Genomic DNA, 60,948 nt, shown 5'->3' with positions numbered 1-60,948 from the left:
AAAGTAAAATCCCTGACAGGGTTTTTTTTTGTTCGTTTTTCTCCTTCTCTAGAGTGTAAGTGCAAACCTGTTAAACCGTCCGTTTAAGCCACACCGCTTTAATCTTACCACCTCGCTCCTTCGGCCCGGGCCCCTTATCGGGCTGCACCCACATCTCCAGCACGGTGCCTCGCTCCTGCCCAGCCTGCCGGCAGCGCTGCCCTTCTCAAGCTTCAGACAGTTCCAGGCGCCTTCCATCTCCAACCGCCTTTTATAGACAAAGCTCTGCACGCGCCGCCGTTTCCTCACTCGGAAAGGCACACATTTTAACGCGTGCATCACGGTACTTCCTCTCCGAAAGCCGCTGATCGGGACGCACACCCCCAGTTCCGCGGCCTACACCGGGGCTCGCCCCTCAGCCCGGCTCCCAGCCGTTCCCTCTGCCGCCCACCTCCCGCCGGGGGCCGGGGGCACCGGACGGCCCGGCCCTGCTCGACTCCGCCCCGCCGCAGCCCCTCGGGCGGGCTCGGAGGAAGATGGCCGGGCACGGCGGGAGTGGTGCGGCGGCGCGGGGAGGCGGAGGCCGCGGCGTTGTGGTAAATGCAAGCGGCGCCCGGCACGGCCCGGCCGCTCGGGACCCCTCCCGCTTCCCCGCCGCCCCTTCCTTCCTTCCCGCCCGCTCTGCGCTCGGCCCGGCCGGTCCCCTGCTTCGCTCCCGGCCCTGCCCCCGCTCCGAGCCCTGCTCCGTGCTGTGGCTTTGACAGAACGTATTGATTAATGGAGCTCGAGGTGTCCATAGAGCCGCTCCGGCCCCCGCCGCGATGCCGGGCTGCCTTGGCGCGGTGCGGGCCCGTGGGGAAGCACCGTCACGTTGCTCCGCGCCCTTGTGTGGCGGGAGGAAGCGAGCACCTCAGAAAGGCGCTTGAGCGCTGTGGGAATGAATGAATGACGCAGAAGTGAAGGAATGTGCTCGTTGTTCCATGGCGCAAGTGAATTTATCCTATAAAACGGACACCGAGTTGCGCGGTATCGCTGGCACCCCGCTGGGAACGCTCTCATGTTCCCGCAGCGGCGGCTCGGCGTTCACACCCTGACCGCTGCTGCGCCTGGGCTGAGCTGCGGCCGCTGCCTTCTCCCGGTGGTCTCTGCCATGGTCAGTGCCTGTCGTAATGTGCGAGAGAGTGCTACGGCAGAGATGTATGTTCCTCGCTGCACTGACTTTGTGTCTTTTGCTTGGTACCCTTCCAAAAACTACCGGGAGAAGGTTTGCATTTACAAAACACGGATTTTGCTTGGTGCTCAGCTGTCTTATTTCGTACCAAAGCAGAACCCAGGCTTTTGTTACTTTAAGGGAAGAGCTGTGCTTAGCCCCTTGTGTGCCCACTTGGTTGGACAACAAAGCCAGCAGTGTTCCTCCGAAGGTAGTTCAGTAGGATTTCTCCGTTTTCTCTTTTCTGTCTCAAAGGAAGTCTTTCAGATCTTGCCATGTGTTCTTGTATTCTTATTTGTGTACATTCGATCAGCTTTGTGGAGACTCACCAAGAAATTTCTCCTGGGCTGCTTGAACATGCTGAACATGAACTTAAGAAATAGCTGCTTCTTTCACTGTGAGTTTTTTTAAACACATTTGTGTACCAATATAATTAATATCTATGTTTATTTATCTGGTCAAAACAATCAAAAATTTTCCTTAGGTTTTTCAAGGATTAAAGCCAGAAATACTTGTTGCACTTTGAGCACTGTATTTGGTTTTGGGCTTCTTACCATAGGAAAGATATTGAGTCCCCAGTGTGTCCAGAGAAGGGCGACACAGCTAGTGAGGGATCTGGAGCACAAGCCTTATGGGGAGTGGCTGAGGGATATGGGTTGTTTGATCTGGAGAGGCTCAGGGGAGACCTTGTAGCTCTCTACAACTGCCTGAAAGGAGCTGTGCTGAGGTGGGGGTTGGCCTCTTCTCCCAAGTAACAAAGATGAGAGGGAATAGCCTCAAGCTGTGCCAGGGGAGGTTCAGGTTGGATGTTAGGAAAAATTTATTCTCAGAAACATTGGCACAGGCTGCCCAGAAAGGTGGTGGAGTCACTGTCCCTGGTGGTGTTCAAGAACTGTGTAGATGTGGCACTGAGGGACGTGGCTCAGTGTGCATGGTGGAAATGGTTTGATGGTTAGACTAGATAATCTCAGTGGTCTTTTCCAACCTTAATGAAGCTGAGATTCAATGGAATGGAAGTTGAATTTAATTTGAGATTTAAATTTTTTTTTGCTACTGAGGGTAATCACACAGTTCACAAGCAAAATGCTCATCAAAATTGGCAGTTACCTGAAGATTGTCCTACAGCATAACACTCTGATTAGCTTTGGGATAAATCAGATTTTCTAAGGCATATTGTTGGGAAATGTCAGTCTAAAAAAAAGTAGACTATGGAATGGACTTATTATATTACAAAGCAATTAATTAGAAAATACATATGAATTTAATTTTATTTGCCAAATGCCAGTGGACACTTGTAAATAAGAACTTCTTTATTCTAGTTTTTTATTCCTGAGAACCAGAAGGATAGATAAAAGCATAAAGGTCTCATACTGATGCTGTTTCAGAAAGGATAGTTTGTAACTTATTTGTATGAATTCTGAAGCAGTTTCAATTCATTTTGTGTGATGTGCACCATGTTTAGAAACATATAATTTGATGAGAAAGATGCGTAAAGAAGTGATACTGACTTAAAGAATTGATATTGGAATTTTTTTGTGAGAGCTTTTAGCTCTTACGTAATTCAGATCACTACATGAAATTGTTTCCTTTTATGTTAAAGTGCTTCTGCGCAGGACTGTGCCAGACAGTTCATTGCTACAAAATATTTAAATAAGTGTCACCCACCTCTATGCCCTGAGAAGGAAGACAGGAAAATAGGCTTCCCAGGCCTTCAGCGGCAATGTTTTTGAAGCAAGATTTGCCTCATTAAAATTCTTGCTGAGGAGTATATTTATACTCTCCTGTTTCTGTGGAAACGAGGAACATAACTAAATAACTTTTTTCCTATGTGTAGTCTCAAGGCTTGTGTAAGTCAGGAAAAGCTTTCATTGATTCCAGTGATCTCTGAGTCATGCTCTTTATGCGCAGGCATACTAGTTGCCAACAAAGCTTTTTGGTTTGGTTTTGTTTGTTGTTTTATTATTATTATTTTTTTTTAATACAGAAACTATTGTGCAGAGCTAAGAACACCTGATGGTATGGGTGTCTGTAGTTGTCCACGGATGTGGAATAGAACACAACCAACCAAAAATCTGTGAGATGTAGCGCTGTTATCATGCAGCACTACACAGCACTGCAGGTAACTTCAACAAGATTACAGATGTGGAGGAACAGCTCAGAAACAAGTATGCCATGTTAGCCTAGGTATCTTAGTGTCATGGTTTGTTGCTCTACTGGATGAAATTGTAAGTAGAGGTTAGTTTCAGAGACTGGCATTTAGAAGTCATGTTTAGTAGAAATGCCATGCAGAGGTGCATTTCTCAAAGGCAAGTCTCTCAGCATTTTTCCTGCTAACTAATGTTCACATGATCAAGGAGAAAGACAATAAGTTACTCGAGGAATGTGACTGTGAAGTAAACCTGTTAGGTATCACTTTATTCTGAATCATAGAATGGCTTGGGTTGGAAGGGACCTTGAACCCCTTCTAGTTCCAACTCCCTGCCGTGGGCAAGATTGACATCCACCAGATCCTACTGTCCAGGGCTCCATCCAACTCAGCCTTGAGCACCTCAGGGATGGGGCATCCGCAGCTCCTCTGGGCATTCTGGGCGTTCCAGTGCCTCACTGCCCTCTGAGTGAAGAATATCTTCCTAATATCTAATCTAAATCCCCCCTCTTTTTGTTTAAAACCAATCCCTCTTGTCCTATCACTACCTGTCCATGTAAATTTTCAGTTTCCATCCTTCTTATAAGCTCCCTTTATGTACTGGATGGCCACTGTACAGTTTCCCTGAGCCTTCTCTTCTTCGAGTTGAACAAGCCTAAATCCCTCAGTCTTTCTTCATAGGAGAGGCGCTTCAGCACTCTGATCATCTTCATGGCCCTCCTCTGGACCTCTCTAACAGTTTCAGATCTTTCTTGTGCTTGGAGTCCCTGACCTGGTTGCTGTACTACTGATGGGGCCTCAGAAGAGCAGAGTAGAGGGGGACAGTCACCTCCCTCACCCTAATGGCCACCCCTCTTTTGATGTCGCCCAGGATACTGTTGGCCTTCCACACTGCTGGCTCATATCTGGCTTTTCATCCACCAGAATCCCCGAGTCCTTCTCCTCTGAGCTGCTCTCTATGGGTTCTTCTCCCAGTCTCTACACATATCTGTACAGACTGGAATCTATGTACCAATACTGAAGCAAAATTTAATTATGATTCCAAGAAAGATTTTTAACTTGCAGGTCTTGTTTTTCATGCAGAATTGTATTGTGAAAATTGTTGGTGAGGAGTTGTAGCATCTTGTTTCTCTTAGGAATCTACTGATAACTTTGCCTGGCTGATTTTTGCCTTATATAATCTCTACTACCATTGTATTCTCATAGTTGTTGTACTCTGACAGTTATGAAGCTAATGTGTATTAAATCTTAAAATACTTTTTGCTGTAAATGTGTGAGTTTACAGACTAGCTGATATTGAGGTGACACATGAACTCTTGGTAAAAGTTTATCTTTGATGACTTACTTAAATTAGGAACCTTGCTTTTGGCAAGACAGTCTTTCACTGATTTTTATGAATACAGTCCATGAAGCACATAATTTACTATATGTACTGCTCTGTCTATAGAATATGTGGCTTTACACTACCTCTAAAGCAGAATTCATGCTTTTAATTTATGATTTTATACCTTCCAAGCCCACTGTCTGAATCTGCCTTTGCAGAGTCCTTTCTTTCTGGAAATCTTACATTTGTATTTCCGGTTTGAAAGTAGTAAGAAACTTAGACTTGCTCTAGTTCAGTATTATTTCCCCTCTATATCTAACTGTAACTCATTGAATTTTCCCATGTTCTTTGGAAAAACAAAGCAAAACAAAAACCCCACTAACACTTAATTTCTGAGGTATACAAAAGCAAAGTAATGAGTAGAAAAAATGAAATAATAATTTCTGATTACATAATTTTGAAGCTTATTTTTTATGTGTCAGCATATATGGAAGAGTGTGTGTCATTCTATTATTTCAGTCCAGTGTATTAAATGAATGAGTTTATATCAGTTATATACTGCCAAACACCATTGGGTATTCCTAACAGTATTATTTAATACTCAGATTTCAGATGATTGGCCTGGATACAGTCTGGATTTGTTCACTTATCCACAGCACTACTATGGAGATTTGGAATACGTGCTTATTCCGCATGGCATTATTGTTGACAGGTATGTGTGGCTTTTTTTGTTATTAAATAAATACTTTGGTCAGTATTAGAATTCTTTTTTGTTATCCGTGTTATCTGCAGGCAGTGTATATATAACATTTGTCCTAATATGTTGTATTATACATTTATTTGTTTAATTTGGGATGTAAAAATACTGCTTGACAGTTAAGAAATGATAGACTTGCTGTCTCTTGCAACTCATTGTGTAATTTGTTTCACCTAGCTTCTGATTTGGACACTGAATGGTACAGGATTCCCACAAAAAAGAGAATGTGATCATATAGAGACACTGGTGCTGAAGTCACAGTGTACAGGAGGGATGAACCGACACAGGAAGGACAAATACAAAGTTCTGCACATAGTAATACTTGAATGTTTCTCTTGCACCCTGTAGTATGTTTTTTACATAAAAAGAGAAAAAAAAATCTTTAATTGAGTACAACTTTGAGAATTCCCTAATAGAAATCATTAATGTAGACTAACCCGATTGTTCCAGACTGCACCATTGACTTCTGTCATTTAAGCTGTGTAGAGAGCCAGCCTGCCTAGGCTTCATCAACCATCATACCTCCTAGTAATAGTTCCTGTATGCTCTCAGTGCATGCAGCTAAGTTGCTTTGATATTTGTGGTAGTCCAACTCAGTGTTGATACTCAGTTGTTAATTTGATATGCTGTTAAAAATCTTTTCAAAAATTACAAAATGAAAAATGGTAATTTTTAAGAAAGTATTGGGAGCATAGAATCATGGAATCGTTTAGATTGGAAAAGACTGATAAGATCATCTAGTCCAACCAGTCTGAATGGATTTCATGGGATATTTTTAATCTGCAGCTTTCTACCTTCCGCATTTAAACAGCCAGTTGCAAGTATTAAAATTGTTGGTACTCCTTGAAAGAAGGTTGTAAACATTCATCTTAAGGAAGAGTAATAACTCCTATATTTGTTTCAAACACAAGCTTTCTTTCATCACCTTTTCAGCTACCATTGTGTTGACTTTTTTGTCTTTTTTTGTGTAAGGCCAACTGACTCTTGATTCATCTTTTTAAATAAATATGTTACTACTTTATTTCTCATGGGATTCACTATAAATTTGTCTGAAGTAACAGTGGTGTTTGGTGTTTTTGTACTCCAACAAAATGAATTCCACTGTATTTTTGTACTCTTCCAGAAAAGGCTCATTCTGTTCTGATGGACAAGAAAACAGAATTGAATATATTGTGACCATGCAAAATTTTCTTGTAGGAAGAAGGCTCAGCACTTGAGAAAATTTTCTTGTTTCTCTGTACGTAGGTTTAAAAACTGGCATCTTTTTACTGAGCACCTTTTTGTCTGCTCTGGAGTTCATACTCATTTAAAATACTAACAGGTCTTTGGAATTTTTGGAAATTTCATTTCCTAAGACAATCTAAGAAATAATATAAATAAATATCATCAGAAAAATGGTTCTTCTGAATAAAAAGTTTTCCCCATAACTCTCAGACTTGATAAGAGATGACAAAAGACTTTTTTTATGAAAAAATAAGTGAAAAACTTTTACTAATCTTGGTCTGTACTTCAATAAAAAGAATTACATGTTTAAGATCTAACAAGATAATCTCACAATACATCTGTTTTCTGAATCTAAAAATGTGAATTATTGCTTTACATAATTTTCTTGAGCATTACAAAGATGTGAAAATATGTCATGTTGGCTCATAACTAGTCTGTTAGCTTCAGTTTAGTGTCTGTTCTTCGCTGGTACATGCATAAGTGTAGATTTCACTCAAGTTCAATGTATATATCTATATATAGGGGCAAACACATTTCTATTGCAGGTAGAGAAAAAAATATGATAATGAAAGATGCAGGATAAATTATGGGATTTATCTATTGATAAATTACGTATTGCCAAGAAATGTATTCTTATTGAATCTACTAATCTAATCCAGAGACTTATCAAAAAACTTTCCAGAAAAAAAGCTTCTACAGAAAACAATGCACTGAGTTGTTCTTGCTCAGAACATTAAATGGCATTTTCAGTTTTCTGTTGATCTGAGTTTTACCTCTAGCAGTGACCAGGTATTTGTTTTAGATCTAAAATACTCTCTACCTTGTTCTTTAGAAATGAAAACTACTTGAGATGAACATTCAAGTTTATTGTTTTCGTCTTGAAAAATTCTGTACTAGTTCTGTTCTGTACTAGTGGCAGAAATGTTGTGTCTTTTGGTTTCAATCTGCCACATTGTGTTTGCAATGCAGAATAACTGAAGAGAAGATCCTGCAACTGCAGGTTAAACAGGACATAACCTTGATTATTCTCATGTGTGAGACCAAGAACAAGGCACTTACACTGCACTCTACATAAAATTTTTATTGATGAGATAAGGAGATTAGGAGAAACTTTTTCTCTCAGAGAGTGGTCAGGCACTGGAATGGCTGCCCAGGAAGGTGGTGGAGTCGCCGTCCCTGGCAGTGTTCAAGAGGCACCTGGATGAGGAGCTACGAGAGATGGTTTAGTAGCTCGTGGCACTGATAGGAATGGGAGGGTGGTTGGACTGGATGATCTTGCAGGTCGTTTCCAACCTTGTGATTCTGTGATTCTGTGATATGTCTTTATAGTCCTTGCTTATATTCTTATTAAAACTGTACTTGTAGCATTCTCCAAAGCCTGTCAGTTTGAAATATTTTTTAATAATTCTCCTCCCTCTCTTTCATTTGATTTAATGTTCTCAGGTAGCAAATAAAATAATCAGGTATGTCGTTTTACGGAAATAATTTATATTGAAGTTTCCTCCAAGACAAAACTGAATGCAGTGTTTCACCTATTACTCTGAAGTCTCTGAAGTGCTTGTGAATTCAGCACACAGTGAGATGTGCTACTCGTTTTATATAATTAGGAGATTAATAAATTTAAACATATCCAGCTTGATTCACATGCTTTGCATCTTGCATCCAGCCTGCATATCTGCCTGTTGTTCAATTCCACTCAAACCAAGTCAAGGTGCTGAAGCAGACTGTGGGCCATGCAATATTTTTATGATTCTATTTCCTTGTAACCATAAGAAAGCATACCATAAACTTAGGGAACGCACACCTAACATTATTTCATCTTTTTTTCTTTTTTTTTTTTTTGCCCCAGGACAGAACGACTGGCTAAGGATATTATGCAAGACATTGGAGACAATGATATTGTGGTTCTCTGTGTTCTCAAAGGTGGCTACAAGTTCTGTGCTGACCTTGTGGAGCACATCAAAAATCTCAGCAGAAATTCAGAAAGATTCATCTCCATGAAAGTCGATTTTGTTAGACTGAAAAGTTACCACGTAAGTCAACATCCAGTTGTGTGTTCATAATAAATAGTGGACTCTCACAATTGTGGTACTTTTTTAATTACAAGAAAAAAGCTTTGAAAAATCTTTTTGTTTCAAAATATTTTTTTGTGATTTTTTTTTTTCCCAAAATATTTGTTCACAACCCTGTATACTTTCTGAATAGTGTGAGTGATAGTATGAAGCATCCTCAAGCTGTATTTTTTATTTAGCCTGTCATCACTTTTGGACATAAAATTATTGAAGTTCTCATGTTGTGGAATGTCTACATGTTGTTTGTTCTTGAAATCCTCAACAGTTTTGTTGTTATTTCATGTTACTTCTCTTTACACTCCTTGTATCCCCCCACAGTTTGGCACAACTTCAAGGAAATAAATCTCTGCCATATTCAATGCTAAGTAAATGAAGTGCTTTGTTCCTGATAACATGCAGTTTACATGGAAGCAAAATATACCACTAGATGATGATAGTGCTTTATAAGAAAATTAAATAAGATGTTGAACCAAATGCAGTGCTGAGGCAGGCTCAAAGTCCTCCTGTTATCTTCTGAAGAAGTTCTGCAGTAATGATTCATTTGTTTCTGTGGGGCAATAATAATGAGATGGCCTGCATCTTTTTGGAGTGTGTGATTACAATTTCTGTTTGCATAAGCTGTACATATTTATATTCCACATTGTACTTCTCGTTTACACCCATAGCGAGGGAGCATTTCTAGAAGTTGTCCTAGAAATGTCTGAGGAAGTACACTGAATGCATGGGATGATTTCTCTTTGAGCACAAATGGAACTTGCTGAGTTCAGGAGCTTCCACAGTATCTCTGTGTCCTTTCCACAGACAGGCTGATTGGTGGGCATTTTGCTCTGCTCTCAACAACCATATGCTTTTCCTAAATTTTTGCAAATCCAACCTTTTTTTTCCATCATAGGAGAGAAGAGTATGAGAGCCTTTTGTCTCCATTTGGTTAGAGCTTGGTCCTAGGGCTTCTGTTTCAAGAACTAGTAAGGTGTGTGAAGGACATGTGCAATACAAAGACTGTACAATACATATATATATATATATATATATATATAAAGTTCTGGATTATCTTAGCATTTGATGGCTGGATATTTTGGGTGCTTCAGCAGGAAGTTAACTCCTTCACCAGAACTACTGATTGCATCTAATTTCTAGAAAATAAATATTTCTCATAAAAGCTTCCCATCAGATGTCAGACTGAAACTATTCTTGATTGGAACAGAACTGTCCTTGGAGCAGTGCTTGATGTCTGCCTTGTCTTGAGAAGCTGAGCAATATTGGAGTGTAAATTCAAAATGACGTTAATGTTTGTGGGTTCATTCAGTGAGCGATCTGTAGTTGTAATGCTGACAAAAGTACCACTGCCTGCTGTCCTTTGTGTTTTGAACTACAGCTGGGTCCAGTTCAGTTACAGGTAAGGGGAGTTTCTCTGAAATTTCAGATCATAGCCCTGTGCAACACAGCTCTGGTCAGAACATTGGAGCTGTTATGAGTTTGAATGACTCTGCCTCCCAGCTTTATATGAGACTACCAAAGCCTTCATGTCAGTTTATTCTGTAACAGCATACCCACAGTGATTTACACTTCAACACGATTCTAATAATTACAGTTTTATAAGTAAGACTGTGTGAAGTTTTGAAGCACTACCAGTTCTGCTAATTTCCTTCCTTTTGCCTTTTCTGTTCTGCTCTCTATAAAGACTTATTATATTGACTCATTTTTTTCTGTTTTCATTCCTCTTTTGTTTTACAAACATAGTTCTTTTCATACGATTTATTCTGCTTCCTTTTACTAACTGCTCTCTATTTCTCTCAAAAGGGAATCCTGCTGCTCTCAATGTACTTCTTTCAGATATGTATCCTTTCCCTCCCCTCCAGCTGTTTAAAACCAACAACTAACTTCAGCTCAAATTCATGGGAGTTTTGAATTGTCTCATTCCAGCTTCAATACTGAAAGGTTAGTCAACTTTTAGAGGTCATACTTTAAACTGGGGAGTTCCTGATTTAACTGTGTAGTGCAAATGGGCTGCAATTGTGACCTAAAATCAGATATTGGCATCAGTGACAATATCATTAAACTTCTTCATGCAAATGAATTGATTTTTTAAAAAACATTACATTTAAGTTCTCTGGGTATTGGCAATATGAGTGGCTGCTTGTACTTCTAGAATCAGAATGGTTTTATTTGATTTGGGAGGTATTGAAATATGTACATAAGACTGATTATTTTTATGAGAAAAATTCCCATGTTATGCAAGTATTGCCTTGTTTCAGGATCTCATTGGCATGTCAGTTTACTGACTTTTGTTTATATAAAAGTAATATGGGAAAACACTGTTAATTCATTATTTTATAGTAATTTTCAGAAGTCCAACGTAAGAAACTGTATTTAAAAATACTGTTTATGTTCTTAAGATCTGAGGTAGACCGATGTAATTATTTCTTTGTAAGTGGTATATTTCTGCACCTACGGATACAAAATTTGCTTACAAATTAGGTACACCTATTTTTTTCTTTATTGACCTACATCTGAGCTTTTAAGTTTCTGTGCACATATATAAACTTCCTAGCTATCCATACTGCATCATTTTAGCATTCTGGTGAGCTAAGGAAATGGAAAAATACAGTTCAGTTTCTATAGGAAGTAAAAATATGCTTTCAGACAAGGCTGCAACCTGTGCATTCAGTTACAGGAATTGAAGGTTTAAGAACCAATATGTCCAGTGGGTAGACAAAGAAATACTAAAGTAGTCCTCTCCTGAAATATGATGCAGGTATGGATAAGCTGCATGCAACGTTTTAAGGGAAAACAATGGAAATACTGATAGAATCTGGCAACATCTTAGATATCAAATTCAAAGAGACTGGGCTTGAATATAGCATAAGTTATAAATGGAGACTTTTGAGTGGGAGAATACAATCTAATCTGAGTGGTGCCATTGACACGTTAGAAAGAAAGGATGCCATCCAGAGGGACCTGGACAAACTTGAAAGGTAGACCCGTGTGATTCTAATGAGGTTCAACAAAGAAAAATGCAAGGTTTTGCTCTTGGGTCGGAGTAATCCCAGATACATGTACAGAAGAACTCCTTGAGAGTAGCTTTGTGGAGAAGGACCTGGGGGTCCTGGTGGATGAAAAACTTAACATGAGCCAGCAGTGTGCTCTTGCAGCTCAGAAGTCCAATGGTATCCTGGGCTCCATCAGAAGAAGGGTGTTAAGGTCTGGAGCCCCCAGTACAAGAATAATACAACAAGCTGTTGGAGAGGGTCCAGAGGAGAGCCATGATCTGGCTGGCGCACCTCCCCTATGAATACAGGCTGAGGGAGATGGGTTTGTTCAGCCTGGAGAAAAGAAGACTGTGAGGAGACCAGATTGCAGCCTTCCAGTATTTAAAAGGGGATTATAAAAAGGAGGGGAATCAACCTTCTGCAACGGTAGACAGCGACAGGACAAAGGGAAATGGTTTTAAGTTGAGGGAGGGAAGATTTAGGCTGCATATCAAGGAGAAGTTCTTTACAGAGAGAGTGGTGAGGTGCTGGAACAGACTGCCGTGAGAAGTTGTGGATGCTCCTGGAACATCCAGGTTGGATGGGGCCCTGAGCAGCCTGCTCTAGTGCCAGATCTGGAGGTTGGTGGCCCAGCCTGTGGCAGGGTGGTTGGAACTTGATGAGCCTTGGAGCCCTTCCAACCCAGGCCATTCTCTGATTCTGTGATTCAGTTTCACTGTACTGAATTTTCTTCCCAAGTAATCACTCCTGCACAGGGAGTCAGAGCTCTGCATTTCATATGAAAATTTTAAAAAGTTTTCAGATACGTGAAAAGTTGAAGTCAAGAATAAAAAGCAATAGAGAAGGAAGATGGGCTTGCAAATATGATCCAAGGCAGACCAGTGTGCCCTTTACGTGCACTTGTTCTTCTGAATTTTTTTTCTCCCATATAATTATCTCTAGCTGTCTATTTCATTCTTAGAATTATTATGTGATACTAAATTAGTATGATAGTAAACTTCATGTTCTGGAGCAGGATGAATGAATCTCGATGGCGTAGCTTTTCCCATGAAAAGGATATTGAGCTAAACTAGGAATGAGTTTGATCATTTTCTTATAGACTTCTGTGATTTCTTTGGGTATACCCGTGTGGTCTAACATGACAGCAGACCAATCATCTCTGTTATCTTGAACGTGCATAGTGCGCTTCTGAAAGAGGATAGTAGATGTATTGTGACAGTCAGATGATATATCATAGTTACAGATTCCATGTCAAGCAAAGATTATTGCAGAATATTGATCTATTTTCTATGCAGTGTCTGTGGATTCTAGAAGTGCATTTTCCATCTTCTAGTAGCAGGAAGATTTTGTTGAAAATCATCCTGAAAAAATATGAATGAACTTCAAAGGATCGTTGTTTGCTAGTTTGGAGGGAACTTGTAAAAGATTCTGTGGACTGAGCCAATTCATGCAATCCTTTAAAATTAGTACATTATTTATAGTTTCCAGAACATAACTAATAGAGAAAAATGGCCTTGAATTGTAATCCGTGCACAATGGTTGCATTCAAGCCGGTTCACAAACAAATCCATTGATATGATCTGTTTCCTCTTCAGCCTCCAGTTGTTTGAAATATATTTACAACTGTTGGTTATTAATCTTGGCATAAACGGGCCCATTACTGCTGCAAAATTCTGAAAACAAGCAACAAAATAATCATTGTTTAGTAGAAATCTGAATGTTTTTGTCCGTATGAGGCCATTTCAGTAAATAGTTTTGCTAAACCGCTCTACTGTAGGAGTAAGGAGACCGGGATTTTTTAATGAGTAAGCTGAAAGCTAGTTAGTAAATGTAGTAAAATAGTTTATTTTTCTGCCACACAGCTTTACTTTTCATATGCCATTATTAAATACTTAGATTTTGAAAAACACAGCAGCGTGAGACATCAGACTGTAACCACTGTGTGCAATGTACATCCGTTCTTTGCATAATCACCTATTCCTATTCAAGATAATTTTATCGTACAGAACTTATTTTTTAAGTGTGAACTTTACATTTAGATCTTAAAATGTTAAGTTGCGATCAACTTACAAGCAAGTAACTTCTTAGTGATTTTACTACTGCAGCAACAGAAAAGAAACGACTAAGTGCATTGTTTGGATTTAATGATTTGCAACCAATCCCCAAACTCCTCAGCAGTGTTATGATGATTGTTTATCTCCATACCTACCTGCTGTCATAACACAGCTTGTGATCTGAGAAAAACGTGTGTTCTGAGATGAAAGGGAACCCACATCGGCTCTTGCAGTTAGTTACAGGCTTTCTCTTGGGTAAGTTCTGAATTCCCTTGATTTTGCTTCATTAGCACAATTTGGCTGATGATCATTTCATCTTCCTTGATGTTAAGTAGCCACGGAAGAATTAGAAATTAGAGCCTACCTGATAGAATGAATTCCTTTGAACTTTAAGGCCAAATTTTGCAATACTTCCAGAGGATTGAACTCCATATTATCTGCAGAAGATCAATTCGATGGGTAAATGGTTGTACATGTACTACAATTAAAAAAATATTAATTTTCTAAACCTTTTTCAGGAGAGCAGCTGGTGATCAGCCCTGTTGAAACTGAACACCTGTACAGAGATTAAAAATTTGCAACATTATATCTTTTAAAAGATAACTGGCAACAAAAGTCTTTAGTCCACAGATGCTACCAGTGTTCCTGATATGGACCTTAAGTTGTAGTTGTGCTGAGAAGTGTGTTCTAGTGAGGATAGACAGTGCTGCCAAATAGATGTCTGCCATATGGGCGAGCAAAACATGGGATTCTTGGGACTAGAATTCTATTGCAAGCATTGGCAGAGGGATCTTGTCTTGATGTACTTTTCCACAGATAAAATTATATTCGGATCCTCAAGTAGTAGAATCTTTTTGACTAAAAGCTCTGTGAAATGTTCAGATTTGTGAAAACTAATGAGTAAAGGCCCTGTAGAGATCCAAGCTGAAGATACTACCAAGTCTTAAGCGGGCACTAAACCTGTCTCTGGATTTCTGGTGGATTTCATCATTTTCTGAAACTCGATGAGACCTGAAGTTGTTAATAAGATGAGGAACAGTGGAAACAGATCGTATTTTGTGCAGAGAGAATGTTTAAAGTGCTAGAATTCACAGCCCTCGAAACTCCTCCAATCTGTGTCCAAATGTTCATTTTCCCAGTGTTAAGATTTGTTTAAAAACAGAAAGATTTTCCTGAGGGAAACAAAAACTGCCTTGAGTTGCAATAGTGTCTTACTGCAAAGTGTCAGCCTCAGAGACACTCAGTCTTTTCAGAGAAATAACTGAACAAGTGTTAGTAGTGGAAATTGTTCCAAAAGCTTATTCTTGCAACTGGCTGAATAATTACAAAAAAAATCATGTGAGGAATGTCAGCCCAGTTGGTTAAAATGTGACTGGTGTTAGCAGTGTGACAGGATGACAGCTTTGAGAAAAGCTCATGCCAGATACATCTGTGTCACACCAGGTATGGATAGTTCTTAGTTTGTTGTATAAGCTAAGACTCTGGAAATGGGCCTTTTTTTTCCTGACTGCATCTGCACTGACTCGAGCAGTGACAGCCTCCTGTTATTCTTCATTGGGTGTGGTGTCCTCGTGCCAGTCACATTTGCCAGCTCGGTTTGTTCTGAGCACAGTTCAGCCCATGTGAGAGTGGTTTCCAGAGGCTTCCCATCCAAACTGCTCCAGCCAGCTAGGTCCATTTCTAATGAACCAGCTGCACACAAGCATCTCAGCCTCCCAGCAGCCCCTGCCAGAGGGAGTTACAAGCAGCTGGGACAGCTGGTGAGCAGTAAGTTGCATAGCCAGCACCGCTCCAGCTGGAGGCATGGGTCTGTCCATAGCCTGTGAATCCTCCATACTGGAGATGGAGCCTCAGACCCCACCTCTCCTTTATCAAGAATCAACCTTAATTGCTTTTAGAGAGCCAGCCTACATTTCCTGGTGCTCCAAGGCCAGATGGAAAAAGCCCTACTATTCATAATAAAATGTGATCCGAAGACTCGGTGTCATGATCTGGAGGTGGATGCTCTCCTAGGCATCCACAGCTCCATTCAATCTGATTGCAGAGCTTTGAGATATGAGGGCTTAAAGTCATCACTTGCTCAAGGCTGTCTTGAATGTAAGAAGCAATAAAATGTTTCTGAGTGATTTTAATTAAAACATACAGCATTTCCTGTTGGATGCTGCTTACAGGTCAAAGTGTTAGTAATAATCTAAGGCACTGATTTGTGGCATAGTTCAACAAAGATCATTATAAACCTATCATAAAGGCAATTTATCAAGTTCATCTATAATGTAAAACTTGCTCATAGAAAGGTGATCTCTGTAATTTTATGCATCAGATAATACACCTACACACCACTTAAATATGTTAACACCATCTGAATTCTTAGGGATTTTTTTTAAAGTATGAGTAAGTGTTTGAGTGATTCACATATAAAAGATTCGGGCAAACCAAACAGATCAGCCGGGGGAGAACTGAGTAGGAAGCAGCCTGATTGCCATGGGGACAGAATGGGAACAGATGTGGCTGTGAAGGCAAGGTTGTGCTGAGCTCTCCAGCACTATCAAAATACTATTTTAAGGAATTTATGAGACACATTAACGCTAGCAGCTGCCTTCCTTCTCAAGAAACTTCATTTTTAGTCATTGTTCCCTGCTTAGCTGTTGCCTTCATTTGTATTGCTTTATGTTTTTTAGCTGTGGAATTCTAACTGAAAAAATACATATACGCACACACTTTTCAGATAATATGGGATCGATACTCTGTTCTGCTGGACTTCAGATCTAATGCAAACTCCTTGAGAGATTTTCTCTAATCTTTCTGGAGGAATTTGTCTCCCCCAAGGGCATTGTTTTTCTAATAAGCTGTCATGTTTTTCTTTTGAAAAATGTTTCCCAAATTGGAAAAAAAAAAAAAAAAAAGTTTTAGATTACACCATGTCACAGAGGGTACAGCTACTGTGAAAAAATGAAGTTTTAAATCTGAAGTTCATTTTTCTTAACTTTTTTAATATATTTTCTTCGTGAGTCTGAATCTTCGGTATATTTCAGCAATCCAGCCTTCTGGAACATCTTGACATTTGAGACTGTGGATGTTTTTTAAACTGTTCGATTTGAGAACAGATCCAAAGCACCAAGGGATATCATTTAAGATCATTCAAGAGGTTTTCTTTTAGAAGAATTAGATTCTGAAGTTCCCCTGGATGCAGTATTTGTTGTGAAGCGGTGGTTTGCTACAAAGCCTAACAAAATTGAAATTAAGTCTTAGTAAAATATTTTGTTGTGTATTCTGCCAAAAATGTAGCAAGGTACTGCTAAATGACATCTGCAGCAATACTATCTATCATCAATAGGAGAGACCATATTTTCAGGCTGCTTTGCAGTATCAGGAAGATAGGCTTTTCCCTATATGAAAGGTCCAGAACACAATGGTCGCTAATCCTGCTGTACAAATGAGATCTGGCAAGATTGAAAGTACCTTGCCATGTTTATGCATTGGCAAAGTACCACCTTGATTCATTTATTTGGATGCTAATAATACTATTTAGTGTGTGGTTTTTTTTAAGATCTGAAATGGGGCAAAATTAATTAAAAGATGCCTGAGGGTTCTAATTTTCTCAAGGAATTCTATGACTCTGTTCTACTGGCATCTCTTAAATGCTGTTTCTTAAAACAGATCATAGCATGTGTGATGTGCCACACCTCAGGGATGCTGTAAGGCATAAAACAAAAGGGTTACTGTAAAGGAATATAATGATAACAAAAATTTCTGTGTTACTTCAATGCTTAGTAGTGTGACAAATACAAAATTGGTTTCCCTCTTCCTTTGATAAACATAAGTTTGAATATTTAAATGGAGAAGAAATAGTAGAAAATAACTTTTCAAGAAAACTGACAAAGGTTTTGTATTGTCTGAAGTTTCCAAGTTGTCACTAGCTAAGGGACTAAATGCAGTGGTATGAAAGAGTGCACTACAGAGCTGTAGTAGTTGTGATAGTCAATTGTACACTAGGCTTCAGATTGCTAAGAGGGATTAAACATTTGAGTTTTTTATTTCTTGAGAATTTGCTTAAACTTGTCTATGTGTTGTTCCAGCCCATTGCAATGTGACAGGTTTGAAGGTTTTTCTCCTAGCTTCCTTTTGTCATCAAATCCTAGAAGCTGCTGATGGTCAGGGTCAGGAGGTTGGTACTTTGTGCTTAGTCTAGATAAACCTGTTTTCTCCCATCCTATCAGAAGCTCTCAATGTTTTTAGTACAGAACTACAAACTTGCTGTACTTTTTTTCACTGTTAGTTTACTTTTCTGTGCTACTTTTCAGTAGAATTAGAAACATGGGGTAAGACAGTACCTGTGGATCTGGTAGTGTCCCAGCTGGCATACTAATACTAGCAAATGTGACTCCTAGTCCTGCTGCTGTGATGCTCGTGTATGTAATGATAAACAGTAATTAGGTATAAGATAGATACTCAACTTAGTATAGACTTAAACCAACAGTGATCTTCTTTTTGCTGACGATAATATAGTGGACCACAACCTGCTTGATATCCTCTATGTCTGCATTGCCTTGGCACAGCAACAAGAGGTCTCCCTGCAATCTTTAGCTCATGGCAGTCTACTGAGAACTGAGGAAGAAAAGAAGCCCCAGTCGGCCATGCTGTGACCGTCGGTTTGCATGTGGGCTGTAATACCACTTGGCAGACCTAAATGAGTGCCTGAGAAGGATTAAGGCAGTTCTGGCAAGCATGGTTCCTGAATTTTTCTTTTTCCTGTAAGTTTTAGATTTGATGTTTAGAACTCTTTTTTTATTTGAAAATATTTGAATATTTTTAATTTTGTATATCTACAGAACTTAGTAATATATGGAAATATGGTGTTGAACACATGCATCCAGCATAAAAAATCTATATATGTATAAATAAAAACCCACCCACAAAACCATACTGTAAAGAATTTACATCTTTTAGTATTTGTCTCCAGCAAATATGTTCTTATTTACAGGTGGAATCTGTATTTACTTAGTATGTCAGTTCCATCTCTGCTAATGTCTGAGAGTACACACAAGAAGGATCAATTCCAAATGCCTTGACCAGGAGGTTAAAAGCTTCAGTGGCAGTTTGTGCTTTAGTAGATATCAGAGGATCTCCATGGAAGCCTTTCCTATGAGAGATGAATTTTTAGTACCTACTAAATCATGCTTGTTTCAAGATACCTTACCTTCTTTGGATTAAAAACATAAAATACCTATAGGAGTCCTGGTATACAAGAAATTACTGAATGTGTGAGCAAATGATTATAAACAGTCCAATTTCTTAAGTTTAATAAGTTACTGTTATCCTGAAAGTTAAGCTGAAGGATCTACCTTGCTTTTATAGAAAGGAAGAATCTTATACATGTGCTACTGCATCAGCTAGTGAGGAGCAGTTCCTTGCTGCAAGCAAGTTCATTGTTTATGTTTCTCTGTCCACAGCCTACTTTCTCACTGCAGAGCTCTGGACTTCCCTGGAACTGGATAGACAGGCCTAAATTTGAAGCTTTTCCAAATCTGTGTGATAGAGCTTTTTGTTTAGGAATAAAAACACGGAGGAAGAAGAATGAGAAATAAGTGAAATTAGTCATACTGTAGATGGGAGCATAGAGATGTAAAGGTATGTCTTACGCTGTAGTAACTAAAGCTCGGGTTATAAATTTGTACTTGTATGGGTTTATCTATCCCAGGTTATGCTGGCAGTAAGACAGGAGACAGTGCAGCACTGTTAGTGGTATAGTTAACAAGCAGGTCAGGAAGGCTTTGTGGCCTCAACTTCAAGGCTTATGGAGATGTACAAAGCTGTCAGTGCTTCAAATATAAATGTACCTTTATTGTTCCTGTGCAACAAATGGTGCCTAGCAGTGATTGTATGCCAGTTTACTGTAATTCTAGTTGGTTCATCATCCTTTTTATGTTCATAAGGTACTTAAGGCAGCTCCTACAAATCTATCAGTGACTTGGCACTGGATTGTTTTGAATACGGGTGTGCCCCGGAGGTTGCAGTCTACCTTTCAGTGCACGTTTGATTCTTGGTAAGGGAAGGTATGCTTTCCAGTCTTTACCAGGAATGATCCATATCACTCCCATTCATTTGCACAACCTTCTGCTTAGCAGGACTTACTAGCTGTTCTCTGACTGTTCATGTTTTGACCTACGCACTTGAGGTCCTTTGTTCATAGCTGTTATTCTTCAGAGAAAGAAACCCAAAATAGTATCATTTCAAGTGTATGTTGCTTTTAAGTATGGTACTTTGTGTATAATGACTCCACTGATCTTCTTATTTGTGATGATATATTGAAGATAATTTAATAGCTTGTACTTGATATGTTTAAATGCTTGACTTTACTCAGTAGTCAAAATACGTTGATAGATGATGTGGATATCATACTGACACTTCTCAGACCAACACGTTGTACACTTCTCAGAGGCAGCCTGCAAAGCAAGCAAGTTCTATGCTAGGATGTCTGCATCCAAACTGGAACATCAAAAAATTCATGTTAATTATTATGTTTGTGACAGAAATGATACAGCATGGTCATGTAGCAAAAGATGATATAATTATTGAACAGTACATAATTCCAAAGCAGAAATATTTATAATTGCAGATATATCTAGCTACATTCTGCAAATACCTACAATTAGTTTCTACCTTGCTATTTGCTGAATGGAGAAAGTCTGGCTCTCTTATGAATCAGTTAGCTTCAGTTCAGTCACATAGAAGTAATAATTTTCTATTTAAAGTTATGTGAGAGGCATTGCTTCTGTGGCTTCAATTTTGATGGATGTGAACTGGGAAGTAAACTATTGTCATATTTGCTTCTGTTCTCATCTGAGTGCTATTTTTTTTCTTAACTGTAAAACATATCTGTAATATATGTTAATTTTATGCCAAAATATATAGTTCTGCTTGGGTTTTCTGTCATTTTCCATTTCAGTTTCAGCAGTCTGTTTAAGCAGTTGCCTTCCACACAGCCATGCCTCTGAAATTCTGTCTATTTCATAAGTCAGTTGTGTCCGTGTGAGGTTTCAAAATATCAGTTTTTGTACCAAGAATTTTGTTCATATAATCATCATTCATTACCCTGGCAAATGTCATCTCCCCTTTGACTTCAGTGCCATCCACCTTGTTCCCTCAGTGCCAATCAAAATGTAGCTATTCCAATTGCCTTTAGAGGAACTACTACACATCCAGCCCAGCTGCTATCCTTTCTCTGGTATCAAACACAAGTTATTGTTGTACTGAGACATTTTAAGACTCTGTTCTTCCAGATAATGAACCCCACACAAATGAAATCCAACTGTTTTTGGTATTCAGTGGGTAAACACTATGGGTAAATTTATATTTATAATCTTGGAAATCTAGATTGTAGAGTCCTATTAATCATCCTAGATAATATTTTTGAAAAAAAATATTGCAAAGACTAGTTTGGTTGCTAATTTTTTTTTTTTACATGCAAAGAGAAGTCCTAGACTGGTTGTACCTTTTAATATCTCTCCTCCAATATACTTTGCTGTGGTTAAAATGAAACTTTTGAGTAAACACACGAGCAAATTATCCTGTTAGTACCAAGGGAATTGCATTAATTGTTTGTGTGAAAGATCCAAAGTGGAGAGTTCAGAATGTTAGTAGTGGAAAGTAGTCAAGATCATTGCTTCTTATATGCCTGCAGTAAATGTGATTGAAAATAATTTTTTTCTGAATGCTCAGTGAGGTTTATGGGATGAAAATATTGATCTCAGTCTACTGAGCTGGGATTAATTTCACCTAACTTCAGATGTCTGACAATTAGACATCTAGGTGTGAATTATTTGCTGTAGATTGCCTGTGAGGTGAAATAGAGGGTTTCCTTGATCTATCTGGCTTCCTCCAGTGATTACAATGGGAGCCCAAGATGAGTTTCATAGATTTTGACTTTCAGATGCCTAAATTAGGGACAGGGTAATTCTATCTTTACTGAAGGTGATGGATGACCCTGTGAGCTTAGCAGTAACGCGCATCATGTGCTGTTAATGACAAGCTTAGTGGGGAGGCCTATGTGAATGTATGGACTGAACTCTGCTCTGCTTAGTGGATGTGTAGGACAAGCCCATTGGTGAGCTGCTCTGATTGTCACGTTCCTTTGTTTCTCCAGTGAATTTTAGATGGAAAAAAAGTAATCACATTTCTTCCCAAGAAGCTGCATATGAGCTGTGCAAACTATAGTGACTGTATGTGTTCTGTGTGATAATGCCTTGGTGTCATTTTGTAATGTGGTTATGCATTTAAACTGTAAACTGTTAGAACTACTTTCTTTTTTTTTTTTCTTTTTTTTTTTTTTTTGTTAAAAAGTCTTTGTTTCACTGAGCCCAGTATTAATGTACTCCAGATTCTGTTTCTTTTGCAGAGTAACAGATGTTCACAGTTTGGTGCAATTTTCAGATGAGCAATGTTGTTTATAATAAATTTTCCTGAGACCACCCAACTCATTTCACTTGTAACTTGAACTGTATCCAACTGCTGATCTCAGGAGATGTAAGTGAGATGTAATAATTCTGTGCCTCGCCCAGTTCAAAAGACATGACTTAGTATAGATGGAATTTAAATATCTATACCTTCAATCAACATAGAAAGTCAAAGTTTTATCTTGCATGCTGCAAAAAATGGTGGTGGAAATTGCAGCATTCTAGCTTTCACTCATTAAGTATTCATAGGGTGTGAGGATACATAATGACAAGATGTGCAGGAAATAAAATCAGAAAACAAAGATGAACAGGTGAGAAAACATAACACAGCAAGTAGAACAACTCCATTGAAGTTCTTCCTGAAAAAATGCAGATTTATTGAATACGGAATAAAGAGAAATGTTGTATTAAATAAAGCATGCAAGGAGATGTAGGGATAGCACAAAATGCATTGTGATTTGTTGGGAACAAGGGCAACGCATTGTTTGCTGCACAAACAAAACCACAGTGTGGTTTTCAGATGTCTATCTGGAATGTTATATTTAGTCTCAGGCATTTAACAGCAAAAATGTTGTTGATAGCAGTTAAATATGTTAGAAAGCAAATACTGAGGAACTTTGGGATACTGAAAGTAAACTTTAATTCATGTCTTTGCATTTATTAGAAGCCCTGTAGACTCAGTTGTATCAGTTGTGTGAAAATATGGAATGTCTCCCAAAGGGAAAGAGGAGCACTGAATGACTTGAGAGTGTGAAAATTAAACAAACTGTTCTGAATTGGGCTACAAGAGGTACTGAATGAATCAGATCTCTTTTTTTTTTTTTTTTTTCCCCTGACATTTATTGTGCTTTATACTTAACATTTAGTACAGTGTTATTTTGAGATTATAAACTGAGAACTCAGGAAAAAGCACTGTGAGGTTCCTATGGCAACCGTAGTGTGCACATTCTCTGTATGAATGTTGCAATTACTCTAATGTGACATTGTGTTACTGAGACCTGCTATTTGGCAGGTATGTATTTCACTTTGTGAATTAATTGATAAATTTAGAGATGGTTCTAAATGGCATGGAAGTCAATGAAACTTTTTTTTTTTTTTTCCTAATAGAATAACTACCCTGTGATGCTAGACATTATTCCATATTTCTTGAAAGCACCTTGTATGGAGCATTCCGAGATGCATTTCTTATGGTGTTTAGACACAGTAACACTCTGCCCTGTCCTCTGACAGCAATCATTCTCCAGTCAGAACACAAGGATTTTTCCAATGGTGTGCAGTTATGCTACAGCCACCAGTGTGTAAATACCCAGCCTAGGGGATGCTCTGATCCCCTGGCTCTCAATGGCTTTTGTGTTTGCTTAACAGCTCACCAGTAATAAAGTTGCTATTTAAGCATCTCCCTTTCAGCTGAAGCCAGAAATACCAAATGCAGAGGAAACAGTGTTGCTGTGAAGACTGCTGAAAGAGATTTTTTTTTTTAATTAAAAATAAACAAATTCATTAATTGCTATACCTCACTGGTCTTTTTTTTCCTTTTTCCTTTTTTTCTTTTTTCTTTTTTTTTCTTTTTTTTTTCTTTCTTTTTCAGCTAGCAACCAAGGGCCAACTGCCCCTTTCAACTGCTGTGTGTTGGTTGTTACTGAAATTCTAGCCTTCCTCATTTGGAAATGAAAAAATATTTTGTCACTGCCTTGGTTACACACTCCATGATAGATATTAGAATCTTCTTTTTATAGTCTAATACTACTCTTGACCTGAATATGTCCCTGACTTTTGAAGAATGACCTGGCCTGCTCTACAACAAAAGGCCTATGCATTTAAGACTTAAATGTTCCCTGCCTCTACTTACTATTTAGTTTTAAAATAATCTTCTGAGGAATCAGTTGCTTTGTTATTTTTTCTGTTACTCTTGCAAAAATAAGAGAAATGTTGGAATTTATATTAGAAGACATATGGATGTAACTCTCATTCCAGCTCTAGCTCTATTTCCCAGGAAATGAATCAGAGCAGCATGAAAAACATCTAGAGCTCCTATATCTGCTGCAGAAAAAGTGAAGACAGGGCTACATTCTGTCTTCTTAAGGCAATGACTGCTATGGATGTGCAAAGCTGTGCTATGGGATTTTTTTAAGGGAGTGGAATTGGAGCAAAAATGAATTCTTCTGGTGGGTCTCCAGTATGCAAACCTGGACAAATTCTCCTCTGGGCCATGGTGCAAGCATTGCTTACAGTTACGTAGGAAGGCTGCTGAGACCATGCATGGCTGCTGGGGTTGTAGCATTGCTGGTGACCAAGTGGCTGCTGTGGCACTTTTAGAAGCCCTGGGGCTCTGCCTGGGCTGGGAGCACCAGCAGGTGCAGCTCCCATCTGCACAGGAGAAGTGCAGAGGCATGTGGCTGGAACCATGCCACCCTGCTGCTAACCCTGCAGTCCACCAGGAAATCCTCACCTACCTCAGAGCTCCTGCTGCTGTCTCTCTGGTTATTTTTGAAAAATTTGACTTCAGAGCATTGGGTTTATTTATGAAAAAAAAAAAAAGCAAATATATTCTCAAGTTACATTTTCAGCAGTTGTTCGTAATGGTAAAGCTTATTGGTTATTAGTGAACTGCAGGGTCATGTAGCACTGCAGCTACTAATAAAGGTGGACCAGCCCTATCTCTTGTGAGTAGGGAGATTAGAGTAGCACATGCACCAATTTCTCAAAAAAACCCGTATTAATTATACTTAATTTTGCTGTTGCTTTCTTTAGGGAAGTCATACAGACTTGCTGTGACTACGTATTTTTTAATTTCCTCCCTCATTTACATTGTGTGCTGCTGTTAGTCAGTTTAAACTAGAGCTTGTCTGAGAATTTTCCATCAGAGCTGACATCAGTTACAAATGTCTGTAAAGCAAATATATCTAAAGAAAAAGTTTTACTGAAGGTTGTTTTTATTTATTTATTTATTTATTTGTAGATACCTTTCCTAGCAGGAAAATCGAAGCATACTATTCTGCTGGGATAAGGTCATTCTGACTGATTGACAGTATTTTGGTTTACTGAATTGATCTCATGGATTTTATGTTCATGTTAGTGGAAAAAGAAGAAATAAACTCTTGAAACTGTATGGCCATACACATCTATGCTGTAACTTTTCTGCATAGAAAATGATAATTTCAAAACATTTTCCAGGAAAAAGCGTGAATGAATTTCTTCTTTCATAGCTGAGTGTGAGTGACAGACAAAGGTACCTTTTGTCTGTGTTTATAAAATCTCTTCTGCAAAAAGAATGTACTTACAGGTGTTTTGTCAGATGTTGAGTTGCGCCTGTTCTCATGTTTTGGAAGGGACAAATATGTTACACTTTTCATGCTAAGGAAGAGCAACCAAGGGAACATCACTTATTAAAAAACAAAAAAACAATATTATCTGGTTGAGTGAATCCTGAAGCTTGATCTTAGTGTTAATACAATCAGGAGATAGTAGAAGCCACAGGAATTAATGTCTTTCTGTCATAAATCGGTGCTAATAATTATTTGAGTATCCAAATATCCAGTATCCAAGACTGTGAAAGATAAAAATACCGTTAATATTTTTATACTTCTATTTTATACTGCTACATCCAGTTTCAAAGTTTTGTCTTTTTTCTTTCAGAATGATCAGTCTATGCAAGATATGCAGATAATGGGAGGAGATGATCTTTCAAAGCTGACTGGAAAGGTTTGTTAATTTTAAAATTCAGAAAGTAAATCCATCCACTACAAGTGGTTGAGAAAAGCTGTGTAATTTTGCACATGAACTGTCATGTTCAAGACAGATACTAATACTGCAATCAAAGAAATATATTCATCTCCACTGAATTGCTGTAATGCCATTGCATTCAGATTGCAGATGCCTCCAAAGGTCAGAAGTGGCCCCTTCATCCCAATAGTGTAGGGATTTGCCAAATAGTTCCATGTATACTGTCACTGATACTGCGGGCAAAATTTGTGCTGGAATGCCTCCCCAGGGCTTATTTGTGTTCTGAGCCTTGTATTTTCTACTCTTGGTGAGTGCATGCAAGCAAAGTGCAGTTTGAGTATCCCTGTCAATTTCAGCATATGAGGGGTTTAAGATAATTTTGCCTGCTGTACAAAGTGCAGCTATAGTACCTTTCACTCAGCTAATCAAATGGGATTTTTTTATTTCAACATCAGGTGGTCTGTATGACTGAATTTGCTTTGCACTATGATTGTACACTGTGGTAATGAAATGGAGTGGTTTGAGCCAGTGAAAAGGCTATTTTCATCCAACCATGATAATACAAAGCAGTGCTTTGAAGAGGAAGGAAGGCTGATTTCATTAGGCAAATGGTCTGTGTGGAAAATGGTCAGAAATGGATTCTTTACTTATGCATTAAGGCAACATAATACTAGTTTTGTTATTCGTACTGTACATGCAGTTACTTTTGTATTAGTTGGCACTAAATATCTTCTTCAAAGCAGTCAAATGTAGCTAGCACTAGCTATCTCATTTGCTTTGTTGTACTGTCGCACACGAAAAAGAATAGAAAAAGTAAATGTTGAATATTTCTTTAGTATTACATAGATCTGGATGCAGCTAGAACTTCAATAAAAAATGCTAGTATTCTCCAAATATCTTAGTGATACACATGTCCTCAGTTTACACTTCTAAATTCTGATGGGTGGGTGTTTTTTGCAAATTATCCTGAAAGCGTTCATCATGTTCTTGTGAAATAGTAATTCATTTGCTGCTCTCTAATATCCAGTTGCTGGAGTAACCTGTTCTTCTACAATGGTTTTACATATGTTTCTCTACTTCACAGGAGAACTGTCAGTGCGCCTATAATTTCTCCTTCCCGGGTAGTCCAAGCCCTTTCTTATCTTCTTGGCCAGCCCCTTTCTCATCTTCAAATGCCAATTTTTCTTGATGAGACCATGGTGAGACAAATCCTAGTTTCAGCTGTTTATATCTTTTCCAGACACAGCCTAGCACAATTTGAATTCTCTGGGGGCAAAATATTATTTTTTGTATTGGATCTTTTGTGTACATATACATGTGAGTGAGAAGGAAAAATTTAGCCCAAGTAGTTCTGCTCCTGCCAAAAATGAAGTACAGTGTTTCCTCATATTGAAAATCCTGGTGATCTTTTCTTATTGGCACTACCCCCTGCTCCCAGGTTTGGAGCAGGGACAAAAGATGTGGCTATCGAGAAGCTAGAAGGAGAAGGCCAAAAAGCAGTAATGTTTGGGATTGTGTTGGGAAAAGAGACAGGATCCTGGATAAGTGTGGATGTGCTGATTTGGGAACCACAGTGGTTACCTATTAGGGATGAAGCCCTTTGTTAGAAGCTGGGTGCAGAGAGGCTGGAAAGGAGAATGGGATGGGATGAAACAGAACATGGTGTGACTTGCTGAAAGGGCATGTACAGAGGTTGTATGTGTGGTTGTCTCTGCTGATGAGTGAACAACTGAATTGCACTGTCACTATAAGACATGAAGATGGGGTTTCCTTAAGACCTGGTTTTCTGATTGCAGATCTCAACAAGGCTTGAGCTCAAATGCTTGGACTTGTGCGTCTAACGTTGGATATACGAAGGAGTAGCCTTATGTCCACTGATGCCAATTCTTCCATCTGTTGTTGACTTAAGCAATTAGTGGAAGTATTTAGCATGTTTTGCTAATCAATCATTTGTGGACTGATTCAGAGCCTCCTACAGTCAGTGTAAATCTTTTCCTGAAGTGTATTTCAGTACCTTAGTTTAGCTTCTGGCTTTTAAAACTGCTGGCTTTAAAGACACTGGATGAATTAGTGGAAGGCTTATGGGTGAAATTCAACTTTCCTGCTTCTAAGTCAGCTAAATGCTTCTGACTTCTTGGAATACTTATTATAGAAAATTGTAATTATATTGAAAAATTAATATGGCAGGTTAAATCATATTCACTTAATAATCATGGAAAGTGTTTCTGAGAGTGCCTGTAAGTTCCATTAACTTTTTGTAAGACTAGAGGCCATAAATAACTTCTAACAGAAAATTACAGAAAAGATTCTGAGATTCAGATCTTAAATTGTTCTTCATTAAGTAATAATACCTTGAACTATGACTACCCAAAAATCGTAGTGAAAAGCTGAATCATTTCTTTGTGTGGAAAAAAAAATAAAAAATCGAGTATAATTATGAACATGCTATGCTGTAACAATGCTTTTTGTCTTAGAAAACTTAAAGAAAGTTACACTTTTTTTAAAAAGAAAATTTAAAAAAAAAAGCAGTTAGGGATAAAAGCTCTTTGGAAGGAAGAATTTCTCCTCTGTATCTCTATAGAATATGCTCCTGTTTTGAAAATATTAAAAGACCAGAAAAAAAATGTACAATGATCCAAATAATGAAAAAGAGAGGTATTCAGACAGAGAAGGAGGAGAGTTAACACAGAGACCCAAACTACCTGAAAAGAAGTAATCCACAATTTGACATTCTTATGTGAAGAAGGTCACAGAAGCAAAAATTAAGATTTCAGTGATAAGAACTCTCAGTGAAGGTACTTGGAAAATGAATCCTGATACTTAAGACTTTAATGCTTTGTAACTATTCATTTCTATGCAGATAAAATGTAATTTCACTACATCTCCTTTAATGTTGAAAGTGATGAACGTAAAATTTCTCAGTAGTTAATTTCATAGTTAGGCAAATGCTTAGCTTTCAATTGCTCTATAGTTAAAATGTTCATGTGGGTAAAAATTATCATGAGTATTTGTAAAGGTGGATACATTTCGAAAACAGAAGGTAATTACTGCACAGAAAACTAGAGGTGCTGTTTCAAAGTGAGGTGGTAATGAAAGTTTATATAGATTGGGTAAAAACACTAATAATATAATGCTGTTTAGTATTAATACTGTAATCATACTTTATAATATACTAATGATTCTTCACACTAGAAGTGTTGTGGAATTTATAGAAAATAAATTTTGAAACAGATAGAAATTTTAGTAGATCCAACTGGACCAGTGTTGTGAATTATCATTGTCATTTACTTCCTTTATTTGTAATTGTGGGGTTTTTTTTTCTTAGTATACTGTACGTTACTTCAGGTTTGTGTCTTCGTTGGAGAGAAATGGAATTATAATTTTAATCTGATATCCAAAACTTTGGGAATTACGGAGATCAGAGAGAATTAATCCAAGAGTTTTGGAGCTGGGTACAGAGTCCAAAGTCTCCACTGGCAGAGGTTATTCTGCATTTCATTCCAAATGTAATCCGTCCTTTAACCGTCAAAAAAGTTCCTACACCACGTCAACTTGAATCCATGCAAATGAGGCACGTTAGACAAAATCACAAACTTACAATTTTAGAAGCATGTATTCATTTAGTTGGGATAATAAATTTATTTTCAAAATTACACCAATATAATTATGTAATTATCACTATTTGTATTTAACGGAGAGCATGAACAAAATTAATTTTTCTTATTTGTTAAGTTACCAAGAACTTCTAATTAAAAAAAACCTAGCAACCTAGTTAATATGATATAATTATGGAGTCCATGAATGTTCCAGCTGTCTGTAACATGGATCAATCTTTATGTTATTTTTGGAAGACTGTTTCCCTTAGTCATGCTAAACATATCATTTTGACAGCCAGTGGTTTTGGCATTTTTGGAGAAGATCAGAAGATAAGGTCAAGAGAAATAATGAAGGCCAATATCTTTTATTCTCTATGTGCTTCATTGCATTAGTTTAAGCATTTCATCACTATTGTAATGCTCTCCTGGAAGAACTGATCAGCTCATATTAAGACAAGGTTTCACTCAGAGGAAGGTGTCCACCATTCAGTAGTCTGCACTTCTTTTTAGCAAGATATGTCATAGCAAATCTCTAATACACCTCACCTAAATAAATATACCCACTGTCCACCATTTTCCTGCCCCACTTGTCATATGGGAATACGCTACTGGAGCATAATGCAATTTCTCTCTTATGACTCATGTCTCTTATTTCTTCTCTTACTTTACACAGAACTTGCTCTGTTCGTCATAGATTGTAGCACACATAAGACCATTACTGCCATAGTATATAAGATGAAAGGTCTGTTTGGGCTCATTTTATATCTTCAGCAGCACTTAACTGGAATCTTACTAGGAAAGGATATGTGAAACACAGCTGGTACATAGACTTTCTAAATCAAAGTTACATCCAGGCTATCATTCTGAGTAGATCCAGCGCTAGAATTGCTATTCCATCTGTCTAATCTTCTAGTAATTCCAGGTATGCCTCTAACAGTCCTACAGGATCCTGCAGCAAAGAGTTTCACATATAAGATGTGTAGGAAAAGTTGTTGTTCCTTCTTTTGAGCTTGCTGTCTGGTTACCTTCTATGGGCTTTACAAAACCTACAGCAGCTCTTTTGAATTACTGCCTTAAAATTCCACAAATCTGGCTACATTATTGTCCATTTTTCTTTTTTTTCTTTCTTTCTTTATTTTTGTTTTCTTTTAAAGATCCAAAAGTACTGTTATGTTCTTGTTTGAGCCACTGGATAATTTAGATTGAAGGGTCCCACCCACCAATTTCTTCAATGTAGCTACAGTTTCTTGTTGGAGCTACCATCTATTTTGAAGTCCAGCTTTAACACCTTGATAGAGAAGCCCCCAGACTTCAGGAGTATTTTACTAACAGTTAACTGTCATCACTGCTGAAATGCGAACCTAATTTTCCCATCTGAATTTGGTCAGCTTTTTTGCTGACCACATTTTTGTTGACTGTTGCCTTTTTTATCCTTTTGCTTACTAAATTGAGCTGCCTAATGTTATCAAATTCATATTGCTACGTGTTGCATGTTTACCCATCGTCCAGTCATTACGTAAGCTTCTTTTAGATAAAGTAATCCATTGGGAGCCTGTTGTGAAGTAGTGGCAAGGATTTAAGGTAGAATTAACAACTGGAAATTCATATTAGACCAGTGGTTATAGTTGGAAAAAAAACATTTCAAGTACGCAGATCCTTCTGTTAGTCTGAATAGAATCAGCAAACTTCAAGCTAACTACAGATTAGCAATAATTATGAATTTTAACCTAACATGCAATAAGTTAGACAGTTTGGGAGAAAAGGGTAATTGCCCTACACGATCACCTGCCCTACAACCAAAGAGGCAGATAAAAATGTTAAGAATTCCTCTGAGCTAAAATAAGAGCAAGTTATCAGCTGTGGAACATTGATAAATGAGTTGGAGGTCAGCTGCGGTGGAAGATTATAATGTGCCATAAACTCCATATTTCATCGAGTCCGTGATTTCTACTGCATACAGCAGTTGTGAATTTTTGTTCCCAGGCTCAGCTGTTGAAGGTATTTTGTGGTCTCTTTGAGGTTGTGGGCTGAGAGGTCAAAGTTCCTTTGTGAAAAATGTTCTCCTGCTGGGAACTGGGCTGTTAATTAAATAAAAGCTATTACTTCCTGCTACAAACCCTGCTTCACTGTAAGGTGGTTTTTTCCAGGTTTGAAGTAATTTTACTTTTCTCATTTTTCAGTTCTTTTTGTTTTTTAACAGCTTTTATTTTTTAAAATGTATATACGTGGTATTCTATTGATTTTACACTGAGACATTTAAGGAGAATACCTACCTGATTTCCTTGCTATACTTGCAAGGACTATGTTTGTCCTGTTAGCTGTATTATTGCTTTAAGTATTGTTGTTTATTTGATTATTTCAGTAGAGTTTCTGCTTTTCAGAAAATGCTCTCTCTTTCTAAATTTATAACTATGTTTTCACTTACAAAAAAATTACATTTGATATGAGTACAAAGACAAGTTTTCCCTCAAACACTTATTAAGTAATTATTTCAAAGCATAGGATTTTTTTTTTTTTTTCCTTGAAAATAAAGCTTATAAGTGGAACGCAAAGTCAAAATCTAGGGGAAAAAAAAGTCATTATTTCCAGGAAGAAAAAAGTAATTTCCATTGAACTTATTACTATCAGGCAGGATTTATACATGATCTCATTACTCTGCTTAGTCTTGTTAGCTGACATTGTTCCATTTGTTATTGACCTGTGGGAAGGTAAACAATAGAAATGTATTGACTCAGGGCTGGAGTGTTTTTCAGCTTATCACAAGTCAGGATTTTCCTTACGTGTGTTACAATACCAGCCTACTTTCAAGCTGTGTATTAGCTCATGTGGCACTGAAAGGCAGTAGATTACAGAAGACTGTTTCTCAGTTTTTGTAGATTTCCATTTTAATTTTTAAATGCACAAATGCATGGCATTTTATAATAGAAGTGAAATTATGTCTTTTTGAGACAAGAAATTCCTATTGAATACAGGAACTACGTATAAGATAAATACGAAATACGGAAATGATTGCTCCTTCATTATATATAACAGTAATACCATCAAAAACTTTTTTTTTTTTTTGTGACAACCAATGTTTATTACCATGTAAAGAAGGATACAAGAGCAAATTTTTATCTTTGTGTGAATTCAGTTCAAAACAGTTCATGTTGTGAATACTGTTTCTGCTCAGTGCAAATATCTATGTGCAGACTCTGAAATTGTGTGCATCCTGGACACTTAGAAATGGAGAATTTTAAGCTTTGCAGAAACTTTCTCTTGCATTTATAAAACACAGTTAGGACATGTATTGCACCAGCCTACTACCTGGTAGAGAAAGCTGTGATCACAGGACAAATCACAGTCACCCCTACCTGTCAGCTCCCAACCATTCCTCTGATCCATGAGCAATGAAAGCTACTGGAACTTTTGTAAGGAGTCAGTGGAAAGGTGTTTCGGTCTCTTAGAGTTGAGCCACTGCCCCTTCTTTATTTGGACTATCAGAAGTATTTCCAGGATATATTTTAGAAATTGAATGTTCTCTCTTTGTCTCACTGTAAGATATGTTGGAATCACTATTAGATTTATGGACATACTTCCACAGCTTGGATTGGTGAGAATGGCTCAGAAATTAAGCCGTTTTCAATCTAGTCACTGTGTCAGTAAATATTCCTATTTCCTGTTCTTCAAGCTCCAAAAATAGATAAAAAATATCAAATGCATGCCAGAAGGCCAGATTACTTTTCATGTGGTTTCCTCCTCTGCAGCCACCACAGCTGTATCTGAAGGGACAAAACAGTCTTGATCTCTGTGGTATAGGAGCCACAAACATTTACATATGCTTGGATAAAGACCTTTTCTTTGGCATCCTGTATTGTCACATCATGTGTCCAGCTGTCAGTTGCTGCAGTAACATCACAAGCTGATGAATTCTGCCAGTCTCTTACTCCCCAGCTTGTGGGTGGATTTCATGGTGAAGCTGAATAAAGACTTGCTCATATCTGTTACCTTTCCCAAGGGATGCTGGATGCAGCCAGTTTTCCATTTAGGATGCTGATGACATTACTGTTAGTGTACTAATGTGTTCTATCCACTTCATTCTTCTTTTATCTTCTCCCATCCATCTGCTCAAGAAAAAAGCAAATCCATTTCAACCAACTGTAGTTGTATATCACCACTACCTGCTTTCAGATACTGTGTGTCAAAACACTCCTTGGAAGTTTGTTTCTTTGCTACTTTGCAGTGACATCCCTTTCCTGGAGCCCTCCAAGCAGTTGCCCACTTCAGTAGTAGAAAGGTAGAGGATAGGTAGCAATACAGTCTGTGTCCCAGCACATCATGTTATTTTCATGGAGATGATTTCTGGTGCTGGAGGATGGCAAACTACTTTGAATGCTCTCATTCACAAGCAAAAGTTAAATATGATGACTTTAGTCACAGTAAGCCTGACTAATCAAAACAGGGATTAGTGTTATCATTCTTGACTATCAGGATGCCTGCTTACTAGTATGTGTTTTCATATCTAAATATTTTATAGTGGCTTATCCACTACAAAGTTCTTACATAAAGGGTGTCTCCAAAGCATAGAAAATAATCATGTTTTGGCAATAATGAGAGTATGCACAATACAAACCAGAATATCTGTGTTTCCTTAGCTAGACAGCTGCCTGATTAAAGGGACTTTCAAAGAAACAAATCTCTCGGTGTATGTAATTTACAACTCTTGGGCTCACTGAATCTGAAGAGGAAGTGGTAGGAATAACAGAACACTGGTTGGAGAAATTGAGAGTCCACCAGTATCATTGCTTCTCAAGGTAATTAATCAATACGAGATCTTACCCCCCTGTTGAAGTCTTGTGCAGGTGGCTATTAGTGTAGTGGCCAGACAAACCTTTCAGGCATGTCTGATTCCGCATGCATTTTCCTTCCTTCTCATGAGTCATCTGTGATAGCAAAATGTGGACTAAATTAAATTTCTATTAGGTGGATGTATAACTGGTTGGAAAGATGTTCTCAAGAAACCATTGTACTTCACTGTCAGACTGGGTGCATTAAAACGTGTTCTTCAGTAACCACAATATTTAATTCATTACTTAAAGATGAAATTAGCATTTAATGCTAATGATACTACCTGGAAAAATACTACAATATAGGATTATGATCTTAAGAAATTATTTTAAGAATTTGACGCAAAGAATGACGTGCAACAACAGACAAGATGAATACTAACTTCCATGTTTATACAGAATCTTTTGCATAACTGCAAGTGGGAAAGGACTGACTAAGCAACAGTTCTGTGCTGGAGACAATAGGTGGATCACAAGTGGAACATGAGACAGCAGCATAGCTTTACAGAAGTGGTAACCACTATATGGAATTTATAGAAGGTAGGATAATTTAAAAGGTATGGAGAGTGGCTCTTTTATTCTTCTTGAGACTGGGAAAGGCTTCTCTCTGGCTTGGGGCACCACAGCTGGAGAAGAATTCTGACCAGCTGAATGGGTTCTAGAGGAGAACAAAAGAATGTTCAGGAATATAGAAAATGCAACTTGTGAGAAAACAAATAAATAGGAACTGTTTAATCTGAAGAAGAGGAAACAGGAAATTTATCTACTTCAAATGTGGAAGAAATAATTTATTATTTTTTTTTTCTGTGTCCACAGCAAAACAAGTTCAGGCCAAATAGCAACAGAAGTTCTACAGTTTTTTTTCTCTTAGAAATTGAGGCACTGAGACATATTACCTGGTTATCCCAAATCTGAAATCATCATGTTGAAGAAGAGGAAAATCAGATTATCTGTGAGGAATAGCTTAAGTTGATTCTCTGGACCAAAAGAGATCTAAATGATCTTTCAAGATCTCCTCAGCCCTGCTTTCTATTAATACCTATGATTATTTCTTCTCATTAGTTAACTAGCAAGGTTAGTTCCTCCCTATTGGTTTAATCTCAGTTCCATGGCCAGAGAGGCTGCTTTCCCTTCATTTATGATTTCTGCTTGCAAGTAAGCAAGAGTATCTATGTTGCTGTTCATGATAGGATAACTGAAGCTAGCTACTGTAGGAAAAAAAGAAACACATCTTTGCCTATAGATGAAACATCCCAGGACTATGATTTTCTCTCAATCTTTTAGTCCTGAGTGTTCTTATTAGACCTTAGTGATCCTGAACAGTCTCAACCAGGACCACTATCCACACCTGTGAACATGGTGATCCCAGTTATGCTCAACCCTGCGTTTTCAATCCATGACCAATCTGTTCTGTGTGAGTACGGATATTCAGCTCCAGCCATTCCTGTGCCTTACCAACAAACTCTGTCACTCGGGACCCTGACTCACAGACTGACTTCCCAGATTACCCTTGGATCTGTCTCGTCACTGTGAATGATCTGGCAATCAGCAGGTTGTGTTTAGCCCTGGTTACTCTCACTGGACTTGATCCCAATTTGTGGACTAACATCTGAGCTTAGCCTCAGACCTGCCTCCTTACCATGAACTGACCTGATAACCTAGACTGTTTGTTGAGTCTGCCTCAGGGCTGTCCTGTTTATCTTGCTGGGAAACTGTAGGGTTGGGCCTTGATTGACGAAGCCCCTACCCTGCCCTACTCTTCAACTGGAGAGGAATCAGCCTCTACAGAACCTTGGACAGACCACTAATGCAGTCTCTGCCGTGCTAGATTTGGTGTTTCACATCTCTTGCCGTACCTGCTGGATAGGTCTTGTCACTAGAAGATCTCTGCTTTTCCTTTGGGTGTAAAGTTCTTGTCAATAGACCAAGAAACATAGTAAACTGGCAGAGTAATTCAGAGTGTCAGACTGACATTAACAGGTGAGCCTCTTTACAAGATATAAGAGAAATGATTTTTACAGTAACGGTAGTGAAAACTGGCACAGGTTGCCCAGAGAGGTGGTGGATGCCCCGTTCCTGGAAACACACAAGGTCAGGCTGGATGGGGCTCTGAGCACCTGATCTAGTGTAGGTGTCCCTGTTGCAGGGGATTTGGACCAGATGGATGGCAAAAGTTTTTAGAGGTAGGACATCTTTAGTCTTCTGTTAATTGAGAGGCCTTTGAATTTTTACCTCCACAGGTTTAGGTCTTTCAGACCCAGAGCTGTTTTTGTCAGCAGCTGGGAGGTTGAAAGTCAGGAGTGCCAAGCAGGATAACGACCAGTGAAACCTGTTTTGGAAACACCAAAAAGGAGCCACTCTCTGAGATTAACATGCATTCCATCAGAGCTCAGTCTAAATTAGTGGCTTTCTTGAGTGATACCTCCATCGCTGACACTGACTCAACTACTGCTGGGAGTTCCCTCCACACCTTTACCAAATGTTTTGCCATTTCAGAAGCATCTAGGGATTATACAGTGTGTGGAAACACATTTCTGCAGTGGTTGTGTGCATGAAGCATGCCACAATTCCCTGCCAAGCACTGTAATTATTAGGAGGGACTGCAACCTGGACATATATGTGTGTGTGTGTATGTGTGTGTGATCTATATTGATCAGTTCTATTATGCAGATTAAAAATATATATATATACCTATTAATGAGATGTCAAAGCCACTCTATTTATAAATACAGACCTTGCACAAGCTTCATCTCCATGGTGTTTGAGTCTTTCTCAGAGCTCTCAGATTTGGGACTGTGTGATTGAAAGGAAAGTTAGACAGTCTCCATGTTACCTATGTAGCAAAGCCAACAAACTTGCAAGAGAGGGAATGTATGCTTGTCTGGTGAACAACTGCATGGATATGAAACTATTTGTCTCAAGGTTTTGCAGGATGTGCAGTGATCATATACATGCAAGATGAATACATGGGTAGATAGATATTGTACAAAAACTTGGCTTCTGTTACTCTAAGTTCCATCTCAGAAAGCTGATCTTATGCAAAACTTTAAGAGAGTACACTATCCCTTTCAACATGTATACGATAATGTCCTCTAGTAAGTAGGTTCTTATTTCTTATTATTATTACTTTTAATAGGAGAAGTCGCCTTAAATACTGTGATTCCTGGGACAGTTATGAGCCATGTCAGCAAAAAGCTGAGCCTTTGTGATCACACTGTGATAAGGCTTGACATGTCTTGGACCATTTCTCTTCAAATAACGCTACTGATTTGGGCAGCAGTAGTTGGAGAGGGTACTTTGCAGCCTGAGAGTGAGACATAGAACTCACGTTGTAATCCTTCACTGTGAGATTTCTGGAGGTGTGGGGAGAGAAGAATTTTAGAGTAAGAATATGGTTGCTGCAGTCTAATATTAACATTAGGTACATTTTAGTAAACTATTGGTTACACTGTAGTACACTGCTGGACACACTGCAAGGAAGTGCAGTTCATCCCATTTGTATTTCTTCCACTTCTGGTGTTCTCCAGAGCTACATCCATTCTCGTACAAGGGGGATAATCCAGACAAAGCTGAATAAACTCATAGTCCCTGGCTATGACCAGAAATGAAACAGGAAGCGGTGTCCTACCCAGCTGTACATGTGCTCATGGGCCTATCACTTTTTCAAACATTTCTTTCACTTGGTTTGTGAATACTGTGTAACTTTTTTTTCTTTTCTTTTTCCAGAATGTTTTAATTGTTGAGGTAAGTTGGCTGTTTCTGTCATACTGTACTTGGAGAAAGTCACCTAGTGAAGTCTTTGTTGTGCACTTAACCTCTAAAACGTGGCTGTATTAAGAATGTTTGTCTGGGAACTGGTGAAGAGGGAGTTGCTTTACTTAATAACCTCTCAGTCTTTTTGCAACTGCAAAGAGATCAAACTACATTGCCACCACTCTAATTTGGACTCTGCTTTGTGATAGCCAGGAGTTTGTGTTTCTATGTCACTTGATTTGTTGTTTTCAGAGCTTCATGATCTCCTGTTCTGCAGGTTGTTCTGTACCTTGGAAGACTACGAATCAATTGCAATTGTGCCCTGAATTTCCCTATTGCATGACTTTGAAATGGCAACACAGCCCTACATATGCTTTACAACTTCAGGGTTGTTCACACGCTGCATGGGAATGTCAGTCATTCTCTCAAGTCTCCATGGCTCCTGTTCATTAGCACTGCAACCTGCAGTGTTCCCTGGGAAGATCCATCATAGATATGTTGCTGATGTAGATCAACAGCATTCAGTTCTAGAGGAAGATAACGTGTCACTTCAGTGGTGCTGCAAAATCTTTCTTAATTAATAATGTAGGTGATTCTGTGTTAAAATGTCAGAAAATTGACTGGGATGCTTCAAGAGCATCCAAGATCTGACTGACATTTCAGACCCAGTCTGTTTGTGTGAGAAGTAGGCTGGATGGTGTAATGAAGAAAACAAATAGATGCTGGAATGTCTTTCCATAGCAAAGGGGAAAAAAGTCATGAGCCACAGAGATGGATAGTTACCTGAGTAACTGCTACAAGCCCCCTCCTTGTCAGTGCTAACTGCTGTAAGCTTGAAAAATGTCTGCAGCAAATTCTATTTATGTTTGTAGATAGTTGGGGAGCAAATATAAGGTTTTGCTAATGAAAAATACACACTCAGTGAGTTCAGCATCAACAGCTGCTCCCCATGTGTGTTCAGTTGTGTAGCCAGGTTTGTACTGATCTCCTTCAGATTAGGTTGAGCACAGCAGATCTGGAAAATACTCATTTGTACTGGGCTAAAAAAACAACAAATAGAGCAGATCTAGCCCTGAGATGGAGAGGTATTGACATTTGCTATTTTTGATCATAATTGGAAAGTTCTGATCCCTGTATACTTGCACTCCCAATAAAGTCATCCCTAGTCCCTTGTAAGATCCCAAGTACTAGAAGGAAATGGGGAGACCTTTCATTCTTTATTTTGTGAGTAGAAAGTGATTGCTTCTAGAGTGTATAATAGTATAATTTCTACAAAATAAGAATGTGGAACTGCTCAGTCATTGTCCAGATTTCCTCTTTTCAGCTTTCCTTTGTTTTAACTTACTGTATTTTTCATGTTTTACAAGGATATTGTTGGGACTGGAAGGACTATGAAGGTTCTGCTTAATCATATAGAAAAATATAATCCAAAAATGATTAAAGTGGCAAGGTGAGTAAAATGATCACAAAACTTAGTAATTAATTAGTCCAGCCCAACATATTTCTCAGTGGGATTCCTGTTCCAAGATCCTGCTTTAAAGCTGTGCTGCCTTATCACATGAGGAGCTCTGCAGAGAAGCTGCCTGAGTCACCAAGGGGAGGGTGGAGGACAGGAGAGGAAATGCCATTATATTGTTCTGCAGTGACATTCAGCCCCATTCATTCCTCTCCAGCCGTTTCAAGACTGGCATTGATAGACTTTGAAGGGAAACACACCCATCTCTTCCCTATCATTAGATTATTGTCAAAGAAGTAGCAGAAAGGTAACAAACAGTGATTCATGTGGCTCAGAAGCTGTGGGTTGATTTTTATTTATTTTTTTTTATTTTTTATTTTTTGACAGAGAAAACAGTTTTTTATTCTGGTGAATATCTAGACTTTTTTGTTTTTTACAGTTTGTTGGTGAAAAGAACATCTTGGCCTGATGGGTACAGACCAGACTGTAAGTGTTGTGAAATTCTTTATATCCCAGTTCAAGAAGTTACTGTTATTCTGTCATTAGGTGGACTTCTAGAAGTGTTGTAAGATATCAGTTGGCAGGGGGAGTATGGGATGCAACTGAAAGATTTGTGTAACTGTGGTTTAATCCCAGCCTTATTTGATGTTTTCTGCAGAGTACAGATTTCATAAGGAAGTTATGAAGGGGTTAAGTGTTACCCATGAAAGGTGATTGCTTTCTCTCCTGTCCCTGACAAGCTATGTGGAAGAGAAAGTCCATTTCTTCCTTTTCCTTCTTTATTAACTTTTCTTTAGAGGAGCTGCTTGAATTCACTGGAACACAAAAGCTTTTTCTTAGTGACCTCATTACTTATAAGTTGTGTATAGTTATAGCACAGTAACATTTAAAAATATATTTTTGAGAAGTATTATTGTTTAAAGGGTAAACAATGATACAGTAACATAATATTCACCCCTCCCCCGCCCCCCCCCCCCCAAAAAAAAAGTAAAAGATAAAATGGGCTTTTTAAGCTTTCTCATAGCAGCACCACTTTTCTTTGCAATTTTGGTACCTGTACTATGCTTAATCAGAGCCCTAAATGAAGCTGTACCAAGCTACTGTCATTTTAGATTTCGTAGAAAAAACGATGTAGTATCAGGTATGTGGCTACAACAGGTTTTTCCATTTTCTTGTTTACTTTTAATGCGATTAATTTTATAAAGCATCAGGTCACCCTTTAAATCACTAACAGTGCTATGTCATTTCCTCACATATTGGATCTGTGATTCCAAGGTGTCTTCATAAGGTTCTGTTCTTCTCTGGTTACATAACAGGCAACTCAGAGAGAGTCTAACTCATTTTCTATAGTGCTGATACTGCACAGAACTTCACACTCATACAGGTGCATGTCTAAGATTGGTTTGAAGTGTGTGAGTTGTATGATTCAGCCACACTGCATGCAGTTACTTGGTTAGGCATGGGCATGAGTCTTTGTAAGATTGGGCTTTAAGAAGCATGTGACACGTTTTGGTAGGATGATATGCATAATAGTTTTGCCTACCCTCAGAAGAAAATACACAACCCTCTGAGTAGTTCTGTGAGCAACTTCTGAATTAAAGTTATACTTTTTTTTTGTCACTTATGTGCTTCTGGACAGTTGTCATCGCATACATATACCAATGGAGCTGCCCCTTCTGGAGAGCAGAATTTTTTGGCTCTGATTTTGGTTTCCTTAAACAATGTGTCTGTTGTACCACTGGTAATTGTAAACGGCTCTCCTGCTCTCTGCTGACTGTTCACAAGCCCGTCACAAACAGTCTGTGAGCATGATGGGCTGCTTGCTGACCTTGGTGTCTTAGTCAAAAGTAACATAACCTGAACTGACTTTGCCTATCCGTAGCTTTCTGGTCAGGAAACCAACAGATGTATTTAAGGGCTATATAGGAGCCACCTATCTAGTACTGATGCTGTTTGTTATTTATCTCAATACAGATTATGGATTTGAAATTCCAGATTTATTTGTGGTAGGTTATGCCTTAGACTACAACGAGTACTTCAGAGATCTGAACGTAAGTTTCTTTTTTTAAAAAAGAAAACACTGTTTTACGGGGTTTTAGAGACTGTAATTTACCTTATTCCTGGGGTCTAATGCCATGGCTGGATCCTCCCAGTGAGTGTAGAACTCCTTGCAAAAGCTCAGATAATCCAGAGCAGTCGCTGCTCAGCACTGTGGATGGTTCCTTCCCGCCTCTTAGCCACTAAAAGCAGAAGTTTTCACTTCTGCCATGCTTCTATCTTCTGTGCACCTAGAACTTCACAGTTCCTTCACTCCCAGTAAATGCAGTGACAGCAGTAACAACTGAAATACAGCGACTTTAGACAACTTGGGCATTTTACTGCTATGTTCCTTTTCTCAGTTAGATAACGATGCAAGCTTCACTAGCCTGTCATTGCTTCCTATGTTACTTCCAGGGGTGGAGCTGGATGCTGGCAATTGTGAGTGCCAGAAATTGCAGTAAGTAGAAAGTGAAATCAGAATTCAATATCAGGTCTCTGGAGAGGAAGGATAATAGCAAGATTACTGGGTTGGCCAGGCAGAATTATTTCTGAACAATACATTAATGATTAATAATGTAATTAACTATGCTGTTGTAATCAGTGTTTAATTTTTTTTCAGCACATATGTGTTATCAATGATCGTGGAAAAGCAAAATACAGAGTCTGAAGCAGTTACACCCTCATCAGAACATTTGTAAGCTCAGAGAAGCAGAAATTTGACTGCACTCCTTCAAGCATCTCCCAGAAGGAAGTTCAACTGACTTCTGTTTCTATTAATTCAGTGTAATAAGGGATTTACTCTTGAGGTACTGATGAATATATACAGAAGTGAGTGTTCCTATCTAAAATCTGAAGTAGACATTGAAAGTTACTACATGTTTTAAGTACTAAAATTATGGTATAATTTCTTTTTACTAATGATTTGTCTCAGCTCACTGTGAATGCATCTTGTTTGTGCAGTCCATCATTCCATCCATTACAATTAATGTACTTCACATTATGTGTTCATAATGTGCTGCAAAAATTGTTCAGAAATGTCATTATGTGCATTAAGTTTATTATAGAGAATTTTAGGAACTTCAGCGTCCGTGTGATTTTGGCTGGATATGCTGCTACCAAACTGAAAACATTATTTTTATTTAGTTCCACAGTTCAGAAGTTTCAGCTGAAGTTGTATGCTGTATGACTTCAGATAGTCCTTACTGCCTCTTCCAAATGGAAATTGTAACTCTCAGAATGCACTGAATTAGAGTGCTGGTACAAAATGGACCTTTGCAAGACACTGTTGATCTGAGCTTGGAAGTTGTCTTGCTTCTAGTAGGTGATGTAGCATAGATCTTATCAGTTAAATGTGCTGAATTTTAACCAAGAGAAAACACCAGGCAGGCTTCCACTTCTGTATAGTATCCTTTGACTTCTGTAGTACACAAGCAAGTGAAAAAATCAGCATAGTGTTCTGTGTGTATTTTCTTAATTAAACCTCATCAAGCACAAAAGTTTAATGTTAAACAATAACAAATAACTGAGTTGAGACTTGCTGTGACTGTATGTCTTCTTTAAGGAATACAGATCTGACAGTGCTGAAAGCTAGTGTCAGAAAGGAAAAAATGTGCAGGAGAACAGGGGCAATAAGTTAACCTGTAAATGCTGTAGACTCTGGAGATTCCTTCTTTCCCTTGTACATCGTGTTGGAAGAAGTCTGTTAGTTTACATGCCGTATTTAGTTGAAACATTTAGTTCTGTGCTGTATACAGCAGTGCTCAATAACTTCCTGAGGGAAGCAAATGTAAGCAGCTCTGTACCAACAGCTTTACTCTGAACTGCAAGAGGTATGTTCTTATCAGCGTGGGTTTCTTTTAAGTTAACACAGATACTGTAAGAACTCTTGTTACAATGCACAGTTGTTTATTTTCCTGCTTTAGCATATTTTGCATATCCCAAAAAGCTCTTCCAAAACGTGCATTTAATTGTTAATCTAAATGTACCTTATAAATGTATCCTGTCACTCATAATCTACTTCTATTTGGATAAAATCCATGATGTTAATGACATGAAGTGAGATCAAAGAATTACTGCGATTGCTAGATTAATGTTGAAGTCCTTTTTTCTTTACTCTTTTAGCCTATATTTTTAAAGATTTATGCTGAAAAGCTTTCCTTTACAGAATAACGTTCTGCTTTAGAGAGGCCCACACCTCTGGTGAAAGGTGTTGAAAGAAGTTTCATCTTTTTTCCTTCTATGAGAGTATGAAAGTTTTACTTAATGTTTCTGTTTTCCACGGATTCAGTAGCACTGACATGTGGTGCAGGCTGACATGCTTAAGCCTAATGTGGGAGATCCCTGAGACTTTGTCCTTTTATCTTCTCATCTTAAAAAAGTGCAGCCCAATTCCCCTTGTGGCTACGATCAGCCAACAGCAACAACAAAAGAATGTAACAGGTGAATTAGCATGAAATTAGTGTGAAAATATGTAGATGCACTTCATTCAGACTTTGTCAAAGTTGTTTCTTTGGAAGATTCAGGTTGTTAAAATCTATGTACCCAACAAAAAAGAACTTAATTATAGAAAATATAAGAAATTGGAATGTTTATTCAAGTTAAACTTATTTCCTCCTGCCATCGTATTTTAAACACAGTGATAAAGCACTATATGAATTTCAGTAGTGAATTTAAATGTGCAATTGTATAATAAGTGAATAAGAGTGAATTGTAAATGTGAATAAGAGGTGTTTTATACTTCTAACATCGTATTTGAATCTTGTACCCTTATAGATCGAAGCCCGTCCAGGCAGTGGGTCATTATGCAAATATGTCTCAATAATGTTGAGTTTAGTTTTTCCATTCTGTTCAGATAATTTAAAACAAACAAACGAACAAAAAACAACCCTTACTTTTTCCCATGTCTGTTTCATGGCTTAATAACAGAGTTGATTGCATGTGTCACAGTGCTCCTGAACTGAAAGGCCACTAAGCATTTTTTCAGTTGCAGTTGCACCCTATGACCCACAAAGCAATGTATTTTTTTAAATCAGTTCAGTAACATCTGTTGCTGAAGAAGAGAGGATGTTCTTTACCATCAGTTATTTTTCTGGACATTGTGTTCATGTATTTGGCAGGCATCCATTTTCGTCTCAGTTTTTCTTCTCATGCACTCTTAACACCAGCATCCTTTCCCTACCTACTGAATACAAATGAACAGGGGCAGTTATTTGGTTTAAAGCTGCCGTAAATGTTTAGCAGTCTTCAGGTTTCAGATTTCATTCAATTCAGTCATGCTTGTATCTGGTCCAGTTCCAAAATATCTGAAAGTAAAGGAATTTTAAATAACCTGACTGCTATGTACATAATTATTTCTTTTCCAAGCATGCTGCTGCATGCTTGTATTTGTAGTTGAACAAAGTAGTAAATGTGCCTGGGATTTTTGGATTGCTTACTATTGGTGATGCATTTCCTGAACATACTGTGTTAATCTTAGAAGCGTTTTGTTTTTGTAATTACATTTCTATGTGACATTCAGGTGTTTGCTAAAACAAACAAACAAATTGTGTATGCCGTATTCAGAACAGCTTCTGGCCTGGGAAGGAGTCAAATCATCACTCTTTGCATGCAATAAAATGCTTAACTTGGATATGTACTTCTGACAGAAGTCATCTCTACTGCTCTGTAGTGAGAATAACGTTCATTGGAATAAAAATACTGGAATTTAAAATTTTAGTATTTATTTAGACTGAAGAAGACCTAATCAGCTTCTCTCCATGTTTGCATTCCCACTGTATCCAGATAAAAGAGCACTGAAAGCCTCTGTTGTAATCAGACTTGATAGACAAGAAGCCTGCAATTGACTCTAGCTCCCTGGAACACTTTAATTTTCAGTTTCAGTTAAAAATTAGATGAGAATCTCAAAAGCACAGAGTATCACAACAAGCGATAGAAGCCTGCTTTCCCTTTTGTGAAGCCATCAATTTAGGAATGTCTTTCCCTTCTTTTACCTTTTCAAATGTTTTCCAGAAATTCTGATTGTCTACCTATAGGAGCTGAGATGAATGCAATGTCTAAGCATTCTATGAAGGGTATTTTAATTTATTTTCCTCCTTAGACTGGAGAGAGAAATTTGCACATTCCTCTGCCAAGAATTATGAGCTGACACCATCCTTCTTTCTGCCCAGAAACCACTGGTTGGTTCCTTTGTGTTCTCACATGAGCACACGTATCCACACGTGCACTTTTCGCTGTTACCACGGGTTTTTTTGGAACACAACACAAATTCCAAATTGGCAAAAACTTCGACTCAATTAGTGCAGTACTTTGCTGTCATGCTTCGTTCCTTCTGCTTCTGCACAGAGGAGTGAACTACTGGCAAACAGCTGGAGCCTGCAGTACAGCAATTTATTTGTAATACTAAGGGAGAAAAAGGTTTGGATACCATTCAAAGACTGACCTTTAGTTTGCTTCGGGAGTGTCCTGACAGTTTTCCCTTCTTTTTCCACTGCAGAAAGAGACAAGAGTCACTTTATTATTGTGATCCAGTACTCTTTTAGACCTGCATGATTGGACCTCTGATAATGACAAGAAAATTTCATTTCTAATCATGACACAGCATTTCATTAGATTAAATCACTTGTTGCAAAACCCTCTGGTCCTACCATTAGTAAAGCTCCCCGCATTTGCCAGAGCTGTTAAGTCATAAGGCTTGACAAGGGACAACACTTGCTGGAAGGTCAGTTCTACACATTTATAGCTATTGAAATTGCGTAGAAAAACATCCACAAACATCAAAGATGTTATGGGAGCAATGGAAGAAATCAGTGATATCCTGAAATGTTTTTTCTTAGCTATTTCATTTTCTTAAATTGTTACGAGTATTTACCTTTTTTCATCAGGTTGTTTTTCTCTAGTTTCATTAGGTATATCTTTTGTCACATGGTATTCTCTCCTTTATCCTGGTGCGTCATAACCAAATCCTTGTCACTTTAATGTCACTCACAGACAGTTGTTTGTTTGTTTTTTTCCAGGAAAGATAAGCCCTGGTTCTGTGTTGTTCAGGGCTGGATTTTTGAAAGTTCGTAAGTATCCAAGAAATTATGGGATTTCACTTGTTTGGTTAGGTGCCTACCCGCATCCTTCAGGTTTTGTTCCTTTGAAAATATGTTTGTTTCCCAATCTGGATAGAATGGGAAAACATGCAACCTGGGATGAAAACGGGAGGTACCGGAATGAAAAGGAGAGGCAAGTACAATTGTGTCATTCTTTGATTTGGGAATCAATATCTCTTTGTCTTTCTGAGTCATACAAGTGTTTAATTGATTTATTTGTTTGGGTTCTCATGAGGATTACTGGAGTAGTGTTTCTGCTTTTTCTTAGGAAATTTGGAATGAGGTGAGAGTGCTCAAAATTTGAATTTTGGAAGACATAGCTCAGCCTAAACAGTCACAGACAGAGACAAAAAGCAGACAGCTTTCATGGCACCAAAGGCAGGCCAGAGACAGAGTTGTGTTCAGCAGTAGCAGAGCAGCAGAGTAAGAGAGGTTAAAAAATGAGGTGTCCTTGCAAGCTTTAACTGTAGAACATTAATTGGAATGAGTCCACTAGTGAGCATACAGGAAGGATACTGAAAATGGTTAAATATGACCTGCTGAATGAGTGTGGACAAGGAAGGTTTCTGCTGAGAGACAGTTTGATCCTGGGCCCATTTGTGCCATATAGGAAAGAAAACCGTAATAAACCAAAATTGCTTATCTTCCTCCTGAAGGCATTGCACATAATAACAGGATGCTATTAACTGCTTTCAAGCATTTAACTACAAACAGCCAATTTAAGCTTCCAAATACTGTTTTGCCTAAGCTATGTATGAGACAGAGTCAGCTATGTAAAGTAAATCTGAATCTCTCTTCGCCTTTAATCAAACAAATTATGCATCTATGTTAGTTCATCTGACTAGATCCCGGTGTGGTTGCTCACAGTCTCTCTTACTTTCTAAGGCTTCAGAGTCTTTCCATCTCAGGCTTTACCCTATTCCCTACATCTTTTACTTCCATCTCTCCCATTTTCTCCTAGTCTATGTAGGGCAGAAATCAGTTTATGAGCTCAGCAGGTGCTGGGAGTAAAAGTGAAGGATGATCTGGTGAATGCAGAATTGGAATGTGCCACAAATATGGATGAGTTTGTCATCCTTAGGGAAAACACACCCCAAGAACAGCTGAAATACCACCAGCAGGCAGCTACAGATATCTTCTATGAGAGATATTTAAGAAAAGAAGGAGATAGTTTTGGGGGAGAAAGACTTCTGATTTGTGTCCGAAAGTATAAAAATGGAGAAGCTAAGTGGTTTGCAAAGCACAGAGAGAGTCCCATGTGTCACCAGCTTTGCCAAGGCCTTCTGTATTTTCCTAGGGCCCTGTAGCATCCTGGCTGCAGCTGCCTGTGAGCTGGGGAGGAATCTGCCCATGGCCACACAAATTTGCACAACCAACATCCTGCTTCGCTGTGGTATTTCTGGCTCCAGTATCATCCAAGAATAGAAGAGGGTTTATCCAGGTCAGGTCTGGTATGCAGTTGATTCTGTCAAGCCTCCACCATATCTTGCAGCAGCCTAGCCGAAATACGCATCAAAATATTTTGATATTGTCCCCACATAGGTCACAAAGTGGAGTCTGAAGCTGGTGAGTGTTTTCCTGACTATGTCCCACTTATTTATAGAAAAAGAGTCAACTACAAGAACACATTTCCTGTGCAAAAGGGAAGAAGGAAGTCAAGGTACGTCATGGCACTACCTCAGGATGATCTGAATTCTTCGGACGGGCGCAGCATTGCTGATGTTATTTTCCATTCCTCAAACTGTGTTTACGCTGTCTCAGCCTCAGCATGAGACATTTAAATTGTTGTACGCAGGAGAACAAAAGTGTTTTATAAAGTAAAAATAGGTTGTGAAAATTGTGTGTAAGCTCCTCAAGAACAAGGAGCACCTGTTCTGTGTATTTGGGTAGCAAAATAATAACGTGGGCCCAGTTCCTCCACAGACACACAGACTGAATACAAGTGCTCACACTCCCCTGGTTACACCCCTAGAAGTCTCAGCAAGTTATCAGACTAGTTTTTAGTTAGTGTAGTACAGGTGTACGTATGAAAATAGTATGAAAATATAGCAATTTTCCATGTGAATGTCATTCCTTCAGCATGCCAGAATAATGGCATCAGCCTAAAGGTAGAAATGCCCGTATTGTTGCTAACTCACAGAATTTAAATTTTCAGTTGAATTTCATACACTACCAAATAGGATGGAAATGCAGTTATTTGATTCTCAGTAAAGTTCATCAAATGCACAACTGGCCAGGACTCCTCAGAATCACCTCTGGAGGACATGGTGGCAGAGAGGAGATGGCAGCCCCACCACCAGCTTCATCCCCAGCCTCATGCTGAGGTCTCCTGGTATTTTCCCAGCTCAGTACTCAACTTTAGAACAGATGGGATCACAGTCTAAAACTGTAAAGACGTAGGAGTTAGCTTTTCCCTGAGAATATGCTCTAAATTTAAAAGAAAGTCATTGAGTTAACTTCTTGAAGCATTCCTGCCCTTCCTCTGAGAAGCTGCTGCACGAGTGCCAGTGCTGCCTCCTCTGAGCTTCTTGCCAGCACCAGCTCTTCTCGTCCTTGGCTGCTCCCGCTTGTGTCCCCAACCTCTTCTCTTAATCTGCCCCCTGAGGCCGGGTGCTGCTTTACAGGCCCCAAACTCCTGACTACAGCCTGTGCCAGCCCATGGCTCGGTGTAGATAATTAGGTGAGTGTGAAGGATTTTGAAAATCAGGTATGTAGGTAATTTCCATGTTTAGGTTTTGCCAAAATTACAGCACTGAGGCACTTAAGCACAGGAGCAGCAGGGCCTGGCCAGTGTCCTCTCGCTGCTGGTGAAAGGAGCTGCTGCTTTCACTCCCTCAGATGTGTTGATGCATATGGAAATGCAGCATCCTGTAGTCCCAGCGCTGTATTTATCTGTAGCATAGCTAATAACAGATAAGGAGCTCCAAACTTAGAAATTATTGTTGGAGAATTTGAGGCTTTGGGAGGGAAGGGGGGAAATTCTCCTCTGCCTTGACATGCTTTGCAAAAAGCCCCTCCATCATATTTTCAAAAGTAATAGAGTCAAGTGACTCACTGCAGGGAAGCAAATGCTTACAGTCTGATATTCTGTCTATAGGCTCATCTAAGTTGAAATCAAGTCCTGTGAATTTTCCTTCACTGTTCCGAGTTATATAAAAATAATCACAATAAACTCACTTTAAGAGTTAGCTTCAAAATACACAATTGGGCACGTTTCCCTGTGCGTTAATTGTTCTGTGAAAGGCAAAACGTTCTTAATTATGTATAATTGTTAATAGAAATATGGACATAGAAAAATGGCCTAGAACAAAACCCAGTATTTTTATTCCTGTTTTTAATGAAGTTTCAGCTAAAATGTATTTTTCTCTTTCCCATTTTCTCACTGTTTTCCAGAACTCTACCAAAACTCCTGAGAGAGTGATGAGGTGCTGGAACAGGCTGCCCAGAGAGGCTGTGGATCTCTGTCCCTGGAGGCGTTTAAGGCCAGGTTGAACTGGGCTCTGGGCAGCCTGGTCTAGGACTTGATTTAGCAACTGGCAACCCTGCTAATTGGACCTTGATGATCCTTGAGGTCCCTTCCAACTCAAGCCATTCTACGATTTTCTGATTCTATGATTCTCCTGCATTCAGCTTTTTTCAGTCACTCACAGGATCCCTGCTCCATCTCTCTCTTCAGCTCAGCTTTATTGATGCTGGAAACAGTGGCTAAGGGAACGCACTGCTTTGGCTTTCTCCTTTCAGAGGCTCAGTGCATTACAGAGCAGTACGTTAGAAAGGCAGTACCTGGACTACTCACCCCAATCAAATTTCTTTTTGCCTTCCTTCATGCTTTCCACAGCACATTCACTCACTTTTTCTTTCCCTGTGCATCTCTGACAGTGCACTGCGATGCTCCCATCAGAACACTGAGCTATTTCAGCCACCAGGAGGTTATTCTTTCTCACTCCAGTGACGTTTTAGGGTGCAGTAAGTCAGCCTTAAAACAAAAACAGCTAGCTCTAGAAGAATTTCTCTCGTTCTGTGAGCCCTTAGCGATAAACAGACACAGGGCCTCATCTCCACTCTGGCCCAGGTGAGGGTGGTGACGTGGCAGCAATGCAGCACAGGCCACTCACCGCTCAGTGTGCAGGTGCCTCACAGCACGAGGTTTGCTGCCAGCAGCTCCCTGAGCTGCAGCACCAACAGCGGGCCATGCCCAGTGCCACAAGCCTGGCCTTCTGTGAAGCCGCTTCTCCCGCTGGTTCCAATATTCCTAGTAGCTGGAGAAACTTCGAGAAGCTCAGCTGGCTTCGGCGCTCTTCACTGACATGTCGGCTCTCGTCTGTTTTTTTGTAAAGGTCTGTCAGTCTTTCAAAAACGAGAACGTTTTCCCTGACCAGGCCAGATTCTTGGCACATTCCTCCAACATTCCTTTAAACAGGCAGTCAGCAAACAACAGCGCAAACAGTCCCCAGCCCTCTCATTGTTTCCTGACCCTGATTTACCAGGGGTGAGCCGGATAGATGATTAAACTAACCACAGGCCGGGCTTGTGCCAAGCCATTCGCTCTGAGCTCTCATGACATTAATTCGGATTTCTTTCAGTTCCTTTACAACTACAGTTGAAAGTAGCAGTTGTGTGTGTTCAGCACCTCCCACCCAGATATTCTGTGTTGCTTGGGGTCATATGCTGTCCTCTTGTTCTTTCTGGACACCATCTTTCTCTCATTGTTCGTATTTTTAAGTTTCTCTTGAGAAGAAAGTGGAGGTACGTCCAACGGCACGGATGGCTGAGCGTGATGACATCCAAGGGTAAAGCACTTGTATGGGAACTGTTGAGTCACAGCCTGAACCTCTGATTGATCACCTGGGGCAAGCACTGGGTCAGCCATGGGAGCACAGGTGAAGGTGATTCAGCTGCGTGACCAGAAGGGGTAGAGCCTGGCTGCACCTCTCCTAGCCCCCATTTAAGGGCTGACTGCCACTCAGGAAAGATTTCTTTCTGGAGATCCCTCCTTTTGGAGTTTTCTACTGTGAGCCTAGGACACAAGTGAACATTTCATTTTTCATTGTCTCTTTCTACCACAATAATCTTTCTAACTATAAGCCTGTAAAATACCATCCTAACCATGTCGCCCTTCTGACTGCACATTTGTTAATTGTACAGCACTACTTCAGATAAGAGTGTTACAAGCTGACCCTTTGCAGACATTTCTAAGCTGGCTCTCGTGGCATAAATGTATGATGTGGGCATGTAGTCAGCCTCACCTTTTGATTCAAAAACTGAAAGGTTACAGCCCTGATGTTAGAGATATGAGTCAGCTTCACCCTCACACTAAGTAAAGAAGCGCAACAGTTGAAAGCAAGCTGCTGTAGGGCCTGGTGCCAATGGCTTTTCAAACCCAGTGGAGGCACTGCAGATGGCAGAGTCCTATTTAATGGCAACACTCTGAGGTGAGGATCTCATTGTAGGACTGTGCAGTTGCCCTGGAGTTCACCTTCTTGCCTCCCTGCTCAGCAGCTGGAGCGTACTCTGCTTGCTGCCTCTTTGTCATACCACCTCCTGTCTACCTTGCTGCATTTCTTTTATTGTCCTGCTTTGCCTTTTGTTGCATTTATGATTCTGTTTTGCCTTTATTTCACTGGAATTAGCTGTCTTCTGTAAGACTGTCGGACTCTAAAGGATCTGCTGTGCTTTCTTTCCAGTCTCCCAGGACCACTGCTGAAGCTTCTGGCAGAATTTTGTAATTGTAGCTTTATTTTTCCCTCTTCTCTATTTAAACTTTACTGAAATTGGCATTGGACTTTCCAGTCATTGACGCTTCCTTACTACCAGGAGCAGGTGGTTCTCATTTCAGAAATTTCAGTCAAGAAACCAAAGATTGTGACATCTTGTGAATCACAGGTTCTTGCTTTCCATTTTGACTTTTCTCTTATCTTTTTGAGCCAAAGGCTGATCCTGAAAATGGACAATTAAGTGAAGTTGCATACCATACCACTACTGCCTAGCCAACAATATCTAGACAAATGGCTTAGGTGGAGTCAGTACAAAATGCAGAATTAACACAGATCGCTAGACTTTGGCCTGCACAATATTTTTATTTTCATAGTGTTGCTTTACAGATAACATAAAAACTATGTACCCTGATAATTCCTAATCCCCTCAGCAGAACTCCGTATCTTTTCAAAAAGTTAAACCCGAGCTCTAAATTGCCATTGCCCAGTCTTTTTTCATTCCTGAGAGCTTGAGCGGAGGCCAGCCAGACCAGGCCACCAGGCACTTCATGTTGTCCTGTGTTGTAGAAAGTCAAAATGTGTAATGGTACCATATTAAAACCTTAAAATCTGTCCACACAGTTCATAGTGTCACAAGCCATGCTGGTTATAATATGACATGTTTTTCCCGTGGCTGTCAGCAGGTTAGTAATGAGTACACAGTTACTATGAATCTTCTTGACTTGGTTATTCGGACAGCGGCCAAGGTATGAGTGTACAACATGGCCAAATCCATTTAATGACCCACTGAAAGGCAGAATCTGTCTTGGAAATATTTAAGAAATCAGCTTGGGTCCAACACACATCTGCATTCCTCTCTTTGTGCACTTCACTTCTAGGAACTAAAGGACCGGGCGATAACTGCAGATCTGGAAAATGAGTAAGAATGGAACACGAGCTTATGGGGAATGCCACCTGTCTATGGATGGTGTGGGAAGGAAAGACTAATGAAAGAATAGAGAAATAAGTAGGGAAAAACTGACAGAAGAAAAAGAGATGTAAGAAATAGGGGAAGACAAGAAGGAAAAGACTGAAAAATCACACTGCAATAAAAAAAAAAGTGAGGGGGAAAAAAAGCCAAGAAATCATAGAAAACTAATTTTTAAACAATCATTGCAAAAGGTCATCCATAGCAAGAGAGGACATTTGAATTAAACATCTAAAAATCAAATCTAAATATCTTGTGCGGTTTAAAATTTATCTCTTGATTTGGATGTCTCTGGCCAGGGTCTATCTCTTTGGTGTTATCTGAATTGAGTGAGTGGAAAGAAGGTTCTGCTGTCTCCAGACAAGTTCATCCAATTTCTACCACTAGCACGTCACATAACAACAATAACTTTACACTTAGGTCACAAAGATATGCCAGAGTATCTTCTTTTGCACCTCACTGCAGTCCAGATGGGCGGGAATGCAATGCAGTTTCCTGGGAACAGACATGCCTGAGCCCATAACAACTGGTTTTGTCCCACATAATATCTGAATGTTTTTACATTACAGTTGTGTTCAAGTGGCAAGCACCTGGAGCTTGTGCACATGCTGTTTGAGCAGCTCTTGATAAAGTCAGCACTACAAAATTAGTTGTTATCCATGATATAATGTTCTGTTGCTGTCTCCTTGATGGATTCCCTGTGAAAGAAAAAAATGCATGTTTATAGGTGCAAGGAGCAAGGCTTCCCAAGGATAATTGAGTCCCTCCTACCTGCCCCGATCTCAGCTGCCCACCCAGGTGCTCTCTCCTTGCTGTGATCTGCTCCTGGGGCAGCATATCTACAATCATTGCTTGCGGTGCTTTCTTCGCTTCGGACCTCTGTCTTCCTTGATTTGGCTTTTGTCCCTTCTGCTGCAGCATCCCTAGCTCACGACTCCCCCAAAACTCAAAACTGAAGGTAAGATGTATCTTTCATTTTAATTTTAAACTGTTACTTCTAAAACTCTGGTATTTTAAAGACAGGAGCTTGTGAGAGAAGGAGAGGAATAGTTCATCTCATCTCTCTCAGCAGCCTTCTTATGAGTAAGGCTAACAAGGAACAGCCTGTTCTATTGATGCTGCACTGCAACCCAAGCTTCCGGAAGCCAGTTATCTCTTAAGGGCCTCACAAAAGCCTCTATTGATTTCCTTCTAGCTCATACTACTGCTCCCTCCTCTGATCTGTCTCCTACTTCCAAGAGATTTGATCAGGTTACTCTTCGTGCTTCCATTTCACTTCCACAGTTCTATTTCAGCTTCTACACCTTTAAACTTTCTTACAAAGTATTACAGGATCTTTGTTCTCTTTCCAGCATTTTCTGAACACTCAAGAAATAGCTGTTTTCAGTCACCTTTTCTTTCCTCTCTGTACTTGGTCCCTGAAGAATCTCACCACAAATAACATTTCAACAGCTTTCCCCATGCTTATGATTCACCAGTCTTTCTACTCCAAATTTGCCATATTCTTTTTGAGCTAAAATTTTGATTTGTCTCTCTGGCATTAATTACAGTGTTACTGTCTGGTATTTCCTAAGTTGAGTTAAAGCAGCACCCACACGGAGATATTTTTGGTAATCTTTTCTTGACACCACTCCACTAAACGCATTTTCCTGCAAGTCTTTGGTTTCTATACTCCCTTATTATAGATAACTGGTGTTGCTTTTCCACATCAGTTACTCCCACCTCATGTAATGTGTTCCCATACTTCTGACACAGGTAGGAAGGAGGTGGTGGGATGTGGGGTCACCAGTCATCGTACCTCAGAAGACCTGAGCGGGTCTCAGCCGGGTTTTCTGAATAGAAGTAGATTAAATCTTGAAAGCAACCTCTAAGAGTAATTTATCCCATCCTTTGCTCACATTTTTGATTTGTCTCTGCATTTGAAAAAGTGAATAATATAGAATCAAGCCTACTGGATTTTTCTAAAGACAACCGTATCCAACTGTGAAGGTGTAAGCACAAAGGAGAGGGGCTGAGTGTTCGGCACCGACCAATGGGGAATTACTGTGAGTAATGAGATTAAACCGAACAAAGCAAAACCACTGAAGGCTGAACATCAGGAAAACATCCTGGCTGTGTCTATCAGACCATGGACCAATTTCCCATGGGAAGCGGTAGAAACTCCATCTCTTGAGTCATTTAAAAATAGACCAGATAAATCACTGGAAAACAGGGCTGGGAACAACCCAGATGGAACTGGATAGGGATGAACTAGGTGGTTTTGAAAGGCTGTTTTGGTCTCAGTTTCTCTTACTCTGAAATCAAATATTCTGCCTTGTTTAGGGTCTGTTCACAGAAGGCTGCCAACCCCACAGCTGCGCTGTGTTCTCCTCCTCACAGTCAGGCTGAAATGCTGATGTGACTGATTTTTTTTGTGCCATATGAGTGCTACAGCTTTAGGTTGCTGGTGTTCCTAGCGATGCTCCCATGGACCCAGGTCCTCCCCGTAGTGCAGACCTGTGTGGGTCCATCATAAGAGTTTTCTGCCAAAAATCTCCTTTGTGTTGCACTGACTCCTCACTACTTCCTCTACTATGCATCCTGCTGGGCTGAGATCCCCTAGATGGCACAACTGAAGCAATTAAAAATGTGAAAGTTTAATACAGCCTTGCAGTAACAGCAACTCTCATAGCCTACAAACGTCTCTAGAACTGCTTGCTAGAAAAGGTCTGCTGTCGTGGTTCACGTGAAAGACAGACCAGATCCATGTGCAGTCAATGAAGGTAGGATTTGGCCCCAGGAGTATATTATTATCCATGTATTATTCAAGTTTCCAGTTCTCAAGAACAGCAGGCCAAGAAAACAGTCCCTAATCCATCTACGCCAACTTTTTTGGGGAAAAAAAAAAACAACAAATAACTACAACAACAGAACAGCTTGTATATAGTTGTGTAAAAACTAGGAAAAACAATGAACGTGATGAGAGGAGTCAGAGAAGCTACAAATGACCTTCTTGTCCATTTACACTATTCAAACCCTTTGTTATGTAAACCTACAGGTTATCCAATTAGGAGTGGTTAGTCCACAGTTTCTCTTTTCGTTTGCACACAGTTGTATTTCTTAACTGAAGTCTGCTGCACTGCATTACTGTTGGACTGAAGAACTGAAGAAAGCTGAACCCAAACGGGGTCACATCTTGAGGATTTCTTGTGACTAAAATTTTGCGTATCGCTTTCTGCAAGTTTAAGGATGTGATAAAAACTACTTCTGTTATCTCTAGAACTGTTCCCGTTTTCTACAGTTTGCAGAAGAGGACAACAGGTCAGGGACTTTTTTTGTGCTGTTTTCGGCTGAGCGATTTCACGCAGAATGTTCTCTGTCAGCTGGCAGAAGGAGTTAGTTTTTGAACTCTTGTTAGATTGCCACGAGATGCCTGAGAATTTCCCATCTTACAGTCAAAGACAAAGCAAATAAACTGATTGTGGCTGTGGTGGATATACAGGGGGAAAAATGAAATGACCTGGGAAACAAGAAGATCGAGTGGAATCATTTTGAGTCTCCTTTTCTTATATAACAGAATGTGTAAGTTTAGATGAGTAATGCAATCCAAATCAGGAACTGAAAGTAGAACACAGCAAAATATTTTATTTGTGTTGGTAAAAGTTACCTTTTACCAACTTTCTTAGCTTTGAATTTGTACAGCTTCACACTTCATCCCTAGAGATTCTTTATATCAGTAATTCTGAATGCTTGCAGCAATTCTTTTACTAACAATTTCCCTACCACTCCTGTTACAGCCTTCCATTATTTTCATCCCTTGTTTGGAAAGAGTTCTAATATTTCTGATTTCCCCCCCACCTTTGGTTGTTTCCATTCATTTCATGTTTACCTTACCTGTATTTTCAGCTTTTGTTTCCTCCCTTAATGACTTTTATGTCTTATCTTCGTAATTCCTGTGTATCTTTTTTTTCCCATGGTGCAGTTTTGCAGTATCAAATGCTCATGTTGCAAAATTTCCCTCATATAAAGATCAACAATAAGTTAGCTGGAAGTCATTCGTATTTCATTATATTTGGCAATGAGCAGTGCAGCTTTTAAAGAGCCTCCACCCTACAGCTGCATCTCATCATTGATCCATTTAAATGCACTAATCTAGCCAAAACCCAAATGTTTCCCATTACAACCTGTCTCTAAGTGACATCTATGTGTTAGTTTAGAAGTAGATCTTCCTAACAGAACTACTTTGGAGGTACAACAGGAAAAGATATTCTTCTGGTTCAGCACTAAACAGTTGCATGCTTTTACACTGAAATAAGGATGGAGCTGTGTATTCCCATCTAGCTACACAGTGGATGAAACACACATTGAAAGCGTTGCTCACTGAATACCAATTCAGTAATTATGGGCTATGTGTACGACCAGTCACACGGCTAGAAACCGGCTCCTATAGTTGTAGGGATTTCTCCACAGAAATAGAAAATCATGAAAAGCTCCAAAGTTTGTAAATGACGTAGATGGAACATCTAATGTGCTACTGGTATTGTAAAGACCTCTGGGGGTCCGTCGGGGTGACCACAGCACGGTAGTTTTGTGAGAGCAGTAATGAGGCATGGTGGCCCTGAGGCTAGTACAAAAATGTGTGAGAGGACTTGTTGGTTTGCTTGACTTTCCTCTACTTTTTCTGCTCCCTGGACTCTGCCCTGGTGAGGCCACATCTGGAGTACTGTGTCCAAATCTGGGTTCCTCGTTTCAAGATAGACGGGAAGCTTCTAGAGAGTCCAATAGAGGGACACAAAAATGGTGAGGTGCCTGGAGCATCTCCTCCTGTGATTCAGTGACTTCCTCGACACGACTATACTCCTGTAAATCCTAATCAAGAAGGAAAGTGCACTTCAGAAACAGAAGTGGGTTTTGCAGGTACTGAGACCCAGTAGCATTTGGATGCCAATCTCAAAGAAAGATGAAAAAGGGTTTTCTTACAATTGAGCAGGAAAAAAAGCATATTCAATACTATATTCATTATTTAATATACATAATTGTTGAAATAATGATAAGTACCCCTTTCAGATAGGCCTTCATTCCTCATGCCACTGTCACGTGGAGACTTTCAGGAACTGCAGGCCACCTCAGCAGTCCCTATCATGGCAGCATGTGAGTATGGAGCGAGTGGGAGGCTGCCATTTTGGTTCTCAGGAATGTGTGGGACTCTATTTCTTGACACCAAAGCAAGTAGATAAAGGAGGATCCACAGTGAGATATGCAGAGGCTTAGGAGAGCTTTGCAGGACCTGACACCAGTGATCCACAGAGGCCTTACCAGGTTCCCTTGGCATCCATTGGAATATGATGGTTTCTCCAGCTGGCCCTTCTTACTGCCAAAAGCCTGTTTTAGATGGGTCTCTGAATCACAGTTTCTCCCGTGTGCACAAAACTAAATCCATTTTTGACCCCACTGGCACTTCTTTTTCATAACATCTTTTCTTCACCTTTAAATCACATCTGCAGTCAACAGCACCTTCAACATCTGGTGTACCTTTCAATACACTCATCCCTATGGAAGAAATATTGTTAAAGCTCTGAGCTGTATGCACTTCATAAATTAATATCGTAACTGTGATAAATGTGGCAGTTCTTGGACTTTGCTGGCAGCACCAGGAGAGTAACTGCACTGATATGAGTTCAAGTCACACCCAAAGGCTGTCCTACAGCCACAAGGACTGGAAAACAATCTGTTGTAGGGAGGCTTTGGTTCTCAGTTTCAGTTATACAGAAGGGATGGAACTCCAGTTACCACATTATTCAGCAGTGAAGAAGATAAGCTGTTATCCACTCCTTGCCACAGAATAATTTAGAGAATATCTGTACTGCAAATCTTTCCAATGTGCTGTCGTACCTAACAGATCTCTGATGAACAACAACAACAAAACAAAAATAGCCCTTGTGAGAGTATATGCTGTGAAAAGACAAGATTTGAGTTCAGTTTTAATGCATTTGGCACAGGGTACAATGCTAAACTCCTCTCCTCTGTAGAGGTCAGTTATATCACTGCTCAATATTTTAGTTTTCTCTGGGTTTGTGTATGTCAGTTGTGCAATGGATTTTCTAATTACTTCTTACACCAGTGGACACCGCTGCTCAATTCTTTATTACTATCAAATGGGTCCAATTTCGATATCAATAACTGTGACGTGTATCAGGCAGATTGTTTCCAGGGTCACAACCATCCCTGGCATCCTCTGCAACAGACTGACTGCTAAGTTTTGTAACATGATGGATAAAACTAAACTGAAAGTCAATATTTTCTTTTATAGAAGCCTTCAAAATACGAGCCCTGGTGCTCTGTTTAGAATGAAAAGCCTTCCTTACTAAAAACAAAGCTCCCGTAATGCCAATCCTCTAGAACAGTCACACTGTCACTCTCATGCTGCAGAACAGCATTACAATTTATGAAGTGATAAGCCAAAGAAATAGGAAATACCTAATTAATGTAATTGAAATGTCTCACTTAAAACGCTCAGCTAACAGCAATGCTATGAGGAGAAAATTCCCCAACACATTTGGATGAAAGCCTTAATGTTAACATGTCATGCTTATTTCTTAATATAGAAGTAATTAGTACTTGTAGCAGAGTTGCACAGCAGTCCACTGCTGCTCATCAGAAGGATGCTGTTTTACATGCAGGGATAAAGCATCACTTTTATTGTACTTCCCCCACTATGAAGGTGGCAGGAAGAAGAAGTGCTGATAATAACTCATTACAGCTACAGAAGTCCAAGATCTCCCAACAGTCGGTGAGGAGAAACAAGAACCCTAAAGCTGATACAACTCCTCTTAAAAAGAGTGTGTGAACCATCAGCTTCTGTATTTTCACTGACTACTGAGAGAGCTCAGCAAACGAGCTCAATGCCATGAACTATTTATAAGAGGCTGAAATCAGGTGTCGTGGATACTGCCCTTGGTCTCTGGTGCACTTGGAGCAAAGAGCACCAGGCATGCAGAAAATTTACTTGCCTTGGAGTGTTAGTAATTTGTTAATTACAATTAATTTGTAATTGGTAATTTGTTTTATTAGGCTTGCTTCAGCCAGATTCATAGAGATATGTTTGCACTTGGAGCCATGTTGGAACAGCTTTGTGCACAAGAACACCCCATTCTGGGTTTTAATAGCACGCTAAACTAAAGGTGAATGAGATGTTTAATTTTGCAAAGAGAGTACCCAGTATGTGCTGTACTAATCTGTCAATGTTTTCAACATTTCAGCAGTGCTCCTGCTCTGAATTGGAACCGAAAGCAAGTATGTTCATTAAGAGCCAGAAGGAGAGAGGGAGTGAGAGCCACTTAATTAAAACATTTCCAGCCAATACTCTGAAGAACTTCTAGATTCTGCACATATCCCATGCATAGTCAATGGAAATTGCATGAGCAGAGGATGAAAAGATTTGCAATATAAAATGAGCAAAAACTACAAAAGACTAGACCACAAGAACAAAGCCTTGACATCTGCCTAAGAGGAACCAAGCTTTCTAGTGTCTAGCTGGACCTGCTGGCTATTGAAGAGTGGCATGTGAGCCTAACACAGCCTCAAGCCATCTA

The 60,948-nt window shown here is 39.2% G+C and overlaps 1 protein-coding gene across 1 annotated transcript; it reads left to right on the top strand.

Moving 5' to 3' along the window:
- The first annotated feature begins 515 nt into the window (after positions 1-515).
- On the top strand, positions 516-45,297 carry PRTFDC1 (phosphoribosyl transferase domain containing 1). The gene is made up of 9 exons (XM_042889151.1): positions 516-575; positions 5,265-5,371; positions 8,490-8,673; positions 25,846-25,911; positions 38,081-38,098; positions 39,475-39,557; positions 40,003-40,049; positions 41,538-41,614; positions 42,223-45,297. Exons 1-9 carry the CDS (start codon positions 516-518, stop codon positions 42,268-42,270), a joined length of 690 nt encoding a protein of 229 aa, XP_042745085.1. The 3' UTR covers positions 42,271-45,297.
- The last annotated feature ends 15,651 nt before the right edge of the window (positions 45,298-60,948 follow it).

Source organism: Lagopus leucura, unplaced genomic scaffold (assembly GCF_019238085.1).
Source record: "Lagopus leucura isolate 7727_CA_CO unplaced genomic scaffold, USGS_WTPT01 Super-Scaffold_100157, whole genome shotgun sequence".
Taxonomy (NCBI): Eukaryota; Metazoa; Chordata; class Aves; order Galliformes; family Phasianidae; genus Lagopus; species Lagopus leucura.
Note: the sequence above shows the minus strand (reverse complement) of the source record. Positions and strands in the feature narration are given on the sequence as shown.

Coding starts and splice junctions, on each gene's coding strand:
- PRTFDC1 (XM_042889151.1), top strand. CDS start 516: ATGGCCGGGCACGGCGGGAGTGGTGCGGCGGCGCGGGGAGGCGGAGGC. Junction 576..5,264: donor GCGGAGGCCGCGGCGTTGTG/GTAAATGCAAGC, acceptor TTTAATACTCAG/ATTTCAGATGATTGGCCTGG. Junction 40,050..41,537: donor TGATGGGTACAGACCAGACT/GTAAGTGTTGTG, acceptor ATCTCAATACAG/ATTATGGATTTGAAATTCCA.